Genomic DNA, 72,089 nt, shown 5'->3' with positions numbered 1-72,089 from the left:
AAAGGTTGCCAATCCCTATTCACCAAATTCCAAGCCACGCTTACTCTTTTGAACACTAGGTGGCAGGGCTGCACGGGGTCACTCAAAACTTCCGGCGGAAGTCTTATTTGTATTGCTTCTTACGACGAATTGCTCTGTTTACGTATCTGTAATTTGATTGAATTTTTAAAATTAATCATGAATTTCAAAGGCGCAAAATTTTCGTAAAAAGAGCGGATGTTGTTCTGCTTTCGGGTACAGCATGAGGACAGGAGCAAATAAGATGTCAGAAATAAAGATGTTCAAATTTCTAAAGGTCCTGATCGTCGAATCAAAGCCAATGCTTTAAAGCGAAAGGATTGAATCTTAATGAATATTATGTAGTAAACACACTTTGTGCGAGGTATTTACGAGCTGGAAACATTCACCTTAATTTCATCAGCTTTGTATTTTTACTGTAATGTGTGAAGATCTATATTGATCTATATTAAATTGATTATTAGAAAAACTCAACCAGAACAATTTTTTATTTGCTTCCTGCAAAGCTGAAATTTTCCTGTGTTTTGACGGGTTTGAAACAGTTTGATTTGTGTGATTAAAGTAAAGAACCACTATTCATTACCTCATGAGAAAAAAACTTCCCATAGCTCGAACTATCAATAACTCGAACCATTTAGCCCGTCTCTTGGGACTTCGAGTTATTGACGGTACTTTAATATTAAGCGCTCTAATTGTAAACAAATTTAGATACTCGACAATCGGTAAACAAACACATTAATTAAAGTTATAGTATAGTATCATAGTACAGCTATTGGTATTACATTCAAAGCAATTTTAACGCAGGAGAAAGCACTCGGAGATTAAATTTAAATTTTGTTATCTTTCAATTTTTTTTATGCCTATCAATCTTGCTACAGAAGCAAGTTGATTAAACAAAAAAAAAAAAAAGTGATGAACAAATATGTAATAAAATATATTAAATATCAAACCTGAAAATTAGGTAGCAACTGTAAACCAATAAGTGTGTGTGAACTGAAAAGCTACAACAGGAGAATTGATTGAATATGACACCAAAACTCCCTGTCATAGCCATTCTGTGTGAACACAGTGCAGAAAAGCTTCCATCTTTGAAAAAATAGCTTCAACTTAAGAATAGGAATTACAATTCACAACGTACTTGCAATCCAGTAGATTTGTGATTCTTGAAAGCAGACTTTGTATCAACTTTATTTCTGTTTAGGAGGTATTCATAAATGCTTATCATTGAAATCGCGGCAATGATCGACAAACGAAGACTCGTTTTTTTTTTCTTTTTTCTTATTTCTGTATTTAAAGGATCAGGAAAATCAGATCCGTTGATCGACAATTTTTGAGAATAGCAAAGCCTATTATACTCATTTCATGCATTAAAATACGCAAAAGACATGATTCTACCTAGAACTGAAAGAAAACAAAATTGCCTGAACACTGTAAACATCAATCGTTAGCAATAGATTCGCCATCCATCTACTAAAGGATCGGAAAGGTCACAGCCATTGAAAGATAATTTTTAACAATAACTAAGTTTGTCTTTCTCATTTAATGCATTGAAATACGCAGAAGACATTATTCTGCTTTTTAAAGAAGCACAACAAAATCGCTTTCGCTATGAACACCTATCTCTAGCAATGGAGATTGGCGCTTAACCGGAAATAAGACTCGCTACTTCCGGTCTACGTCAGTGGTTTGTTTGTTTATTTAGGATATTTGGTGAATTCAACTAGAATGGCTGGAGTGCTGAGGCCGTCTGTGTGCGGGCGGTGTAGGGCAATGTTAATGATTGCTGTGTTGTATAAAAGAAATGAATATTATTTCAAACGATTGAAGAGTGATAAGAAAAAAAAATGATAAAAATCAGTGTTAATGATTGTCCTGTTGTGCAAAAAAAAAATGTTTTTTCAAAATCACTGAGCTTTGTATGCAGGGTCAGATTGTCCCGCGGGCCAATGCCTGTGTGCCCCGCCTGTGCTCCTTCGAACGCCCTCTGGCCGCTTTAGTTTTTTTTTCTTCCTCAAAGCAATGTGACTTCGTTTTTTCTTTCTCTCACTTTGTATTTGTGCCCTTACACCTGACCGAATTTTTTTTAGCCCTGGAACTTGTGCGCCTTTCTTTTTTAGAACAATCACGAATTGCTTATTGTTTTCATTTGACAGTTAAATGATGCCCGTCCTTTTTATTTTTCCCCGCTGTCCTCTGCAGCACCACCATCGACCGGCCCCTGTCGATGCTGCTCCTCTAGCGAGCACCGTCTCCAAGTTGCGTCCATATTCACTATTACTCAGCTGGTTGTGACTGATACAGCTATAATGATGTTTGGCAAGAGATTTCATTGGTCTATTGTAAATTATCGCTAAGTATGATAACTGAATCTGAAGCAGGACACAATTTCGGCTTGAAAGGGAGAGCTCCTGAATCTCTCACCACTTCCCCTATACTTTTTTGAATCCTATCTGTCGAAAAATTTCCTAGGAAAGCCCCAGAATTCTTCCCTTACGTCCCCAAACATTGCGTAGAAGTAAGACTTTTAGGCCTTGAATTTTGAAAAATTTCCTAGGGAGATTACATATACTGAACTTAATAAGACTTGTGAGTACTTTAACGTGCATTGCACACACTCGTAGCATTTCACTATACAGCCAAAAACTGCCTTTTTAAATTTTCAATGACAAAAAAGCTCTGAGGACAGCCTGACACTTTACGTCCTCAAAGATAGCTTAAATAAAGTTTTCAATCCCCCCCCCAAAAAAAAACTGCCTCTGTACCTTTTAATACCCTAAAAGATTTGAAATTGACTTGAAGTGAAAGATTTCATGATTAAAGATTCTTAAAACCCGAATCTCGCACTCCTTATATCTCCTTGTCGCTTCCAAACCGAAATGGGAAGATTGGGCGCCGGGAACTTTGGGCGCCGAGCATTTTGGGCGCCGGGAACTTTGGGCGCCGAGCATACGGGGCCTGACATAGCCCAGTATTCCCGGGGCCTAAAAAATCCAAAATGCTCGGCGCCCAATGTTCCCGGCGGCGAATTTTGAAACGCTCTCAATGCTTACGTTACGGTAGCTACCGGTTAGTTAACCACGTGACAGCTAATGATCACGTGCTCCAATCAACTGCTTAGAACGGTAACCGGTTGATCATAGAACGCTGTGGTTAGTAACCGGTCGACCGGTGAGGTTCGTCGAACGCAAGGAATGCTTGCGTTGCTTGCGTTCGCCGAGCTCAACTGGTAGCTACCGGTTAATCGATCACGTGACATCTAATGATCACGCAGCGGTTAGCAACCGGTTACTCAGTGGTCGACCGGTTAGGATCGCCGAACAAAACCAATTACAGTACATTGGCGAAATGAGAAATAAAAACGAGCGCGTTCTATTAAACAGCATGGTGACCTGGATACATTAAAGCAACCCCGAGTAAAATGTAAACAGAGCCGCCCCTTTAAATTGTGAGGTAGAAATTGCAATGCGAAATATTGCTGTTTAAAGTTTTAGTTCGTTTTAATTTCACGATTTACTGTTTTTTGTGTTGTGAAATATTTCCGTTTTCGTAGGGTTTCTTCTGAATCTTAATTTACGTCTGTATTGTTGTTATGTTTGGAACCCTTTCCCCCAACTACCAATCACTTCTGAAGTGCTCCAAATTCAGAGTTAATTACAATACAATATGAATAGCAACCCCTTCTGCAAGTTTTCCGGATTTTTCGCATGCCATGAATGTAAGGGAAAAAAACGGAAACGAACAAGTTCAAAGGGTGCAAGAATGCACTAGCCAAGGGCACTCACTTTGGCTCCCCTCCCCCCTCTAACTTAACTATCACAGGTGCTATGAATTCAAAGTCAATTATACAATATTTGCTGTAAACTTCTTTGATAGGGAACATTTTAATATAATTAAGATTTTGGTGCAATCTGCAAATTGTTATCAATTATCAGTTCATTCAGGCAAAATTAACAAGGCCAAAAAAAAAATTTTTTAGAGCTCTGAATATATTATTATCATTAGCATACAAATGAACTCACACCTATTAGACTATAATGATTTAGTACAGTTAAGGAGTGACACAAGCTCGGAGCATAAAACAATCGAAATGGAAAAGCTTACAGTTCCTGGGGCCAATGACTACTGATTGCGAGTAGTTGGTGGTAGCCAAACGTGTCATTTTAATTTTTTCTAGGAAATGGGGGGGGGGGAGTGTGCAAAGGCTGACACTGGTCGCTCAAATTCTCACGAGCCCCACAGAGCATAGGAGCAGTGACTCAACATCTTCCCACCCATCCTTTCCCCTTTTTATTTTTTTTTATAAAACTAAAACTTGGGCGCCGAGCATCTTAGGCCGGGAATACTGGGCACAAAGCCGCCCATCCAGTGCTCGGCCAAAGTTCCTGGCGCCAAAATGCTGGCGCCCAAAGTTCCTGGCAAAGTGCTCGGCGCCCAAAGTTCCCGCATATAGGCGCCCAATAGTTGCTCAATCTTCCTAGACCGTTTCCAAACGAAGCCTGAAGTCGCGTTTTTGTACGTCAAATTCGAAGAGTCCCCTGACTACTTTTGGTAACGCCAAGGCTTTCTCCTAAAAGACACCTATGTTAGTTTACAATTGAGTGCTTTGATACAAGAATATGGTTAAGTCCAATTTTTTCTTTTTTTTTTTTTAAATTCATTTTTGTTTGTGTAACAATATTGATACTCCGATTGGTGCAACAACGGGACACAAATGCAAGATCAGGTCTCTAGCAGGTCTTGTAGTAAGTAATGTGGGAAAGATAATAGAGTTTCTATTGGACACTGACAGTGACGGATTAGCCGATCATTTTGAGAGGGACCATCCAAAATTTTTTAACAAACTTCCCAGAAATTTTATTAAAATCAAGTTTAAAACTCATCTTTATGCTACCTTTAGAGACGTTAGATGAAGGGGGTGGATTTAGGAATCTTGCTTAATTTTGGCTCTGAGGAAAGCATCATTTAGAGGTCGTCCAAAGTCTACAGTTAGAATCAAGAAATGATGTAAACAATAGAGCAAAATTTTGGGAAAGATAGCTTCGAGGAGATGGATATAATTTCTCAAATAAGAATAATTTTAACTTAATTTTAATAATTAAGACCTAAATTTCTTTTAAAGTAAAAACCATGTGTTGAATGTTGTTATTCTCATAATATGTTCTTTCCTTTTTCCATAATATGTTCTTTCCTTCTCATAATATGTTCTTTCCTTTTTCCATAATATGTTCTTTCCTTCTCATAATATGTTCTTTCCTTTTTCCATAATATATGTTCTTTCCTTCTCATAATATGTTCTTTCTTTTTTCCATAATATATGTTCTTTCCTTCTCATAATATGTTCTTTCCTTCTCATGATATGTTCTTTCCTTCTCATAATATGTTCTTTCTTTCTCAGAATGTGTTCTTTCCATAGACGGATTTACGGGGGTGCCAGGGGGTGCGCCGCACCCCCACAAATTTTGGTTGGGTTTTGAAAAAAAAATTAGTTTAGTATATTTCACTCAGAAGCAGTTGGGGGGGGGGGGGGAATTCATAGCTGCTATACTAGTAAATTTACTTGAATCCAGTGTATCACCACACGTCGCTAGTGCAAGAAAAATATAACTGTGCTCATATTAAGAAAGAATTCAAATAATTTTATCCGTTTGGAAAAAAAAAAAAAAAAAAACTTAATAAAAAATTTCATCCAAATAAAAAAACTTTTCAAACAATTTATTGTTCAGTGCTGTGCTATTGTATAGAATAATTGCATGTTCTGTAATTGGGTATTAATCGTATATCAATACCAATTCTTCTACAGTTTAACCTCCATATATCGAACTTCCACATATATCAAAATTTTCTATACATAGAAATCCCAGCAAGTTTCTATGTTCATTACATAGAAAAATTATTTCTATACATCGAAAAAATCTCTATATATCAAAAAAAAATTCGAGACATTCGTAGATTTTTTTTCCCACTTCAGACTGTTTGTCTCATTAAAAATGAAAATTATGGGGAAAAATTTACGTTCACTAAATGTTGCTACGAAACTCTTAAGGAATCTGGGGTTAGGAGCTGTGTAGAAGGTCATTGCTCCGTTCTAGAGTTCTTAAATTCCCTCAAGTTTATTTCAAATCTAAGTTGTAACCAGTAACACTGTAAAATCAGTTTCAAGTTATCCCTTTTGTCTGTTGATTATCATTCCTAGTCTTTTTAGCTTCAGTAAAAATCATTCAAGTTAAGTAGATTGATTTTTTACTCTTTTCTCGATTACACTGTCAAAACGAAACCCCCCTAATGTTCGAATCAAGTTGAATTGCCGAAGAATGAAGATGTATAACGGCGCAAAAATGTAATTTCTGTTAATTTTTTATTTTTCAACTTTCATTTAATCCGATGCTCGTATAAATTAGAAATTGGGTTTTATACACGAAAATTAGCTTTAATTTTAGTGTTTTAGGAGATTTGTACGATAAAATTAGATCGCTTCTATATATCGAATTTTTTTCGGAAAATTTGCTACTTCGATATATGGAGGTCCGACTGTATTTTGAAACAACAATGGCTAATAAAGTCCGAAAATAAAAAAAGAAAATGAAAACATGGCTATTGCAAAAAATATTATCAATAAAATCTACACCGAAATCAACCGAAAACTAACATTTTTAAGGTAAATTTTCAAAAATTTTTGAAGGAGGACTCCCGGACATTTTGCTGCAGTGGTGCATCCAGGGGGGAGGGGGCACAAGACTGGTGACCCTCCCCACAAAATGCTGAGTAGATGTTTTTAAAGAAATATTCTTTATTATTATTATTGAAGAGAAGAAAAGATCTCATTTTGGGAAAACGCAGTTATTTTACGAAAATTGCGTTTTTAGAGCTTCAGTTTTGAAAAACTGCAGTGTCCCTAACGTTGCCAAATATAGTCTTGCACTCATGTCTTTAAGATTTTAATTTCGGAAAATATTCGAACAAAGGACTCTGACCCCCTTTCTCTAATATCATCAAAGAGTGTTAATATTTTGGTTTTGAAAACTACTATTTCGAAATATTTAGATGGGAGAATCCTTTTTTTAATACCATGGAGTATTGCAGAAGAACTTCATTCTTAGGACTTCAATTTCGAAAATTTTCCAGGGGAGAGCTCCAGAACACCCCGTCCGGTAACAGCATCAAAAATTGTCTTCCGTAGTATTTTTGAAACTTCAATTATGAAAAGTTAAAGAGGTAGCGTGGAGGGGGGGGGGATCTGCTTTTCAAAAAATCGATTGGAGACAGTCTATGAGTCTCATTCCTAATCCAAACTATAAATATGAACCATAATCTCATTTACGAGTATAAGACAAAAATTTGGATTCTGACTCGTTTTGCGGTACAGAAGTCGGAGTCAGAGTCGAGAGTTGGTTGGTCAATATCCCACCCTTTCCGCATCCCTGGTATTTGCACTTTTTATTTATTTAATTTTAATTGGGTCATATTTATCTACAACTTGGGTCAATGTTCAGTCAACAAGATATGTTTTTTCAAAAAATGTCTTTCCGCGTGTACTTGTAAATGTTAGAAATGTTAAAAATTTTTGTTATCTTCAAAAAATATCCGTTATTTAACTGCTCAAATTGAGACCAAAAAAAAAGAAGCTCAAATCAAAATTAAAATACGGATATGAAGTGCCCTTTCCGAGATCTTTCGAACAAAAAAAAAATTTGTTTGAATCGGACTATTTACTCATAAGTCATTAGAAGAAAGGAGGGGAGGAGCAGACATTACACTACACTCCAGGGCCCACGTACCTACCACTGTACACGGTTTAACTGGTTGGATGGGGCCCTGAAGACAGCACAGTTTTTTGATCCAGACTGGGAGCCGAGCAACCTCATCCAGCGTCCCAAGACGTGAAAGGGGGGGGGGGGGTGAGCTGACAGAAACACAATTACCCCATCTCAAAACCAAAGTTTCCAATTTTTAATTTTTTAACACTAGTTTAATTGTTTCATTTAAATTTATCTTTTTTTTCTTTGTTTTGAGCGATATTTTAAAAATGCATCATGGCGTCTTAAATGATGTTTGTTGTTGTTGTTTTTACGTTTGCGGGAAAGTAGGCTGAAAAAAAGAAAAAGAAAAGTTTTTGATTAGCAAAATAGATTTTCTTTGCTAATAATAAAGCTGAAAGCCTCTCTGTCCGGATCTCTCTTTGTCTGTCAGGATCTCTGTGACGCGCATAGCGCCTAGACCGTTAAGCCGATTTTCATGAAATTTGGCACAAAGTTAGTTTGTAGGATGGAGGTGTACACCTCGAAGCAATTTTTCGAAAATTAGATGTGGTTCTTTATCTATTCCAATTTTAAGAACAAAATTATCATAAGATGGACGAGTAAATTACGAAATTATAACGTGGAACCGTAACATGGGTACAAGCCAATTGGCAAGAAAATTCACCATACATTATTTGTAAATATACAGGCAAGCAAAAGATCTTTTAATTTTTCTATTACGGGAAAATCCGTGCGGGTACCACTAGTAGGTTATAAGAGGCTTTAATATCGCAAATATTTCCAACGCACATGCTACGGTTCTCGTCGAAGTTATTCGGGAGATGTTACTAGAAGTTGATAACGCAGTTAGGTTGTAAAGCATAAACACTTCTGAAGTTCATTGTCTCTGATCTAATTCAATTTCTGATAAAGGATGGAGACAAAATATAATAAAATCGGAGAACAAAAAAACCTAGAACTAAAGATGAAAAAGTTCAACTCCTTTTCTTATTGATTCAAGTTTCATTAGAGCACGTGCTATGATTAAAATAATGGTTTGAATAAGAAATACTTAAAAAATACTTAAGTTTAAAGAGAACACTTGTTACTTGCTTTTAAAAAATCTGATGATATATTTCATTTAGTAGGGGAATAATGTTGGACAAAGTGAAAGGGTAAAGATCACTGAGTTTTTTCAAAATGAACATATCGGAAAGTTGTTCTGAAAATTACAGTGCAGGAAGAAAAAACATTGCATTTTATAATAAAACTTGCGTTGAAACAGCATCTTTAATTTTTAGTAGAAAATTTGAGACTTGCAAAAAAAAAGCGGAAATTTTTCACTTTTTTTTTATGGGGCAAAGTGAAAATAAAATATTTTTCTAATGAAATATTTTCTATTCGATTACAGTGGCTCCCAAAAGTCTTCGTACACCTACGACTTTCAATGAAATAGGCCCCAAATCATTGGTTAGAATTAATATTTCGGAATAGGTATTTAATTATAAGATCTATGATCAATTTTTAACAAAACTGCTTGAAAAGATTTTTAAAAATATTAAAACATAATTTTTTAAAAATCAAAAACCGAAAAATGCCAGAAATTTTATCTCACAAAATCTTCGTACACTTTATAAAATGTCTATATATTATTGAATAATCTAACTTTTGATTAAGTTATTAATTAGTAGAATATCATACAGTATTTATAACACCTTTTAAACGTCTGGGAATAGATTTCATTCTTTTTCTTTCTTTTTTTAGCGTAATTTCTGAGTGAGTGTTCTACCACACTTCGAGTATTACTATTTCTAGCTCTATTTTCGTTTTAAATCCTTATTTTCGTAATCTAGCCTCCAGATATCTCTAAATACGTTACATTAAGTTACAATCTGGAGATTGAGGTGGTATTTTCCAAACTTTAGGACAATTTTCGAGGCACTAGACGCAAACGTTGAAAACCGTGTGCTTCTTATCGTTATTTTGATAAAAAACAAAGTTGTTTCCAATAACCAAATTTTTGGCTAATAGTTCAAAATTCGTTTTTAAAATATTTAAAGGAACAGCATGATTCATTAATTCATCAAAAAATTACAAACTACCAAGTCCTGATGCTGATATGCACCCTCACACTAAAACACCTTCACCGTCCTGATTAACTGATCCAACTAAGTTCTTAAGATTAATTTCCTAATTCTTTCTTCTACTTACAGTTATGCAACAATTTAACCAAAAATGTTAAATTAATTTTTATTTGTAAGTAGGACATGATTCTAAACTGTTTTTAGCTTATTTATCATTGATTTTGGGACGAAAAGCGTAAGCTTTCTGTCTTTCGCACGACCAAGAAAATTTCTGCGGGAAGAGGTCCCATTTAATCCAGCTAATCAAAGAACTTGGCGAACAATTTTTGGTGAAAATTAAATGTAAAATGTTTCATTTAACTCTGCAGAAACTTTTACAGTACTCAAATGTGTATTTTTCATACATTTTTTAACTTTAAATCTACCATCACGTTTTGTCACCTTTGCCGGTTGACCTTTTCTTACCTTGTTTTCGGTCCGATTCTCCGATTCCTTTCTTTAAAGTATTTTATCAATCTCTTTACTATACAAACAAATAAATAAACTAATTTAGAGACATTTCAAACCAATTTACCACTACTGTGGGAAAAAAATTCATATTTTGAATGGCGTTTGCGGTTTTTTACGAATACCAGCCATTTTACAGTAATAAGCAATATATTAAGGAATAAATAAACAAAAAATTAAAGCCAAATGACTTATAGAGGTCAACATAATGCAAAAATATTAATGAAACGGCATATGATAATTTTAATCATGAATTTATTCGAAAATATTTGAGTGTACGATGACTTTTGTGGCGTGTTATTTCTCTGTCTCTTCGTTTTCTGACCCATTTAAATAAGAAGATCCGTCAATATTTTGAAAAAACCCAATGGGTTATATTTAGAATGACATAGGAATGATGTGAAAAAATATTGGACTTTATATTCGAATTCAGTTTTAAGTTATTTTGGTTTTGCTAAAAAATTTCGAAGTGTACGAACACTTTTGGGAGCCACTGTATAAAACATATTTTTGATCAAAAAAATGAGTAAATAACAGGTTGAATGAATAAAGGAAAATATAATGAAACAATAAGCGAATAATTAAATGGATAAATCAATTTATATATGAAGAAAAATAAATGAGTGAGTGAAAGAATGAATGAATAAGAAAATAAGTGAATGAATGATTAAATAAGTGAATTACTAAATGAAGGAATATAAATAAATTAATTAGCAATGAAAACGTAAAAGATTTACATAAAATGATTGTGTGAGTAAATGATACAATCTATTTCACTTTGCCCCGTATGTACTTGACTAACTGTACAATTTATTTAAAATACAAATAAACTTAAGATTAACTAAATAGATACTGCATTGAATATTAGGAGGTCTCGATTAATATTCAAAATGTTAACAACAACAACAACTTTATTATTTTATAGTAACAAAAATATTTTTTCACTTACAACAAAATATTACAATATGAGTATCAATTTTTTAAAATTGCCTGTATAACCAAATTATTTAATCTTCAGCGGTATTTTTTTCCTAACTGGAATAGACTACATATGGTACTATATAGTAAAAATAATACCAGACGGGTGGAGCTAAAAGCAGAATAAATATTTAACCATTTCACTTTGCCCCATGTTCTCCTACTATTATAGACGTTAACATCTGTATTGACATGAATTACATGCAATGTACCAACAGCCCGCACTGTTAAAAATATTTCCTTAAAAAAAAGTAACGGCAGCAGAGTTTCCAGGAAGTTACATTTCTTATTCCTTCGTTGATTTATTTTTCCGTGTTGTACTTTCCCGTGCCTTTGCAGAGATTCCGTTTCTTATTTTTTTATTCTACAATTTTCGCCGCCAGGGAAATACAAAATGGAAAACTAGTTCATGTAACTTCCATAAAATCACAGGAAAGTATTAAACGAAACAGGGACGTGGACTGAAATTTTTGGGTCCACCACAAATGACTTTTACTGGTCTCCCTCTATATTGTTTATCCTACATTCCTACACATATTTCATCCCTCATTTTAAAATCTCGCGCCGCCTTCAGGCTCGGACCCGGGCCAACAGGTGTTCCTTCTCTCTCCCCTGTGTACGCCCCTGGAACGAATTGGAAAATTCCCGGCAGCTCTGCTACCGCTACTTTTTCCGTCACTTTAAGTAAATTTTATAACATAGTATGTACTTTTAGTCCGGTAAAAAATCATAACCAAAGACGCTTATCTAAAACATATTCCCGTTTATCAGCTTGAAATTCTATTTATTGTTTCTGCTACAAAATTCATCATTTTTCCGTTATTTCAATCTGTTCGCATTCAGTTTTCTGGGAATGGTAAGGATGTTAAGTTTCAACAATTGGTTATTCATACGTAATGGTGCTGGAATTCCGTACACACACACACAAAAGTTATTTTTATTTAAACCAAAATCCTGTCAAAGAATGTAAGTTAGTAAAAATTACTGTTTTTTTTAATATTAGAAAAGAATTGCAAATTGGCTTTTTATCGCATATGTTACTTAAAAGTATTAAAGATGAAATTATTAGTACATAGTATTTCTCATTGTATAACCTTAAAACATAAAGTAATATTTCTCAAGAAAAATTTAAAAATTATATTTTTAATTTTAAGAAATTGAGTCCTTTTATAATTTTTTTTTTAAATTTTTTCTTTATTGAATTTTGAACATTTACTTCTTCTAAAAGAAAGTTTCTTATTTTGACTGATTTCTCCTTTCATGCATTTCATCACAATCCTTGCTTCCTATAATTTAAGATCATAAGCAAATAATTTCATAAAACATCTTGCACCTAACTTTGACAGATTATTTTCGGGTAAAATTTGACACAGTGCATAGATTCACCATAGAACTTTACTATATTTTACTTTCGAAAATTAATCTGAGTTACCAAAATAATTTTTATTAAAAACTTGCAACAATCTCAAATAATTTGTTAGATCAGGTGCTACTAAATTTAGTCACTAATAATTACTATTAATCAATACCTTTTGAGGCCTACCTATGGACCAATTTCTATCTGAATTCGTTCAATATTTCTTGGAATATAGCAGGGGTGCCCCTCCCTCAAGAACAAAGGCGCACCCCCTTAAATTTCGTGAAGATCCCCTCTCCAAAGCAAGAGGCGTCCCCCTAAAAGTGAGAAAAACACCCCTCAAAACACCCCCTCCCCTAAAAACTTCAATGGTGCAGTCTGCGCCATGACCCCCACCACCTAGGTGGGCACCCCTGAATATAGCCGTCAAGTATAACAAAGAAAACCTTTGATTGCTCCACCTTCTTTTAAGGATTTAGTTCTAAAAACTAATTACCTCCAATTTAAAGGGGGGTACATATGTTCGCTATATCGAAATACGCTTGAAGAGAATTGACCTCGCAAAGGTCTTGTTTTAAAAAAAAAATGCTCCCATTCACTTCAATAAATGTTGGAGGCACTAGGACGATATAAAATGTTTGTGACCTCAGTCCCCCCCCCCCTTCCCCCATTTGCCACTATAAGATCACATGCATTTTGAGAGAAAGAAATGTATGTTTATTTTTATGGTGACTTGTTTTCTCAGTTCGACAATTATCGTGAGTTACCTATTTCGCATGAATAAAGTATCTCAAACGTTTTTTGAGCTATCATGCAAAATCTGTCTGCGCATACACACGCTTAGACCATGGGGGACACATATGTCTTGGGTTGTGCAGCTGGAGAAGAAAAAAAGGGTCGCAACGAGTTCCGTTATTTAAATAGTAGGGGGGGGTGGGAGGGGGGTTGAAAAATTAATGCTTTTCAATATAAGTGGGAGTGCTTTTTGTTGTGTTTTGACAAAATTTACAATGAGTAACCACCCTTTGCCCTTCCCGTCCCCAGGGCAAAATTTAAGATGCGGGCCTGTCGCGAAGCAAAAAAGGTTGGGAACCACTGTTTTAGTGCAAATAGCTCATTTCTTATACAATGTTTCACAAAACAGCACATGTTCTCAGATGCAAGCAACGACAGTACTTTTTCTATTGATTTTGCTCAAGTGAGCCGACTCCAGGGATGTTGTGGTGCTTGAACACAAATTACAGTATTTGCTCTGGTTCTGAGTACTTACCACCAGTAAATCGATCAAAAGAGAGAAAGAAATAAAAGGTAAATTTTAATTATCTTCCTATTTCTTACACAGTAAAAGATAGGACTGCATTTTCTCATCAAGGAAGGATTTAAAGCTTGGCTTGTGCGAAGATTTGACCAGAAATGAAAATATCAAAATTAAAAAGTAGAGATGTTCAACGCTGCTAATACACACTATGGTCTTAGAAACATTTTTAAAAAAAGAAGAAAAAAGTAAAGACAAAGGTATTTGCATTGTCCTTCTGAAAATTGCGTTTTCTCAATACACAAATCAAATAAACGGTAGGAGGCGCTGTAGTTTCAAGATAATGGCTGAAGAAAGAAGTAAAACCGCTTACGCACGGCATGTCCTGTCCAATGACGTCCGCTCAAAAATTGAAATATTTCATTGAACTGTTAATAAAAAGAAATAAGATTAAAGGGAGAGAAAGATAGAGAGAGTTGTAAAGCCCTCGTTTCACTTGGTGCTTACCGTCCTCAGTCGCGAAAAGCGACGAGTGTTGCTTACAACTTACACTTAAATCATTTAACGCGCATTTGCATGATGTAATTTGTAATTTTGGTCCCAACTTTCAGGTTTTGATTCAATATTTTTATATTTCAATTTATGAACTAATTAAAAAAAAAACACTAATAGAAAGACTTATCTTAGGCCAAACCATAACGCGGAACATTGAACAAAAAAAAAAAAAAAGGGGAGACTGAAAGAGAAAAGTGGTTCTCTAAAGTCTGGGGACTCCTCCTGTACGCACACATACTACGCCTGCAGCAAAACCGAGTTAAAAACGATTCATACTGTCATAGTATAAAATTGACTCATTTACAGCAAAATTTTACGTCTTGGAAGAAGATTATTGATGTGAATTAAAATGCGGATCCTTTCATGTTTCGCTTTCGATTTTGAATTCCATTCCAAACTACTTTGCATTTACATCGGCTGTCACTCAAGATCGCTAAAAAGGCTTTCCAGACAAGAAATACTCCAAAAACACCATCACTAGCAGAATTTACGCCTCAGAAGACAATGCAGGATAAGATATCCGTGAATTTGTGAAGTACTAAACGCGCGATCGCTTGCATTGTTGTCGTCGTCTAAGTTTGGTCAGAGGCCTGAAGAGGCTTCCAGAAGTGTTCGGAATCAAAGTCCATTTTCTCATTCCTTGTTCTCGAGTACATGATTCCATGGAGCACAGGATGATAAGAACTCGCGATACATTTTATCAGGTCCTGAAACCATCTGTTTCGTAATAGAACGTCTTACGTAATTTCCTTGTTCTTCGAGATTACATTTCCTCATATCGATGCAGCTTGTCAACCAAATAATATCCTGCCTACTATATTATTTTACAATTAAGTATAATATCCTAATTGAGACTTCAAAAGAGCTTAGCTTCTCTCCCAGCTAGCACACGAACATTGGCCCAACGTTATCATATTACGTTGGACCAGCGTCGGCATCTTACGTCGGAACGTACCTTAAAACGATACGTCGGAAAACGGTTATCCAACGGTTGGTTATTGGTTAGTTTCAAACGTTATTCTAATGTAAAATACAACTGTAAACTAACCATTTACGAACGTAATTTCGATGTAAAATACAACGTTCAACCAATGTTGTTCCAATGTAAAATACAACACTAAACTAACCATTTAAAAACGTAATTTCGATGTAAAAAGCAACGATTAACCAACATTTTCTGATGTTGTTCCAATGTAAAACACAACAGTAAACTAACAATTTCCAAACGTAATTTCGATGCAAAAAAACAACGCTTAACCTACATATTCTAATGGTATTCCTGTATGAATTTCAACGCTAAACCAACTATCTTCCAATGTTATCTACTTTAACTGTAGCATTTCATTAATAAAATAAGTATTACGAGGTGCTCTTAGAAGAGCGAGTGTAAAGAATAATTTTTCATTCATATTAACATAAAATGATAAAATGACTGAATTTGACATACAATTTATAATCTGTAAACTAATTTTAAGATGTATTTTGATGTTATTTGAATTCCATGTATTAATATAACCTGAATATATTCCAGAAGTATAGGTGGGGCTGAATGGGCCACTGTACCATGGTTATGGATGGGCCACCAAAATATGGTTTTTCTTCCTTTTTTTCTGATTTTCTCTTTAAACAAAACTGGATACCATTGATTAAGTTTACTGTCTTGTTAGAATAGATTTATTATAATTTGCACACTTTAACCCTAAGATATATTAGCTATTTATTAGAAACATAATGAAATTTTATAAATGACGAAGATGAACTTTCCAGTTATTGACCAGAGACCACACATACCAGTATTTCACCTTTTGAATTTGATATAAGTGATTCCATCCTGTATTTAATAAATGGCTTGGAGTAGAATAGTGTGCTTTTGCTTTGTTGATTTTAAATGATTTTTTGAAAATGTCCTACTGTTTATTTTTGTAGGCTGATGTATATTTAAATAATACATTTTTTTTAAAAATTACTTGTCTACTTGGAAATCTAAATAATAATTCTCATTTATTATTAGCACTTTGTCGATGATAATATTGAATTTTACCAAAATCAATACAAATTTTAATTATTAAAAATATACATAAAATTTAAAAGCAGTTGTAATGCAATTGATAAACATTTTTGCTTGAATTTTTATTCATTTATGAGATTTTTTAAAAACATCATTTTCGACATGCTTTCATTGAATTCATTTAGCGGCCCATTCATCGTCATGGGTGTGGATGAATGGGCCAAATTTTTATGTTTTTGTTTTCTATTATCATTCATTATAGACATTTTCTAATCCAATTTTTATGACTTTATTATATCCCCAAATTAGTAAAATAACTAAAGAGGCAATTCTGAGCTAAAAAAAAAAAAATTACAAAAATTAAAAATCAAAAATTGGCCCATTCATTACCACTCTCCCCTAATATTAAAATAAGGATGGTAGCACAACGTTGGGGTCAAGAAACAATAATGTAATGAAACATCTAATGCTTTCAAAGACCAACGATTCCTTAAAAATATAATTTATAGGTCTCCATTAAATATTCTCATGGAAAAGAGGACGATGGTTCTCTGACAGAGTGGATGTGTGGATTCACTTGTAACTAAGGTTTTTGAGCTGTCAAATGAAAACCAAAAGATAAACAAGAACAACTTAAAAAAATCTACTATTTTCAAATTGAACTATCGCATTCAGTCCTACCCAATAACTATGTTTTTAGAATGCAAATGTTCAACTATCATTACAAATTAATGAGTAGGGTTCCTTCTTTCTTAGGGATTCAATCTTTTAGTTTACGAAAAAAATAAGTTCAGCATGAGTTACTGCTGAATTCGTGTTTCATCAGAAAAAGATTAATCTATTTTTATTTTTACAAAAGATTTTGGAAAGAATAAATTCAAACATAAGCACATGAGTGAAACTTAACTGTTCGTTTTCTGTAACTAGATTTCCTGCAGCTTGATGAACTAACCATTTCATATCTGTCTTGGAAATACGTCTGATGTAAAATCAACTCGAAGATGATCAAAATAGGTATTTCGATTATCTATAGGTTCGCATGTACAACAATATAAGCCTCTTTTATATTTTCTAAATTGTTTATCATTATTTGAAATCGAGACGTATCGTATTATTTGAATCGACAACTAGCTTCAAAAATATGTCGAATTTTTCCGAACAATAAAAATATTTCGAGAAAATTTGTCAAATATTTCCAGATTGTCGACCTCCTATTCAACAGGAGAGGGTTTGTCATTGCCTGTGACTAAGATGAAGAAAAAAAAATATCATTAGCCTTCTATATGAGAAAATTTTAGAGGATTTTTGTTTTTATTTTATGTTAAGTTATAAGCACTAACTAACATTTAACTTATTTTACAAAGCATTAAGGGGTCACGGTACCTTTCAAGCAATTTCTTTTAATTTATATAAATTTTATATTTCTTTGAAACCATAACATGCATACTTATTTCGTAATCAATAATTTATTTTCAAAATTTAAAAATATCGCCTACTTTTTTTAAAATTCAAAAAATTGAGGAAAATTTGAACTTTTTAAAATCTTTAAGGCTTTATTATTTTTGCACTAATTTAAAAAACGTTTTTTGCAAAACGATCACTATAATCATCTCTAAAAATCTGTGCTTTCATTTGCTTATGAGTTCATTTGAAAATTTTCTGTGATTAATTATGTAAAAAATCAAAGTTTTTTTTTTTAAAAATTTGGTTTTTAAAGGTTTAACATGCTCTAAACATTAGAGTAATTTATAAAATGCTTATCCAATGCACAGTTTTGTCAAATATGTTATCCCAATTGCAAAAAGTATTACTTTAAAGCTGTATCTTTAATAGAAAAAAATCCTTAGGGATTCTAATGACATGAAAACACAAAAAAACCATCATCGAGAAAAAGCAATTTGAAGTTTTTCTTTTGCATAAGAACACATAGGGAGCATGGCCTAAAACCACTCATAACTTTTTAAATATTTGAACTAAAGCATTGAAACTTTTCCCCTGTGTTCAGAATAGTTTTTGTTTTGAAATAAGCAATTAAAAATGTTTTTGATCGTTTCACCATTTTTGAGGTACTGTAACCCCTTAAAACGTAGCTTCAAAACTAGTCTTCAAACGATTAGCTCCAACCACGGCGCAAGCTATTTACAAGCAACAATCCGTTCCATGCAACTGTGTTTCCATGGAACGTTCAAAAAACCTAAGTTTAAAAATAACTCTTAAATATAAGCTCTCGAACACGTTTTTATGTTAACAGCGCATTGGGTTAATAGGACCCTCTGCTCGCTGGCGTTCACCAACCCCGAAAATAGCTTCGCATTTTTACTTGATTCGCAAAGACTTACAATGTTTATGAGAAAGAATCAGATTAAAAAACGCATTACGAGTTCCTTTTTAAACAAAATGATAATCCCTTTCCCCCAGCTGGAAAAAGGTAATTTTGGTAAAGAACTCATAATTAGAACACAATCCTGTTTCCACCTGAAGACAAAAAAAAAAAAAAAAAAAAAAAAAAAAAAAAAAAACTTGATTGAAATATGCTTTAACGAGATTTAAAAAAAAAAAAGAAAAAAAAATCGCTTTGAAGATTACTCCTTTGCCAGGAATCCAAACTAACTTGTACCAACTTAAACAGTTATGGCTGAGAAAATTGGATTGAGCCTAATTTGATGCAGAAAAACAATCTCTTTCGAACGACATCGAACGTTAAGGAGTGTGGAAATCTTTCATTCCTTTAATATGCAACTTGCGTGAAATGTTATCTTAAAAAATTAATTTAAAAAAAAAATCTAATCCTAAATTTAAAACCAGAAACCCCAGGTGCAAACTCCCGGGAGGCACGGAGTAATTTTGTACAAAATTTCTAGGCTGTAGTATGGGGTCTCCTCGACGCTGGCCCGCCACAGACAGAATTTCACAATTTCTTTGACGTTACGTTTTTTAATACATAGAGCAGGGCTCTCCAACCTACGGCCCGCAGGTCAAATCTGACCATGGAGCATATTTTTCCTGGCCCACGGGAAGTGCACAAACTGAAAATATTTTTTTCTTTGATAATATTTTTCTTTTCAAGTATTTTAAAAAAAAACTAAGCCAAGAAAATCTCAAAAATCACTACTAAGCATGATCGTAGCCAGAGGGGGGCAGGAAGGGGCAACTGCCTCTCCCTAGAAAAGTCTTAACTATCACTTTCATAGCTAAAGTCACCAAAGATAGTTTAAAATTGCATTTTTGAGACTCCCGTTTTAAAAAAAATTCTGGAGGATAGTCGCTTTTTTCTCCATTTGATCAAAAATATCCTCAAGTGGTGTTTTAGTGATTTTAATTTCAAAGAGATTCCAAAGAGCTCTTTCCAAACGTCTCAACATCTACAGCTTACGATTTCGTTTTTTAAACTTCAATATCAAAAAAATCTTCCCTGTTTGTGGAACAGCTCCTGAATTCTGACTATTCTTTTAACATCATCAAAGACATCCTGAAATGTTTTTCTACGACTTCATTCCAAAAAATGTTTTGAAGAGAGGATCTGAACCTTCCTTATTTCCTTAACAACACAAATCAGGATAATCTAAAATTGCGTTTTCAAAACTAATTTGTAAGGAGGAAAAACCTATGACTTTACCAAAGATAACCTAAAATTGATTTCCTTTTTGAAAAATAATTTGGGGGACATGACTACAACCTCTCTTTCCCTTAGTTTGGCTATAATTGCCTGAAAATACGAATTTTTATTTGGATTTTGAAAACTTCTCCCGAGGTGAACGCCAAAACTTGGCCTCCGACCATCTCTAACACCACCAAAAATTGACTAAAACTGCATTTTAAAGACTTCATTTTGGAAAAATTTCCGGAAGATATGGCTCGATCCCCTCATCTCCGCCTTCGTCTTTTTCAAAGACAGCAAAAAACGATTTAGGACTTATACTTTTTGATATATATCTTTTCCTCAAAGCAAATAACATTTTATGAAATCACTCATTTCTTTTTTATAAAATAAACATTCATATAGAAAATTGAAGGAGGATGTGTAATTGCGGCAGCATCAAGTTATTGTCTGGCCTCGAAAATTGGCACTGGGCGAAGGGGCAGCTAAAAACCACCATCTAGTTGTACATTGGCGTTCCCGTCCCTAACGTGAATCCTGGCGACACTCATGCCACTGAGCGCCTGCTGTTCAGTTGAGAATGACACTGGCGTAAGTCAGTATCCATGCGACTGATTAGACCAGCAGTCAGAATTTTCTGCCAGGGTTAAGAATCGTTCACGCATTAACATTCCTAGCCTATATTTGACTTGCTTTGAGTAAAAGTAAACCCACCGTCAAACCTATCGCAAGTCATTTAAAGTTACTTGAAACTTTAAAAGGCATTACAGGTAACTTTGCATAAACGTTGATGTACAACGCACAAGAAAAAAAAAGGAGTTATGTTTAAATACAAATTTTTCTCTTGAAATTAAAACTTACGCTGTACTGATTTTATTTGCAGCTATTTTTACAAAACCTTCAAGCATTCTTAATCTTACATTACATTACTCTCATTCTTTTCTAACCATGACAATATATGTAAATCAGAGAGATCGTGTGTTAAAGAGTTAATGAAGAAGCTTGCCTGTAGATATTTTGAGGTTGGTTCCTTAAAATATCTAGGAACAGGCAACTTCCAAAAACGAAATTTCAGTCGATTTCCGATGATGTTATAGGACAAAGATGGTTCAGAGCTTTCTTTCTGAATCTAAGTCTAAAAAGCGCAATTGTAGGCTGTCACGTACTGCATTTGAGTAAGGACTTAGGAATTTTCAACAAGATTTTTTTTTTTCGAAATTGAAGTACCAAACACACAATTCTAGATTCTTTGTTTAGTAGTATTTGGGAGAGGAGATATTCAGGAGTTAAAAAAGGAAGAAGTCATAAAAACTTGATTGTAGACCATCTTTGACGGCCTACAATGAAGTCTCTGTATGAATAGGAATAAGGTTCTGAGACTTTCTCTGTGTTTTTTTTTTCAAACTGAAGTTCCAAAAAACGCGTGTTTAGGCACTTTTCGACCATGTTGGAATAAGGGAGGCTCGAGGGCTCTGGAAAATTGTCAAAATGTAAAACCTAAGCACACAATTGCAGGATACCGTTAAGGACGTTAAGGGAAGGGATGTCGTTCTTCCCTCTCCTCTGGAAACTTTTCGAAATTGAAGCTCCAAAATACGCAACTTTTGCTGATCTGCGATGATGTTAGGCGAATGATGTGTGTACATGTTTAAACTAGTATACATTGTTAGGTTTAAATGACTAATAGAAATCAATCACCCTCTCTTTGAAAAATCTCTGGATCTACCCTTGCACACAGGCCAATAAAAAGATGGACAAATGCAGTGCTTATCTTCTGAAAAAAATTTTTTTTTTTCTTTTTCAAGAATACGCGCTAACTTTTTAAAGAATGCATTAAATATTTCATTGCATCACGTACAAATTTAAACGTGAAAGTTAGCGCACTTTTAATCATTGTGTCATACCGTCTTTATTTCACAGTAAATCGACCGATAAACAGCGCGTAACATTTATCGCTGCATGGTAATAATCAAAGTTCTCAACAAAAAATAAAAATTATAACACCTTTCGAACTTTCCATCCTTCAACGACGAACCCAGTGTGTGCTCATCTGTTGCGATTCGGAAACAAAGAGTGCGTAATGTCGTCAAGGCAACCACCTGATAAAAATCCCTACTCCATCTGCCCCATTCTTCATCCTCGCATTCTCAATTCTAACTCCCGAGAGTTACGTTCGATTCCGTGTACTCCGCGCCGTTTTCTTTCTATTCCCATTGTCCACACCTTTCCGATGGTCACCCAAGAGGTCTCTCAGTCAGCCCGTTCTTTCACCACGTGCATTGAAAAAGCAAGGGAACAGGAAACCTTGGATCCCGTGGAAAGCTGCGCGAGATAAGGATAGAATTATAGTAGTTTAATTTTGAGTAGTTAAAATTTTGTTTCATTTGTCGTCTTTAAATTAATTCGTCCATTTTTTTCACTAATTCATCCGGCAAATTAATTGGTAAGTTGATTTCTATTTCCATTTATTTTCTGTGTATAACATTTTTAGCATTCATGGAAAGTCATACAAGCATAAGTGTGTGCCCGAGGGTCACCAGAGCTACATGATATCTTATTAGTTAAAAAAAGAGGGGGGGGGGGTAGGTACTTTTGTAGGAACATGGGTGCCCATCCCCCCCCCCCCAAGTTCAACGGCGTAAATCCTCCCCCCCTCCAATTTTTTTCTCAACCCTTTCCCCCCTCTTTTTAGCTCTCTTTTTCATTTTATTTAATTATTTACTTTTAATTATTATTATTATTATTATTATTATTATTGTTTTATTAGAAAAGAGCTCTGACTTTTAATGACATACATACACATACACACAAACTAAAAAAAAGGAAATGAAATATAAGCAGAATAAAATAAAATAAATAATTTAAATTAAAAATAAATCGATAAAAAAATTAAATAAATACATTTAAAAAAAATTAAAAATCCCCCCTCCCCCCCCAAAAAAAAAGATGTTGCAACTTGTGCCATAATACCTCCCTGTGGACACCCCTGTGTAGGAACCCTTTTTGGTTCTATACTGAATTTTCAATCAGATAATCTTGTGGATGAGGGAAAGAAGAATATTTGATAATGGGTCTTTAGACTCATCAGACATGGACTTTATTTCAACTTATTTGTTTTATTTTCATTTATGTCGTATATTTTCCCAAATTGTTATATCTCAATACCTATTTGAATTAATTTATCACCAAAGATCAACGAGTGAGAGAGAGAGAGAGAGAGAAATACGGCTGCTGTTAGAAAATCGAAGTGCACACAGGGCCCGACTAACTGAAATTGAGGTCCTCTCGATTTGTTCTTGCAAATTCAACACTATTTTTTAAATTTGTTTCATCAATTTCTAACATTAGTCCTTCCTAATTCTTTATGGTTTTCTTTCATGTAAATTTCACAAACACATAATCACCAGCTTTAGCAGTTTTTGTTGCTGAACTATCAATTCCTACTAGGTCATCTTAGTTGTCTTGTGTATTACTACATTGTAAAAAAAACAAATTGTGTTAAGTTACCAGTATTAATGGTACAAGTAGTAATGTTACACAAATTCTGAAAGTGTGTAGCATCATTGTTATAAAAACTCAACTTGTTGGAGGAATCTTTTCACTATGGTTTCAGAAGAATTCAAAGCGCATGCGTAAAAAACAGAATCGGCGCAGAGCAGGTAAACTCTTATTAGCGAAACGGAAACAGTTCTTGGTGGCTGAGCGGTAATAGTGGCATTTTCTGTGAAACGCGCGTCGCGTGTTCGGACCTCACGCAGGTCATATCCTCTCTTAATGTCAGTAAAAAGGTCTGGACTGTGTATTATAATGAATAATTATTTGGTGTATATTGGTTGTCAAAAAGCATGATCTTAAAAAAAAAAAATCAAGAAAGTCCGAGAAAAGCATAATTTTTACTAATCTGTAACCTTTCAAGCAATTTCTCTGTAAGCATACAGAAAATACTGGTGTAACCTTACGCATAAATGAGCGAGACGATACGCTATAGTTGCACTACCATGGTGTAACTGTCTACAAGTGATGTGTAACTTTACACCAGTTACATCAGTTAAGTTACTCCAGAGTAGTGGAGGAAGCTAAGCAGACACCGGAGTAAGGCTACACAATTTTTTTACAGTGTAATACAAATAGCAAAGGTTTGAAATGTGTTATTTATTTTTTAAAGCTATTTTTAAAAATCTTTATATGTTCTGTAGTCAATTACTCCGTGTTTGTAAATACATTACATTATTCATACTTAATATTGAACGAAAAGAACTCAATTAAGCAGCCATTTTCCAAAAGTTATACCATAACACATGAACCAATTAAAAAAAAAACTATACTGTAAGGAATGTATGGCATTGTAATACTAAATAGTAGATTGTACTGTTAAAAATTAAGCATAAAATAAGTAAACAAGTAGATTAAATAAAAAAAACCTATTTATTTAAAAACAGACAAAACAAGAATCTCTACTAATAATAAAGCTGAAAGTTTGACTGTCTGTTACGCATGTAAGGCGACCATTCCGTCAATTTTCATGAAATATGGCAAAGTTAACTCGTAGCAAAAGGTTGTGCACCTCGAAGTGTTTTTTCGAAAACTCGATTTTTTTTAGTTCATCTTCACATACATTTAATAATATGGGAAAGAAATATTTCATGAACATTTTAAAATTTTAGATCATTCGAAAGCTAAACTTTTTCTACATAAGATGAAGTTTCTTTGAAGTTTTTACGAGCATTAGGAGAGCTATGAGAGTGTTTTTAGAAAACTAGAATTTGAGGATTACCTCTAGCAAGCTAAACGATGTTAAATGTTTGAGCTCGAGAATAAAATTAAAAAATTCATTTTCGCTACTAAAATTTGTGTTTTGTTGCCATGGTTACGTCTTTTAGTTACTTCGCTTTAAAAAAAAAAAAACATTTTTTAAACATTTTTAAAAAGTATTTTTTTCACAGAGATTCGCAACGCAGAGGGGGCGCTCGAATACGCTACCTTGCGATGATTAATAATACTAAAGAAAAAGGTAAAACATTTCCATTCCACGTGTTTTCTTTGGGGTAAATTACAGGCTTTAGACAGCTTGTGATGTAATGTAATTTCAGAAGAATAGAAAAGGAAGCTTCCCACAAACACGATGAAAAAATACTGTCATTAACTAAGCGTTAAAGCAAGTTATAAGTTACAGCATTTGTTTGTTTTACCTTTTTCATCCGCCATTAGACAGTATCTTCAGCGCCCCCTATAGTTCATTGGAGTTGCGCATTCGCAAATCCAGAGCCCGAATACGCTACCTTGCGGTGATTAATAATACCAAAGAGAAAGGTAAAACATTCCATTCCACGTGTTTTCTTTCGGGTAAATTACAGGCTTCAGACAGTTTGTGGTGTAATGCAATTTCAGAAGAATAGAAAAGAAAGCTTCCCACAAACACGATGAAAAATTACTGTCATTCACTAAGCGTCAGAGAAAGTTATAAGTTACGGCACGCGTTTGTTTTATCCTTTTCATCCGCCATTAGACAGTATCTTCAGCGCCCCCTATAGTTCATTGGAGTTTCGCATTCGCAAATCCAGAGCCCGAATACGCTACCTTGCGGTGATTAATAATACCAAAGAGAAAGGTAAAGCATTCCATTCCACGTGTTTTCTTTCGGGTAAATTACAGACTTCAGACAGTTTGTGGTGTAATGCAATTTCAGAAGAATAGAAAAGGAAGCTTCCCACAAACAGGATGAAAAAATACTGTCATTAACTAAGCGTTAAAGCAAGTTATAAGTTACAGCATTTGTTTGTTTTACCTTTTTCATCCGCCATTAGACAGTATCTTCAGCGCCCCCTATAGTTCATTAGAGTTGCGCATTCGCAAATCCAGAGCCCGAATACGCTACCTTGCGGTGATTAATAATACCAAAGAGAAAGGTAAAGCATTCCATTCCACGTGTTTTCTTTCGGGTAAATTACAGACTTCAGACAGTTTGTGGTGTAATGCAATTTCAGAAAAATAGAAAAGAAAGCTTCCCACAAACACGATGAAAAATTACTGTCATTCACTAAGCGTCAGAGAAAGTTATAAGTTACGGCACGCGTTTGTTTTATCCTTTTCATCCGCCATTACACGGTGGCTGCAGTGCCCCTATAGTTTGTTGGAGTTGCGAATTATGTTCAGTTTATCATTAAAACAAAATGTGCCGAAAAACGCAACTGCAATGTTCTTTCTGAAATGTCAAATTTCAGAAAAAATTACCATTTTGTTTTTAAGCTAAATAAAATATTGCTAGACTTCTGCTAGGTTCTGAAAAAAAAAATCTTTCCTTTGTCTTAATTTTAAACAATTAAAGAAATGCAGTTGAATTATACCTATACTTGGAAATTCTTTAATTGTGTGGTATCTGATTTGGAAAAAAAAGAAAAAAACATTTTCAAGGTAATTTGCAGGAGCAAATATTCACTTTGTCTTTCGTTTGCAGTTTACATAGTTCACGGGGTGCTTGATTTAATCATTAATTGAGTGTTCTTTCGGAATCGAATTTCATAATTACCGAGCTGTTCTAATGAATTTAAATTCAATAAAGCGAAACAAACGCTTTTGAAATTCCCAAATCAAAAAATTTTTCCGCGATGAAAGTAAAATGTCTATTTTCATTGGTAGTAAAATCGCGGAAATAATATGACGGAAGTGACATCATGAATGGTGGAGCATTTGACGACAACTTAGAGATATCTCGAAATATTTGAAGCCAAAAAAATGATGCCTCAAATTTAGTGACAAGTACATATGAATATATGCAATCATGGTTTTGCGTTCTTTTGCATTTTTCTCGTAAAAAAGGTTTATTGACGAAATAGATTCTAATGAACTGGAAGATGAATGAAATGGCGGAACGTTTTCAAATCTGCCGAATATATGTAGAGATCTTAAAAAACGATGTTAATGAACGCATAAGTTACCTGTAAATATACAAGTGAACTAAATGACTTTTTAATTTTCTACCACAGGTAAAGCCCTGCGGTACCGCTAGTGAAAACACAAACCAAATGAATTTGTTCAAATATTTCTGATATTAGAAATTCTAAAATGAAATGATTGAACGAAAAATCGTAAATAAATTATCATATCTAAGCGTTTAAAGTTAAATATTTTTACATTCTAGAAATGCACAGAAATATTAACAAATTCAAAAGTATCGACCCCATTCGCCACTCCAGAGCTCGAATACGTTACCTTGCGGTGATTAACAATACTAAAGAAAAAGGTAAAACATTACATTCCACATATTTTCTTTGGGAAAAATTACAGACTTCAGACAGTTTATGATGTAATGTAATTTCAGAAGAATAGAAAAGACGTCTTCCCACTAACACGGCATCAAAGCAAGTTATAAGTTACGGCATTTGTTTGTTTTACCTTTTTCATCCGCCATTAGACAGTAGCTGCAGCGCCTCATATAGTTTATTGGAGTTGCGAATAATAAAATCAGTGTGCAATCTTGGTTGCTAAAAAAATTTAAAAAATATATATTAAAAAAATATAAAAAAATAAATAAAAAAAAATAAATTATTCAATTTTTGCTTCTTTAATACCATTGAAAAGTGTAACAAATTTGTATAGTGTTTAACGTTATTAGAAAAACTTCCAATAAGTAAAAAAAAAAAAAACTGAATTCTCACGATAAAGAAATTTAAAAATAATTAAAAAAAAGCAACTCTGAATGATAATATCTACTATTCATTTTCGAAGAAACAGAGTCGCTGTAGTTAAAAAGTAATTTTATCTATTCTGAACAAATATTTTTGCTACCAGAAGGCGGAAAAGAGTCGTTATCTAGAAAGTTTCCATGTTTATTTGTATAAGAACACTTTTGTTTTCTTACTCCTCATAAAAGTAAGCTATATGTTGTATAGTGTAATCTAAAACGGCATTAAAAATTGTAACTCTGTAAATATTTGCAAACCGTTGAAAGTGTAGCATTTTAAAAGTCAAGGGATTCTGAGCTCCTTCGAAAAAGATTATTTTTGTTAAAACATTCTTTCTTTTTTTTAATGATGTGATCATTGTAAAAACAAATTTTTGAACATAATTTACAAACAGATTTTTTGAAACAGGTTACAACAAAAATCATTCTCATGCAATCTGTTTCAAATTTCATACTTACAAAATTGCAAAAGTTGGTAATTTTGGTTCATTAAGTAAATTGCGACAATAATTGAATTTTTTTTATTAACAAAAAAAGATAAGATTTGTTAACAAAACAAAATACACATACATAACAGTAAGCAAAATAAAATAAAGTAAAGTTAAAAATTGCATTGCAAAACTGGGTCCTTTGTGGATTGCGAGCTTTTAATCATTTTTACAAAGTTGATAATTTTTTGCGCTTTAGTTTCCTTTGTTTTTTTTTTTTTTTTGTAAAAAGAGAGAGAGAGAGAGAACCTTTAAACAAAAGCGTATGTATTCAGAAACTCTGGACTATAGCGTAAATCAGGTAAATACAGTGGCTCCCAAAAGTGTTCGTACACCTACGACTTTCAATGAAATAGGACCTATCCATTGGTTAGAATTAAGGTTTTGGAATAGGTATTTAATTATAAGATCTATGATCAATTTTCAAAAAAACTACATGATTTTTTTTTTTTTTAATATTAAAACTTTTTTTTTTAATCAAAAACAAAAAAGTGCTGGAAATTTTATCTCACAAAAATTTTCGTACATTTTAAAAAATGTCTATATAGCATTGAATAATCTAACTTTTTACTAAGTTATTATTTAGTAAAATATCATGCAGTATCAACAACACCTTTTAAACGGCTGGGAATAGATTTCATACTTTTTTTTTTTTTTTGCTTAATTTCTGAGTAAGTGTTCAACCACACTTCGAGAGTCTTACCGTTTCTATCTCTATTTTCGTTTTAAAGCCGTATTTTCGTAATCTAGCCTCCAGATATCTCTAAATATGTTACATTAAGTTCAAATCTGAAGATTGAAGGAGCATTTTCTAAACTTCAGGACAATTTTTGAGGCACTAAACGCAAATGTTGAAAACCGTGTGCTTCTTATCGTTATCTTGATAAAAAACAAAGTTGTTTCCGATAACCAAATTTTTGGCTAAATGTTTAAATATGATTTCTGAAATATTTAAATGAACAGCATGATTCATTATTTCATCAAAAAATTCCAAACTACCAAGTCCTGATGCTGATATGCACCCTTGCACAAGAACACCTTCACCGTCCTGACTAACTGGTCCGACTGAATTCTTAAGATTTAAGTTTCTAATTTTTTCTTTTATTTACAGTTATAAAACAATTTAACCAAAAATGTTTAATTCATTTTTATCTGTAAGTAAGACATAATTTCAAAACGTTTTGAGCTTATTTATTACTGATTTTGCAACGAAAAGCGCAAGTTTTCTGTTTTTCGCATGGCCAAGAAAATTTCTGCGTGACAGCTAATCAGAGAACTTGGCGAACAATTTTAGGTGAAAATTAAATTTAAAAAGTTTCATTTAACTCTGCAGAAACTGTTACTGCACTCAAATGTGCATTTTTCATAATTTTTTTTAACTGTAAATCTCTGATCACGCATTGTCAACTTTGCCGGTTGACCTTTTCTTACCTTGTTTTCGGTCCGATTCTTTTCTTTAAATTATTTTATCAAGCACTTTACTATAGAATGGAATAAATTAACAAATTTAGAGAAATTTCAAACCAATTTACCACTACTGTGAGGAAAAAATTCAAATTTCGAACGGTGTTTGTGGTTTTTACGATTACCATCCATTTTAAAGTAATAAGCACAATATTAAGGAATAAATAAACAAAAAATTAAAGCCAAATGACTTTTAAGGGTCAACACAATGCAAAAATAATTTTAAAAAAAAAACGACAATGATAACTTTAACTATATATTTATTCGAAAATATTTGAGTGTACGATGACTTTTGTGGCGTATTACTTCTCTGTCTCTTCGTTTTTTGACCCATTTCAAAAGGCAGATCCGTCAGTATTTTGAAAAAACTACAGTGTTTTATTTAGAATAATATAGGAATGATGTGAAAAAATATTGGAATTCATATTCGAATTCGGTTTCGCGTTATTTTGGTTTTACTAAAAAATTTCATACGAACACTTTTGGGAGCCACTGTATTTCGAAAAAAAAAAAAAAAAGATTTCAGGCACTTTTATTAAAATGGCCAGAGGCGCCTCGATGGGTGGCCACGGGAGGTCCCTGTGATCTTCCAAAAATACACTTAGCCTTCAAATTTCGTCTGACGATTCGGCAAAATTGGGAGACAGCATTGCAAAATTTGTGTTTATTTATTATTATTTTTTTTTTATAATGATGCTATGTTCATTACAAAAATTATCAATCGGTAAAATTTGGAGTTTCACTCAGCAAATTGTAAATCCCCCCCCCCCTCCCTTCCCAAATATTTAGATCCCTGCAAATAGAACGGAAAAGAATAGATTTTGGTACCTATCAGTTCAATTTTTTAAAACACACATATAACAAAAACTTTTTACATAATAAAAATGAGTAAAAGTATAAATTAACCTATTATGCAATTTAATGATTAAAACTTTCAGAACTCAAATTTTAGCATGTAAATTACAGCTTGCTTATTTTGTTTCGAAAGTCTAAAATACCCTTTGTGTGTTTTTGAGCTGATTCGCTTTTTGTTTTAACTTCTGTACAATATTTGTCACACTTTCTTGATCTTTCACAAATCTATCACTGATAACTTTAATCAAATTAAAGCAAACATCTACAAGAGAATAAAAGCAATTAAAAAAGAAATCCTTTGGCCAGAATAGTGGAACTCGGAGCCAGGCACAGCATCTCCAAACTACGGCACACGGCCGTAGTTTGGAGACGCCTGCAATTTAGCAATTCACGCTTACGTAATCCATTTTAGAATGTTAAGTTTTACGAAACTCGTTTTTTTTATTTATTTATTTAAAAAAAAATTTTTTTAATGGGTGATATTTAAATGATGATTCAAAAATAAATAAATAAATAAATAAATAAAACATCCAGCATCCAGCATTCATTTGAATTTTGACGTCTTGAGTTCAAATTAAGTTTTCGCAATCACGAATTGTGACAGGACCCTACTCGTTCGGTTTGTTGTTTCCACAAATGGAATGGAATAGAAATAGCCAGGAAATTTGTACCCGTCTTATTATGAGTAGTAATTTTCTAGAATAGGTAATACGAGGCATATCCATAAAAAAAAGAAAAGAAATAGTGATTAGGATGTAGTAATGAAGATAAAGCTTTTATGACCGATATTCACCGGTACGCTTATCATTAAAGATTATTTACAGAGTATAACGATGAGAATTAGTAATCTGTAAATTTTGTATTTCGATGAAGTTTTGCTTTCAGTTCATCTATGTTGATTTTTTCTTGAAAAAAAATGTAATTTTATATCCCCACCTCCCACTTTTTTTTAAAGTAAAATCTGCTTAAGTTATGCCTTGAATAAACACAAACGATTTGTAACCATGGCGACGAATTTTTTTTCACTTAATAAGTATTAAAACAAAGAGTTAGACGTATTCTCGTCATGATGTCAACCTGAAAAATCAGAGCAACAGCAAATATGATCAAGTGAAGATAACGAGCAATTCATAATTGCTCAAAAAGAAGAACAAGAAAAAAAAAGAAAATGTGATAGAAAGGTTTATAAATTAATTTTTACAAACAAAAAATCAGTTAAGGTAAATACAATTATTAAATAACAAGTTTGTTTCTGAAAACTAAATCTGATAAACTATTAAAAAAAATAAATAAATAAAATAAAACCAATAAAAAAAAGCGACTTTAAGTTAGGTCTTCCCGAAGACCTCTCTCACAAGGCTCTGATATATAATATTTTATTCTTTCAAAGTACTACCAATACAAGACAAATTTCGAAACATGACGTTAATGGTTTTAAGAGACTTGCTCTGAGCCATGAAGTCTCGATATTAATGGAAAATCGAGTAATAACTATTAATGTGCGCATAGTAGTTGACGCACATTAATTTGAATGTATTCTTATCGTTTCTTTTCTCTCCCCCCCCCCCTCCCCCGTGGAACTCAATTAGTCATACTCGAAATACTCTACTTGCGAAACGATAACGTCGAGTAGTATCGAACTTTAGTCTATAATAAGGGAAGCCACTGACGTCCGAAAAGAAAAAAAAAATCCTCTCTGCTCCTGTTTTCCTGAGTCGAAGTATTTAGTTAGAACAGGTGGCGGGGCGTTGAGAACCTCCAGCCAAAATTATGATGACAACTTTTAAGTGCAATGCCAAAAGGATTGCGTTCTGTAAATATTTCGCTTTGTAAGTGCCAATTTCTGCTACGTGTTTGCATTGTCCGAACTATTATATAAAAATGTTGCACGTAGCAAAGTTTACATTTGTGATTGGCAGAAAGAAAAGGTCGTAAATAATTCACTTCAGGCATAAAATAGGGTTAATGGAAAACTTGGAAATTCCTAATTTCTATACCAGCGTTTCTTAATTTCTTTGTTAAATGGAACGCTTTTCCATTTTTTTCATGCAGTCCCTGGTTTATCTTCAACAGTTTAGTTTGGATGAAACGTTCAAAAATGGCTTAGTTGTAATAAAAACGAAAAATATTCCAAATAATACTTATTGCCATCAAAAAGTAACGCCATTTTTGAATCTTTAAATGTGATTTCAATAAAATTTTCTTATTTTCGTACCAACATAGTCACAGGTCATACATTGATGATAATAAAGTTTATAATCCACAATTTGTTTTGAAGTTTTGATGTTTTCTCTGCTGTTTATTCGGGAAACAATGATTGAATACTTCACTCTCACAACATATTTTTACAGATTTTTTAAGTGACTGTTTTATATTTAAAAGGAGAACACGAACTCTTGATTGATCTCCATAACCCTGGAGATCCGCCGAATACAATTTAAGAAACGCTGCTTTATAAAGGTGATGTTTTGCTCTTTATTGTAAGAAAAAAACGGCAATAAAAATGGTTTTAAAAGTTCGCGCTCTCAAGGTGTATGATTTTTACAAGTTAGTGATGTGTCGTTCATGAACGAATGGGTTTAAAATACCGACTAAATTAAAAGGTTCTGTACGATCTCCTAATAAATGAACGGTCATTCTTTTGAACGATATTTATTTCACGTAATTACGATATTTATCTCGTTAGATTTCTTGATTTATTATTTTTTTAAAATATCTTTTTATACAAAGATGTATTGTTAACATCTATGCACAATTTTTTTTTTAATTTCTGTAATATATAATTTTTAAATATAGATGTTAATAATAGTACATCTATATTTTTAGTTTTTACTTTTTAAAGATCAATTTTGAAAATTTTTTGGCGTCATGTCATTTGAATTTATTTTTTTATTGAATGAAATTTAATTATTTAATTTTGTACCATGCAGGAATCTAACCTGCGCCTTTTGGAATAACATGCCTTACCACTTGATTACTGAGAAATAGCTTGCAAAATGAACTATGATTGCTTCATATATCTTAACCTAAATAAAGTATTCCTTAATTAAATTTTTATTGGTACATTTTCTGAAAGTTAGGTAGCTGTAGTCGCTTTCCTTTAAAAAAAATGTAACGAAACCAATGAAACATTTTTAATGTACGTGAGTTAGTCCCGTAGAGGTTCATCTGCAACTGTTTTAATTGAACGAAGTCATTCCAATCAACCAGTAGTGTACGGGTCAAAAATATGAACGATACACTGATGAACGGATCATTAAAATGAACGACATTGCCTATCTCTATTACGAATATAACAGCCTTCAAATAAAAAGACACATATTATTTTTAAAATGGTAGATGAAATAAAATTTCAAAACCAGATCCACCGCTACATGATCGGTGGAAGTTTGTATGAATCATGAAAGTGATTAATATCAAGCAATATGAGACCTATCGAATAAAAGAGTTAGGACTAATAATCAAAGCAGTATTAAAATAATAATCATTAAGTCATAAACGTATTAAATCTTGTTTTTAAACGGAACGTGTTATAAATATTCACTGCATGATTATAATTTAAGGTATCAAAAATAACTGGAAAGAGGCGCAGTCTGGTCAGCTACTTTTTGACTATTTTCATAGCCTTTCAGCTCCTATCACTGCTGTGAGCAGTAAAATTTCCCAGCTTGGTGCTCGAAAAATAATGCTCAGATTATTTGAAGGCGATAATCCAAAAATCGTATTTTTTGAGTAATCAAGATTGCTTATTGGTCTCACTTCGCCAAATCCTGACGCCTCGTTTTCTATTCTCTTTGTGATGGGTTGATACCAATCACATGATCTTCTTTCATTTCGTTCAATGACTTCGACATAAATAGCCGTACAACCTTTATTTTTATGTTAAAATTTATCGAAAATTCAGCCTTATTTTTTGACATGAATTGCTTGAAATTCTGTCAAGAAATTCAAGGATTTTAAAAAAATAACTGTTTTCTAAACTCTCAAGAAAGTGCGCTATATCGACAACCCTATTATGGCTTACATAAACTCTCATCAAAAATATCTTCCAATATAAAACCATCCAAGAATGGATGGTAAATCAAAATATTTGCTAACTTTAGCTCTATTAACACATCTAAAATTTAAGAAAATAGCTCAATTTGTTCTGCATTTATTTAAAGACTTTGAGTTATGTTAAACATAGTTTCTCTCTCTTTTTTTTTTTTCAGTCATTTCTAAGCTGGCAGTTCAAGGAGAATCCGTTGACGATTGTGGGGAGGAAAGCGAGAAGGGATAAACTGGCAACATCTGGATTTGAACGGATTTACCCACCACTTGGAATAAAATCTCTCAGCGATGGCCAGAGAGATAGTCGAACTCCACGACGGCAAGCAGAGCACCTGCGCCCTCTTGCGACAGATGAGCGCCCCAGTGGGGCACGAGGGCAGAAATGGTCACGTGCCACTACCTATCACCGCCCCGGGCAACCTACAGTGCCCCTTAGAATTCTGGATTCAATCGGAAACGACGCCACTTCTTTTGTCTGCACAAAAAGGTGAGCTCGAGTTTTATACCTTTGGTAGCTGATTTTGTAGTGTTTATAAATGTTGCAAGTTGTGGGTAAGCGGGGGAGGGGGAGATTGGTTAATTCCCATAAATGAACCCTCCGGTCTTTTGGGAAAAAAATCTGGAAAAATACCGAGAACATTTAAAGTTGTTTCAAGCAAATGAAAAAAAAAAGGGGGGGGGGTCTAAAATGAATGAACTGCATTACACGAGCAGATCTGTACATTTATGGCTAAAACATTACACTTTCTTTATGAGATATCATTTGGGGAAATCTTGTAATATTCATTCAATCGTCTAATAAGCATACATTAACTGAAATTATGATTTAATTTAGCCGTGGTAGCCCGAACGGTAGAGTGTCGGATTCGGGGTCGGAGGGTCCTGAGTTCGAACCTCGATGGTCGAAGATCCACCGTCGTCATTAAAGGGGACTGGGCGACGTTAAATATGCTCGTGGTCTCAATGTCCTCCAAGTGAAACGATACCTCTGGGGGTGCTAGCACCAGGTAGCTATTAGCTCCTGGTCCAGTTTTAAATTCTCATTAACTATTCGATCCGGTGATGGTGCTGCCATCTATCGGTATAAAAAATAATGGAGGTAAGGCACTTAGTATGCAGTCCTCGACATAAATACAGTTATAGTCAGTTGTGACTCGGAATCGAAATCGAAATCGAAATGATTTAATTTATTTGTCATGAAAATTCTAAACGTTATTCGTTATTCATTGTTTCGGGTTGATATCAATACCATGCAGCGACTCCTGAACTGCGGGGCGTGATTCTACGGGGAGCCGTGAAGTCTTCACACAGGCGGCGCTACGAACTTTTGCAATAACATAAATGATTGAAGGTCTAATTATTATTTACAATACTTCGTGTCACCCCTGCAGTATAAATGTGGGCTGAGTTATATAGGTACACGAGTTTTATTTATTTTTGTCTATTAAGCCATGACAAATTTCTTTTAGTTAGGGAAGGTCTGACGTGGGAACAGTGGCTGAACTAAAAAAAGTATGTGAAACTCTGATTTAAAGTGTTGTAACTGATTCGCTTTATCAGAAATTTATTGCATTTTCAGCTACAGACCACTCTGAAGAGAGGCTAAATAGCATATTAAAACTGTCAAGCCATCTTCTTTAAAAGTTACATGGATTCCTGTGAATGTGATATTTTTTCTTTACTGACGTGATTGGTAGTTGGTGGATGATAAAAGAGGGTCGTTTTGATCACGACCAGGGGCGTCAAGCTACAAACTGGTAGAAAAGCTAATAAAACCCTGGGTTTCAGAAAACAGTAGTGGAACATGTAAGATCTAAACATACATAGTGTACATTGTATTTTTATCGTATTTAGAAAAGACATCGGAGGCATAAAATTTTTATCGGTAGGAAAGTAAAATATTTAGAACTCGTGCTGGAGGAAGCAATTGTAAGTTTTCGTACACCGCTATCTGCTCAGCCATTATAAATAAATTAGGCAATATTTTCACTTTGAAAAGCTTGACCACGTAGAGATAGCGGATGAACTTGAAGTGGAAACATCATTTGTACATTTGTAATTGGTAGAATCAGCAAGAAAGCGCCGAGTAGTAAGAGCAACGTTCTCACTGATCCTATCAATTACAAAATAATTGCAAACAACTGGCTTGCAATTATTTTGTAACTCTACTTAAGGTCATCCGCCATCTCTCCGTGGTCAAGCCTTACCAGTATTGTTTTTTTATAAACTGAATCACGTAAGAGTGATTTAATTTCAAAACTTTATAGTAAGTTAAAAATGTGCTCAGAAGACAAAATTATATTTTACATAAAACAATCATAATATCGTCATTTTCTCGGACTAAAATCACAGTTGCATCCGTTACTCACTTTAAAATGTTCATTGCTTGACATGAAAAGACGTTAGAAAGTGTTTATCAACTCTGTGACGGTTGTTATGTAAATAACGTGGCACTATCCGTTCTTAATCAACGCTCGCTAGAAAATCAATGTTTTGTTTTATACTATAATGCCCAACATTTTACTGAAATCATTCACCTACATGTTATGCTCACTAAAATCTTAGCATTTTTTCATGGTTCATTATGCTCACTAAAATCTTAGTATTACCATTGCGACTTTTCTTAGTCGTTGAGAAGGCATTTTTTCATTTTGTAACATTGTCTATGTTCAAATTGATTGTCTCTTGAAATGAAGACACTACATAAGCTTAATGAAAATTTATAGTAAAATTTATAAAAAATAAAAAAACAAACTGAAAATCATTGCCCTCTTAGAAATCAATCATTTCAATAAAAATGAAATATAATTACAGAAATATTGATATTAAAGTTCTATTCTTAAAAATGTCTTTTTTGTGTGAAAAAAGAGTCTTGTATTATACTTTTTTTCTTAAATTTTAATATCTTGGAATTAGTTTTTTTTTAATTGAATTTAACCAATGTGTTATAGTTTGTAGAGTAAAATGAATGAACTTTGAAGTGCGGGAGGGTAGAGCATTCGATTTCTGTATAGCCATTTATGTACATGCAACCGTAAGACGAATATGATTCATCGGAACGATATGCTCATAAAAAATATTAACACTTCATATGACTGAAGGTTCTGTTTAATCATTTATTATTTAATGTTTTATCTTGGACTATAAATTTTTGGATTTTGTTCGTTTTTTGCACTTTTGGTATTGATTATATATTGAAAAGTCATATTGTTTTTACTATGTCATGAAAAAGCGATATGTTTCTGAAGTCGCAGTTCTTTAAGCGCATTGAAAGAAAATTTCAACGTGATATGGTAATAAATAAACGGAATGCAATGTTGCCATGCTGCCTTCAGTTTGACAAGAAAAATGAATTACCAAACCCAATGTAACTACCGTATCTCTGAAAAACTGTCTTCTCTAAATCGGTTAGCTCCACCGCAGCAGAAAACTAATATGATGGGTAATTAATGCGTCAATCGTTATTACATTACTAAATATCTGCACTTTGCACACGCACTCTTTTCTTTTTTTTTTCACATTTATGTACATATTCAAAAACATTTATCCTCTAGAGAATACAAACAATAACTGCTACGGCTACAACAGGCTTTACGCAAGCTGCAAGTAATATTTTATCGGAATCAAAACATATGCTGTTTTTTAGCTCCTCTTCCGCCCAAGAAAGATTTCGTTGTATCCACTGAAAGTCTGTTGCCACCAGTCAAAGAAGAAGAGAAAAGTTCAGACGATGATTCCTTTGAGAAAGATGACAAAGAAGAAACGGTTTGTTCCATCACTTGTCAAGTGTTCGTGCCTTTTATGATTGCTGGATTTGGTACTGTTGCTGCTGGCTTACTATTGGATATCGTACAGGTGAGGATTTTATGGAATTATTATGCTCATTAAACCCGTTGGTTTTTATCTCTGCCAAATGGATGCGGAATTTTAGTACAATAAGTTAAAAGGTAGGTGCGGTGGAAAAAAGTAATTGGCATTTCATCTATTGGAGAACTTGAACCATTAAACGAAGCATCTCATTTTAGCTACTGAAATTTAAAGAAATCTCATGAGCAAAATGTATCATTCTATGGTGATCCTTTGGCTCCAATGTTAATTCTATGGTAGTAGATGGTACTTTAATCAGTTCTATAGTTCTAATAGTATTTTTCGTAGAAGACATAGTTATACTTCACAGAAATAGTCATTCAGAATGACTGTGATTCATAATTTAACTGATCCCATCATATTACAATAGTAATATTGGGTCTGTTGTTATATAACTGAGGAAAAACTATTGGATAATTAAGCAAAATTAAGATAGGGTAAAGACCCCAGTAATTGGCACTTTAAGAGTTTGTACTTAAACTTACCTTTGTTTTCATTACTTAGAAAAAAAATATATTCACGTGCAAATATTTTTGTATTAAAGAATGCACATCTGTGCACCTATTTAGTTCACTAAAAGCAAAAATATTTGAATAGATACTTTTATAAAAATATATGTGTAAAAAGTTACCAAAATCACCAGTAATTGGCACCTGATACCCCAGTGTGTGACACCTAGTGATCCAGTGACTGACACATGTTAAAAGAACTGGAAAATCACTTTATTTTTCACTTTTTGATTACATACAAATTTTATCCGTCATCAGAAATATTATTAATATTAATTTAAAGTAGGTAATTTTACATAAATTCATGTTAAATCACACATTTTGACATTGAAAAAGTATTTCAGAGAAATAAAAATAAAGCTGGAGTGTTGCATGGAAAACAAAATATCGAGATTATGGCTGTTTCATCAGTTTGTATGCAGTTTCGATTTTACGAATTATAGCTATTTCCACAGAAAAAGGAACATAAACCCGATGATTCTAAGAGACCATAAAGAATGAAACGATTCTCTGCATTAGTACTATCTGACTGTGATGGCTAAACATATATTTTTTTTTTTATTGTTTCTCTTTAAAATTGAACAGTAGATTCTGTAGAATTCAAATCAATAGTAGAACCCTTATAAAATTGTTGCTGCAAAAGTATCAGAAATCAAACTAGTGACACATTGTACAACACATTATTGACTAGAAGCTCATGGGCCAAAATATAGGTGGTAAAATAATAAAAGGATGTGCAACTCTGAACTGTAGAAATGTAAAATTTCTCAATAAAAACTCCTTATTTTTATTTCATTTCATCACAAGATTTTAAAGATTTACAATATTTAATGGAAGGTTACAATGTGGAATGAAAGATTTCAGAAACTTAAGTAAGCAGCATAAGTTGGTAAACGCGTAACTTTATATGTAGTTGTTAGCAGTTTTTGTATAGTTTTATCACTTTGTTGCATTTTACCCATTGAAATAATAGAAAAAAAATCGTTTATTTATTATTTAACATAATCACATACATACTAGGATAATAACTTGATAATCAACTACATATGTAAATGCCAGTTAGATGAAAATAATGCAGCAGAAATTTTTCAAATATATCTTTTTGCTCATTTTTAATTACAGTAGTGAAGAAATTTTATTAGAGCAATTTAAAAAACTAGCATTTAGCAATAATACGTAAAAGAATTTTAAAACTCATTTTGAAATCGAGTGGAGTATTTTTTTCTTACTTGACAGTAATTAAATATTGCTGTATTGGTTTCTGGCCGTGAAGCTGACGATGACAGCGGACGATTAGTTCCACACTGAAATATCTCTCATTTTGAACAGCATTAATTTCATATGAACATTCTGTATTATATCATATGTGACAATTCAAAATTGATTTTCAAATTACCGCCAATCTGCACATTTAAACATAAACTAATACAATAGCAAACATTTATAAAGGCAGCATAAGAAGCTAACGAATGCCGCATGTGGCCTCAGGGTTGTACGTTTCCTTCCTTTGGATTACACAATAAGTAACGAACAGAGTTGCCAACTTATTTTAGAAATAAAAACTAGAAAACTGGTATTATAACCTCACAATCAGAGTGCAACGATGGGCCTTTCTTTAGAAGGCAAATAAGCTAAAAAATACATTGCTCAAAACAATTAAAGGATATTGTAAGTCTGGTACAAAAAAAGGTATTAGCAATTTTTTTTTTTTTTTTTTTTTTGCATAGAATCGAAGAAGGGAGTCCCAAATACAAATTTTTCTCAATTTAAAACATCGCAGTATACAAATTTTGAGTTTGACGTCGAAGACGACATTTTAGTGACATCGAATGAGATTTCGCTTTAAACTTAATGTAAGACAAAGCAGAAAATAATGATCGACATTCAGTAAACGCGTTGTTTCGGGGAGTGCGATGTCTCAACGAAGTCATTTGACGGAATCGGAAGCATCTAGAGTTGCTGGCAGGCTAGAGGGGAGCCAAACACAAGCTGAGGTAGCAGAAGCTATTGGAGTTTCGCAAAGTGTGATTTCTAGGATCTGTAACCATTTTTAGAGACTGGAAATGCTGTCCGAAGATCAGGACAAGGTCGCAGACGGGCAAAAACACCCAATGAAGACCGTTATTTATCTACAACCGCTCGGAGGCACCAAAGTATGAAAGCCACTCCACTACAACGACACCTTCTCTCAGGTACTGGCACCACAGTTTCGACACAAAGTGTCCAAAATCGCCTTCACGCTATAGGCCTGTATGCTCGTTGACCAATGGTGTGTGTCACATTAGCTGCAAGGCACCATCGCGACTGCAGAGAGTGGACAACAGAGCAGGAGAAGAAAGGAATGGAGCAATATTCTTTTTCAGACAAGTCCTGTTCTTCTCTTCATCCTGATAATGGCGTATTTTCATCTGGTAGGAACGTGGCACTAGAAACAATCCAGCGTTCGCGCCCGAAAGTGTCAGATTTAGTGGAGGTGCTCCAACGGTACATGCTGGCATCTCCATTGATAGGTCACTGATCTGCATGTCATTCCGAATGGAACTGTGACCCCCCCCCCCTCCGCTCGGTCGTCGATATAGGGATGAGATCCTTAACCTATTGTAGTCCCTTACGCTGCAGCAATTAGGAGATGACTTCATGTTAATTTACGACAATTTCAGACAACACCGTTCTGACTTGGTGAATGACTTCGTTTTGGAGGAAGGAATCATACGAATGGAATGGTCAGCGTGTTCTCCGGATATGAATTCAATAGAGCATGTTTAGGACATTCTAGGTAATGAGTTTCTGGACGCCTACCACCGCCACAAACCCTCCAAGAACTGGAAAGAGCTCTTCAGGAGAAGTGGGACAGAATACTCCAACCCCTCATTAATAGACTCATTGATTCCGTGCCTCAGAGGTGTTTTACAGTCCTGGTGGTCTGGGGATACCATAAACCAAACTAAAAGTGATTTTCTTTTAAGGAAACCTCTTTTTTTATTTGTTTTTCTCATATGCAAAAAGTGAGTTTTTTCCCTTTTGTACCCAAAAGTTAAATAAAAAGTAAATTTTTATACCAAACAAATGTAATTTTTGTCGCACATAGTTTACTACGTTTTTCGATAATGTATCAATCATCAAAAAAGTTCTCCAGGTGCATGATCAACCCAAAACTTCAATATCCTTTAATTGTTTTGAGAAGTGTATGTAGCGATGCAAAGCTAATGATTTAAAGTTTCCCTTAATAACTGTAACTAAAACAACCGACAAATGTAAGATTACCGTTGTACATTTTCAAAAAATTAAAAATCTTTTTTTTTCACGCTATTGTAGAACTGGAATGTGTTTCAAGAAGTCCCTGAAATGTTCGTATTGGTGCCTGCTCTGTTAGGTTTGAAAGGAAATCTTGAGATGACCCTGGCCTCTCGCATCTCGACTTTAGTAAGTATATTGTTCACGTTAATGAGTTTTTGTATTTTCCGAGTTGAAAACTTTAAATGAAATAATGTTTTACGGCTATACTAATAGTACAATTACTTCTGAAATAATTTTTCTGTGTATACAATGCAATTCCCAGCACACATTAGAATAACATCTGGGACACTTTAATTCAGAAAAAAAAAATGTGTTCCAATTTCCAATTTGACTCAGTTATAAAGAAAGGGTACTGAAATTTGCCCAGAAAGTGTTTCGTTACAACCAAAGTGTGCCGAATGTGTTTTGCTCAAGATATTGTCGTCCTCATAATAAACTAATGAATGTGAAAAATCGCGAATCGCGTTTTTCAAATTCGACGGTTTGTCGCAGTCCTTAAAAAAGGGCTACCTACTGGTTATAACAACTTTAGGCGATAGTTTCACTCTTAAAGTTGTCTATAAAAATTGAAGCATTGAAAATAACTCCGCGTCAGGTGGACAAAAAATTATTGTTTTGGCTCTCCTGAAAAGTGCCAATATTCACATTCGTTAGTTTAGCATGGTGCCGACGATATAATTATGTACAATTTAAACTTGAAAATATATTTGAGAACAGAGTGGGGGCACATTTGCAAATAGATTGCCGACACTTTTGAAAACAGGTTGGAAATATCTGGGCACACTTATGAAATCTTCACTTTCTTTGTTACAACTGGGGGGGGGGGCGGGAGTTGAGGAAAGTAGAGTAATTTCAAGATGGAAACATCTTTCGTATTTAATTTCACATTTAAGAACTGGGCGTAACGGAAGTACATGGGCATCAGGAATTGGCATAGTTAAAGAGGGAAGAGGAGGCATAGTGACATGTATCCCTGCTTTTAGGTGTCAGTTTTACATTAAAAAAATCGATATCTGTTCGTGTAAAAAAAGGATGATAACTCATTTTCTTAAACATGCCGAAAAAAAAAAGAAAAAGAAATTGATACTTTTTTTTGTCTACTGGTCAAAAGAATCCTACAAGATGATTCTAACAGAAATCGTTCTAAAATATGTACGTATATTAGCGTCGCTAATGTAATGCTTAAATGAAGGATTCCTTTGCCCCGTGGCTAACATCGGCCACCTCTGCAAACGAGCTGATGTCTGCATCACATGACTTCCTTTTACGCTAATTTAATGATAATAGTGCCTTGAACTTGGAGTAAGCAAAGAAACACTTTACATATTTTCACCCCCCAAGTTTGTTGCGAACCGAAGCAAAAACAAAAACGTTACATTCAGATTAATTTTCCTAATATTGGCAAATTTTAATGCGATTTAATGATTAATTCTCTAAATATCGCCAATAATGGAAAAATTGAAACCAGATTTAAAAAAAAAAATAAATAAAACCGCCAAATTTGTCGCCAAGTTGGCGGCAAAACTTCGCGACCAAAAGCTTGGCGATATATCGCCAAGTGTTTGCCAAATTATAACACCACTTGAGCTTGCATTGAAATTAACAATGATTTCCCTCCAAAAAGGTGTAAAAGGCCCCTTTGGAACATCCGAATGCAACCAAAAATAGAGGTGCACAACTAGATCCCACAAGGAGTCTACGTACCAAATTTCAACTTTCTAGGACATACCGTTCTTGAGTTATGCGACATACATACGCACACACCCATATAAGCACATACATACATACGTATATACAGATGTCACGAGAAAACTCGTTGTAATTAGCTCGGGAATCGTCAAAATGGATATTTCGCGTGTCTAAACATACTTAGGCACTTATCCACGTGTGGTCGAGTCGAAAAAGAAAAAAAAACTCAACATTCATTGGGGGGTGAGCAAGATGGGGAAATTAAGGCTGATTTTTAAGGGAAAATTTTTTTGCGAATATAATACTTCTTTTTTTTTTTTTTTTTTGTAAAAAGAAGTAAGAAAACGGCAAACCAGCATCAACAACAAAAACTTACTTTGAAAATTAACACGTTTGGAAAAAGATGAGAGGCCCGTAAATGTTCGATAAAGCATTCCAAATTTGTGCTAAAAAGTGTTCTAAAAAAGGGGACATGTGTCAATGCCCAAAAATTGTTCACAAATACATTTTCAAAAATGCTCAAAAAGTGTGCTGAACTAAGTAAGTGCTCTGAAAGTGTTGTCAGAACTGTTCTGAAATCTTGTTAATGCATTCCTAATTTGATAAATTAGGCGAAGTTCTTACTTTGTGTCTTTTATCTTTAGTTCACATTGATTCGTGTAATTGAGTTCGCTTTAAATTATAAATGATTACTTCTCTTTTACAACACATATCAAAACGTCCATCGAAATAAGGGTCGAGTTTGTTCTGAAAATTGTAAAAAAGTGGAACTATGTCACAAAAATTGTGCATAGTGTGAACTGAAGAAGGCACTCCTTGTAACTTTGAACTACATGACTAGTTTTGTCATCAAGAATTTATGTATATAGGATCAGGGATACCTAAGCTAGGTGCCACAGGAAGAGACGAGGGGTTTCGCAAAGTGTCCATGGCATCAATGTAATGTTTTTCATATTTAGATTGGGGTGCCGTGAGAAATTTAATTTCTTCAAAGGATGCTACGAATCGGAAACGCTTCGGAACCCGTGTATTGGGTTATATTTACAATGCTATGTGTAATGTTACATATTAAGCTTGTCAAACTATAGTTATTCATTTGTAAACTCTTGATTTTTAGGCAAATATGGGAACGATTGATACTCCTAAAGAACAATGGCGGATGGCATTTGGAAATTTATCTCTACTTCAGGTAATATTCGAGCAACATTTTGTTAAAACAACATATAATTTAGGCGATACAAATGTAATTTTATTAAGCATTTATTATTTTTATTTCATGAGAGTTATAATTAACAAAATTAGATGCAAAATGTTTGGTTTAAACACTACTTTTTTTTTTTCGAGATATGATATTACCATAGTTTCTGCAAAGCACCACAACTGTAAAAATATGTTTGCTCAAGCTGTAATTTACTGCCCAAAACTTTTACCTTCAACTTACTGGTTGAACCACATCATTGTTTGCGGACTTTCGTTGCAGTGCTAAATTCATTTTAGATACCATTTTGATGGTAATCTGAGCGTCAATGAAGATACATGCGCCTCCAGCTTGCTTTTTGAATACTCCAGACTGATGAGTCCATAACAAGGACGAAACAGCAGTCTCTATCATAACCGGTCCGTCGGTATTTTGCTTTTTGTGTGTGTGTGTGTGTAAGTGTATGTTTGATAACAGGTATACAATTTATGTCTTGGCCTATGATCATAAGAAATTATGAAGAAACTAAATTAATCTGAACCAAAAATCAAAGAAATGTATTCATTGAAAATGATTATATTTGTTCTTTAACAGCTGCTTTCAATGTTCAAAACGACAGAACAATGATCTTTTAGATGATTCTGTCATCATCCTTCTTTTGATGATAGGACTCCGCTGTAGGCTAGGGATAGTTAATGACTGCAATTTCCAAAGCAGTCTGGTCTCTTATTAAGTTGTATCATTTTAATTCCCTTGTAACTGACGAAGTATGTTTCTCTTCCTCCGCAGTGTCAGTCCCTGGTTTTGGGGCTCATCGCGTCCATGTTCGCATCCATCGTCGGCTGGATCAGAGAGGGGGAAGTCAACTTCCACAACATCCTTCTGCTCAGTTCTAGCAGCCTGCTCACTGCATCGGTCGCCAGCTTCCTGCTCGGTAAGTTCATCTTCTAGCGTGACGATCGCTAAAAGACCGTCCACAAATAATGTCCGGTCCAGTTTGTGACATGGAGGAGGAAGGGGGTAACAAGAAGTGTAACATCACAAGGTGACCAGAAAATTTTTCTTCCAAAGCGGGACGCTTTAGAATTTTTGGTAACAATATGCTGAACATTATTATTAAAAGAAAAAAAATCAACATATTTTTTAACGGTTCATGCTTTTTACAAAATACAGAAATGAACTAGATTTCAATAGAAATATTTTTAGCAATAAACTTTCAATAACTTAACTCAATCTGAGAACTTTGACACTTTGTGGTTTCTAATTCCGTCTCTCAGACTAGGTTTGTAAGATGAAAAGTTTTTAAAATAGTCAAAACGCTACTTAAAATTAGCCTAAAAAAGCTGACATACGTGAGAACTACACCACCTTTCTATAATTTTGAAAGTTTCAATTATATAACCACACTTGAATATTTATAACACATTCTACGCATTTTATCCCACGAAACTTTTAAGATGACATAAAATTGCTAGTTAGATATTCTTTAATTTTTCCAGGTGTGATATATATAAAAGAAGTCCAAATTGCTAATATTTTCAAAAATATGGTAACCATTTTTTATACCACTGATCAACTAATGGCGTGGTGATGCTTACTTGAATCGATTGGCTACTGGTATTTTTTCACATGTGTCAATAACTTGATCGCCGTTCTATATTTTATTATCTGATCTCGAGTTCCTTATACTTTTATTAATTAATTTATTTTTAATTGGCTAGAGTAGGTTGCTAACTTTCCCAAAACAACAGATTTCTGCGTCCCGACACAATGAGCGGGGGCAACGGGACAAGCTGACTGAAAACGGGACTATCCAGTTCAAAACGGGACGTATGGTCACCTTAAACATCAAGCCTTTTTTTTAAAACATCAATATGCTTTTGAAAAACTGCTTGACATGTGACAAAGTGGCGAAGGAAGGTGGTCACAGAAAGGAGGGTGGTCAATTTCTTGAATTTGTTTGTGGACAGCCCCTTTTGTGAGACGTCTTACATATCATAACTTATCTGAGCAAAATGAACGTTTGTGCACTCCTACAGCATGAATAATTATGCATAACCTTTCGCTGTTCCTTAAAATTCGCTCTCGCTGTCTCACAAATCTAGAAAAGACTATTCGATCAAAAATGAAATTGAAGTTGTTCACAAAATGCATAGATCTCCGGTAATTCATTTCGGTTAATGCAGTTAGTTACAGATGAGAGAGATTTTTGAAAGAGAGCAGTTGTGCTCTTTTCCCCAGAGTGAAATGTACCACATTATGGAACTGACTCATAAGGGTATTACTGGGGGGGGGGACGTAAATTGTACATACTGAGGGTTCTGAATCTGGGTGCTGCGGTACTCTGAGGTGTCGCCAAGTGTCGATAGTAACAATAATATGAATAAAACTAGACAAGGGTGACGTGAAAAATTCCAGTTCTTCAAAGGACGCAGCGAATCAGAAAAGTTTAGGAATCCTTGTTATATATAACATGTGGATTCCGTGGCCGAGCGGAGAAAGCACTTGTTTCGCAAGCCGGAGGTAGGTGTTCTATTCCCACCGTGCAATTGGGTGCTATTTATTTCGCTTTATGATGCGAATTGGATTTAGACTTGAGCTCTCTGTGTCGTGTAGTACTTACTGTATGTGAAGCACGGTAAAATGCCTGTGTTATTTTATTTTTTTAAAATAAGTATACAACATGTATTAATAGAGAATGAAAGAAATATTCACATAATTAGATATTTACAAGTGCCGAAAGTGAGAGACAGCATTTTGGTTGCTCAACAATGAATGCTGAAAGAGTGATTTATTGATAATTTTATCCAATAAGACTAACATTATTTACTTCGTAATCTATGGTCATATTCTACTCTGATGAGTATCAGAAAAGTCTGGAAAGCCAACTGGTAATGATCTGGACTCAAATCTGGAAAGCACCAAGTTCGTTGCCCAATGAGTTTTGGGCGAGATCGCTAAATTTTACTCAGTAATCGTGTAATCGATTTATTCTATTAATATTAACTAAGCAGAAGTACATTAGCTTTTAGTCTTCGGCGTCAAAGACATTAGGCGACAATTGGAAAAAAAGTAAAAAAAAAAAAAAAACAGTTATGGAAATCTGCCTATCGAACCATATTTTTTTTGGGGGGGGGGAGTAGCATCTCTCTCTGTGATAATGATAAAGTCAGACTAAAATATTTTAGTGTCCGGCCAGCTCCTTTTGCGGAGCGATTCGATGGAAATTGCAAAAGCAGTGCTGGGCGTTGGTGAGTGGCAGTGAGCAGGGGCGCAGGTGGCTGTAGATCCCTAGAATCAGATCGTTGAATTTGTGTCGGAAGGCCGCTCCGTTGCTGCTTTTCTGGAAAAAATCAATTCCTTTTCATGTAAAATTGGTCACAACTCCCGATTCAATAATTTATCTTTGGAGTTACGATATCGGATAATTTACGATTTCACCTCTGAGCTAATCATTTATGTTCGTGTTACATTTTCATTAGAATCACAAAAATATTTGTGCGCGTCCATGATTCACCTGCGAGGATATACCCAAGAGGTCGACCAACCAATCTCAACATGAAAAATCAGACGAAAATCAAAGTTCCGTTCCGTTGAACCACTTTTAAAAGTGATAAACCTGAGTTCGGTGCGATAAGAAACCCTCAGAAAGTGTACACTGTGTCAGTGCGTACCATTTCCGTCATTTTCTGTTTATGATAATCCATTGTTCGCGTACGGAGTAAGAATCAAAATTATGCAATACTCAGAAGTGGAATACCAAGTGACAAAGCTCTCCGCCACAAGGAATATGTATTTCACTTTCCTTCTCATCATTTCAAATACTTGACCTAGATTTTCTTTAAGTAATCCTAGAATGTTTATCATATGAATATTTATGAATGATATGAAGGATTGCATAGGGTACCAGGGGCACCCATCCCATAGCTCGTGAGCCACGTGTAACTCGCGGCAAGTTTGATGTGATTCATTTTATCAACTTCGGCATGAAATGTTTAAAATTTATTTACTCTATAAAATACAATTCTGAGGTTAATGGCCACAATTGTTCATACATTTCTTAAATTTAAATACATGAAAAGGGAAACACACAATAATTATGGGCATTAATTTGGTCGATTATTTTTCGGTGAACATTTTCCATTTAGTTTACTTTTTGAGCCAGACTAGGAATATTTTGATTCGGAAACTGCAGAACAGAAGAATGCTAAGAGGAGGGGATCATCACTTAGACTGCGCGATTATTTTTTTTTCTCTTCTTTTCTTTTTTTTTGGGGGGGGGGGGTGCTTTTGGAGGTTTTTGATATTATTTTAGAGGGGCTCCATTGTACTCGGGGGTGGGGATTGCGTCATAGATAATGGGAGTGGTTGATTTGCGATTCCCCCCCTGAATCGCTTTTTGGGATACGTTCGTTTCTCTCAGTTGACAGTAGCGATGGCGGTGCGACTCCATATAACTAAAAGTATGTTATTAACTTAAAATTGAAAACAATGGATTTTCTATCTAATCTGCAACTAAAACCAAGATTGCCGTGAACAGATTTTTGTGTGCTGTTACGTAGATGAGAAAAAATGTTCCCTTTGAAAGGGGATAGTTCAAAGGCTACATTCCTGCTTTGGTAAAACTTACTTTTGTGAAAGTGGATCTATAGCAAGAAACTAGCAAGAATCGTTCAAATACAACAAACTATTGAACATCTGAATGGCTGCATGAATTTAGTACTATTATTGTACGTACATGAGCAGAAAAAAAACTGGCCGTAAAAATGAAATGTCAGGTTTTATAATTAGACTCATTTTGCTTTTCTTTTTCATGCCTTCTCATAGTAGTTTGAACAGTTGTTCTTGTTTGAAAAATCAAGCGTCTCGGAGACTTCCGAGGACTGTGAAGAAAGGCTTTTTCAAATACGTAACTATGTACAACAAAAAAATGTCCTCATCATTTGTTCAACTTTATCTAAGTTTGCTTTCCGAAAGCAAATGCACGAGTCACTAAAAAAAAAAAAAAAAAAAATTAATTTGAATTCTGAAATTTTGAATTCAAATTATGTTTTTCGCAATCACGAACTGAGACAGGACCCTACTCATTGGAATTATTGTTTCTAAAAACGGATCCTGTCCCTCCCCCCCCCCCCCAAGTCTGCCTTTCCTCCTGGGCAGTTACTTGTGCATAGTTGTGTGTGTGCGTAGACCTGTGTGTATGCACGTAGGTGTGTGTGAGTGTATGTGTGTGAAGTCGTGTGTGAACGTGCGTGTGTGTAGGACATGGACGCTTCCGACCAGGAGAAGCGGATAGCTCAAAACCGGAGCAGCCGCTCCGCGCCGCGCGGCCAGCAGAGGACGGTGGGCGGTGGTACTGCAAAGGCTTCTGGTTCAAGTTGAAAAAGGCACGGACGCCAAAAACGGTCAAATAAGAACAATAAGCAATCGTGATTGCACAAAAAAAAATTAATTTGAATTCTGAAATTTTGCATTCAAATTATGTTTTTCGCAATCACGAACCGAGACAGGACCCTACTCATTGGAGTTATTGTTTCTCGAAACAGCTCCTGTTCCCCTCTCCAAGCCTGCCTCTCCTCCTGGGCGGTTACGTGTGCATAGTTGTGTGTGTAAGTGTGTAGGCTTGTGTGTGTGCGTAAACCTGTGTGTATGTGTGAGCGTGCGTGTGTGTAGGACATGGACGCCTCCGAGCAGAAGCGGATAGCTCAGGAGCGGAGCAGAAGCGCCGCGCCGCCTGCAGAGGACGGTGGGCGGTGTTGCTCGCTGGTCCAAGTTGAAAAATGCACGGATGCCAAAAACAGTCAAATGAGAACAATAAGCAATCGTGATTGCTCAAAAAAAAAAAAAAAAAAAAAAAAAAAAACCACGAAATTGCTTTAAGTTTAAATTTGTAAAATTGTAAATTTTAGAATTGTAATATTGTAAATTGTAATTTATGTTTCGCAATTAGTGTTATGTAACTCGTGATAAATTCGCATGTTTCTTCACATGGCCCCACTATAGATGAAGATTTAAAATTCCACTAGAATGAATTTTATGTTTGCTTCAGAGAATCCTTAATTCAAAATGTTTATTATCATTACTCTTAATAATATGTATTTTTAGTACTTTCTTTAATTATAGGTAAAGAAAGTATAAACCTTTGTTTTATGTCCTTTGTTTATCAATGGGTTTCATATTTAATCGTTTGTGAGGGAAATCGCATGAAATTTATTGTTTTACCCTTAACTTTTCCCTAAAGAACAAATAGGGTAAATCAAAGATTTGGAACCTAAGTTAGACCACCCCTAAACAAATCCACCACTAAACAAAAAAAAAAAAAAGCATAAAAACCGGTTCACTAAGTGAGACGATATACAAAGTTAATGAAGTACAAATCGATTTTAATGTGAGTATGATATTTGAAAAGTTCCATCAATTTCATCAAACCTGAATTTGATTAACATTAAACCGCCGAGGAACTATGCTGTTTCAAACAAAAAAGGACTTTTCCTTATCGGTACAGGCAGGGGCGTGCACAGAAATTTTGGAGCCCATCACAAATGACTTTTCCGGGCCCCTCTCCATATTCAGGGTGGCGACAGGAACTGTGAAAAAAAGTTCCCTGACTTTTCCCTGATTTCCCTGATTAAGTTCACCAAATTTCCCTGATTTACGTTACCAATGATAATGGTTTTCTTTCTTTGCTCTACTTGAAATCCATTGTATATTTGTGTAAAATGCAGCATTTTTAACGTTTTAAGCTGTGTAAAGTTGTTGAACTAAAGATATATTTTCAAAAAATGTTACTTTTTTTAATAAAATGGTTTAAAAAAATATATCAAGTCAATTTTTTGGGGGGGGGGGGGGGAGAAACCTACTAAACAGTATATTAAATTTTTCTAAGAAAATTAAAAAAAAAAAATACTTCACTTCCAGAAATCACTTAGCATAAGAATTTTAAGAAACTATTAAAATTACTCTTAAAAACATATGTGTATTTAAGATAGAACTAAAAAGTAATTAAAGTTATTTTGAACTAAGTTTTCAAACAGTATAATAATTGTTGCAAGAATAACAAGTAATAGTGAAAGAATAGAAGTAATGTAGTTATTCTTATATAACTAATTGACATATTTATGCAAAACAGATGAAACCATTTGACATCCATTCATAGGGAGCTTTTCTCTAATCAAGAACATAGGTTTTAATGAATAAAGACAGCATTTTAACAATAATAATAATAATAAAAAGATATTTACTTAAGTACACAAGTTAACTCTATTTAAAATGATTTCAGTATGTAACGAAAAAAAAAAGCTTAGATTGCTTTTGTAACAAACAACTTTGAAATGCAAGAAGAAAAAAGAAAGAAAAAATCAATTAGTTAATTTCAAAACATATAAAAGAATACAACTTGGTTATAAAATTAAAGAAGCATTTAAGTCTGAAGAAAAGAAAACCTTTATAATCTGCGGTGACAACAAATAGTATAATGGCAAAAAACAAAGTTTTTTTAATTGAAAGTTCAATTTTAGCAATTAAATTAAAAATGCAAAGAAGTGATTACTTTTAAGCTTTTATAGTATTAAATCAAAAACCAAAGATTTCTTCTTGAGATCTTGATTATAGTACGCTAATTACTTCAAGACAATGGAATAAAGGCAAAGAAGTTAAGGCATTAATGAAGGCTTCGTCTTTGCCTGTATGGTAAACAACCTAACAGACACAGAAGCAATCTTAGGAAGTTCATCCTGTGGTTAATAAGTAAGAATACATACTTTGATGTTTAGTAAAAAAGATGCACAAATATGCGGCAATGTATAATCGCACCTCATTAATTTTACTTTTTTTTTGAACAGATAATTGGCGGAAAATGCGTAGGGAATTAGAATACTTAATTTTGTAAAGCAAAAAAAAAAAAAAAATTTTTTTCTTCATAAAATAAATTTTCCCTGATTTTTTGTTATTTTTTCAAAATTCCCTGATATTTCCCTGACTTTTCCCTGATTAATAAAGTTCCCTGACTTTTCCCTGATCTCCCCGATTTCCCTGATCTGTCGCCACCCTGATATTGTTTACCCCTATATTTCACCGTTAGTTACAAAAATATTGGGCCCCCTCCAGGCTCGGGCCTGGGCCAACAGGTGTCCCTCCCCCTCCCTGTGCACGCCCCTGGGTACAGGTGCCTTCGAGTATTTATGGAACATTGTACAAAGAAAAACAAATCCGTCGAGTTCAGAACCTCCTCCTTTTTTTGAAGCCTGCTAATTAATATAACCCTAATTTCAAATTGAACTGGCGGCATCGTGAAATAATAAATCCAGAATATTGGTCAAACTTCAAAACTCATACAGTTATAATGTATATTATTAAAGAATATAAATTAAATCGTGGGGGAGGGGTGTTCTGTATTCAATTCCCCCTTAATTGAACACTAAATATATTAAAAAATTGGAATATTAAACAGAGAATTTTATATTTTAGTGCCTAAATAAAGTTATGTATTAGTAAATAAAATATTAAGGTAATTGATTCAACTATTAAAGTAGCAAAATATATTTAATTTACTGCTTTGCTATGCAGTAATAAATACATTAGTAACACCTATAATAAAAAATTACCATGCGGCGCAGCGTTGAGAAAATTAATCATCCATGTGCCGCGAGAATTAAATATCGTTCAAAGAGAAAGCCAAAAGCTTAGGTGTGAAAATACACCGATCACAGCAACACCACATGACCATGACGTATGAAATTTAAAGTTTCTTGGATTTCTCCGGGACCCCTTATCAGATCCAGACCAAATTACAATGGGACCATCTGGGAAGTATACCCTTCCAAACAAAAAAGTTTTTTTTTTTTCAAATTGGTCCAGTAGTGTTGGAATAATTCGGAAACACACATAAAAAGTTGCAATACGAAATCATAACCTCCTTTTCTGAAGTCGGTTAATAAAGTACAGATCGCTCAAGAATGGAAGTTTTAATGCTTAAAAGTTTTATGTACGCTGATGGTATAACTGAAACTTAATCAGTTTTTGAGTGTCTGTAAAAAGTAATTATAATAGGCTGATCAAACATAAACTTGAAACACCAAAAAAAAAAAAAAAACAGAAACAATCTGAGACTTTACGTCTATAACCGTTCTGAGTTAAAATAATTGTAAATAAAATTCATTCTAGAGTTATTATAATAATAATATTATATCTTACGAATATTTGAGCTGCAGGGGAACATTCGTATTCTTCAACTTTTTTTTTCTAAATAAGTATAATTCGAAAACTATATTCTTTTCAGACGAAAGTCATTTAATAACAAATGAAAACAAATTATTTGCAACTTTTCATGACACTAGAAAACTAGAACGAACGTTTTCACAAGAAAAAATTCTAAACTTCATTCATTAATTTTTGTTGCCACTCAAAAGCGGCACGTGACATAAACTATAATTAAAATGATTTTATAGGCTGAGTTTGACTTATGGACCGCTATTCGGAACTCCAGCGCTCGAATACGCTACCTTGCGGTGATTTATAAAACTGCGAATGCAACTAAAACATTGCCACGTTGCGCTCCACGTGTGTCTGTTGACGTAAACACGGGCAGTTTGTTCTGAGTATTTATTAACGCAATCGATGTGTCTCAGTTTGCTTTCAGCTACAGAAATTAATTCGTCCCTTAGTAGTATTCTCGAGCTTCTCAAAATAATGTTAGTTTTCCTTATTTCTTTCAAAAAAGTATTAAATGGTGGAAGCATAAACAAGAAAACTCTGGATTAACAAAATTGGATAACGTTATACCAGGTAAAATTTTTTATTGTTTTGTATGAATTTGTAAGAATATAAGTTTTTTTTTAATCTTAAATTAATTTAACTAATCATATTTCACAGCAGCATTTAGTTGGAATGGATAGTATGCAAAATATTTTCTTGAATTTATTATCGTAGAACAAAATGAATAACCGAGAAAGAATTTACTTTATTCCTTTTATTCTCAGCTGAAAGGTTTCGCCAAATTTGTTTAGGGTTATAGTGTTAGTATTGTGCGAGCGAAGTAGCCTTGGCGAGATTTCGCGTTTTTAGTTAAACCATTTTTAATTTTTATCATGAGTGGAATAAAATGATAGTAAGATTACAGAATTCGATAAGTAAAAAGAAATAATGGTCAATCAACTGAAAAGAAAACTACCACCATGTATATAAACTGTGAGTACACATTTTATTTATTTTGTTCTGAGTGAATTTGAATAAATATCAGTTTTTCAATTCAATGAAAAAAAAAAAACGAACTTAACAACATTGACTGGACACTTTTCCTTAACCTAATTCCACATAAATGATTTAAATAACCTTTGTTACTACAGTATCCTACTGAAATAGACAGTATGCAAATAAATTTTCTTGAAAATATTTATCGCAGAACAGATTGAAAAATCCAGAAGGAACGTTAAGAATTTGAACAATAAAAAATAAAAGTTCGCCAAAATTCTGTTTATAGGGTTATGGTTTTAAAATTGTGTGAAAGAATAATGTATCTTGACAAGATTTCGCATATCAGGTTCCATGACGAATGAATTAAATGCATGATTTCTTTGGATGTCCAATCATATAGTCATAGAAATAAATTATCTAGTGTTAAACGTTACTCTTGACAGTCTGCCACGTATGTGCACTATGTGACAAAAATGTCAACAAATGCCGGAAATGTCACGAAACTGAACTTAATATGTACTAATGTATAGAAAAAACGGTGCAAAATGAAAATGCCGTTCGAAGCGAACCAAAAATTTATGAATTCCGAATTCAACATCGTGAAAATGGCTGCTTCAGAACAACTTACTGTGTGTTCTGCATTAATTGTTTACTTTCGTAATACTTTTTGGTTTCTAATCTCTTTCTATATGGGTCAGAATAACCAAAAGACTTTGAAAAATCTTTTCAAATGAATAAAGCGAAAAAATCATACATACGAACAAAAATCACAACACTTTTAGCATTTTCTTCGTTACCTCATGCGTTTGTTTTAGTTTTTAAGTCGGCCATTAGACAGTGACTGCAGTGCCCCCTATAGTTCGTTGGAGTTGCGAATTGACGAATGACGCAACCGTGACCCTCTCTTTATTATTGAGCACTTATTATGAACTTCAATGAACACTTTCAGCATTCCTTTGTACGAAAATAGGTAAAATCATTTTCATAATGCATTTAATTCGCAGTTCTAGAACTTGAGTACGCCACTATGCGATGATTTAAGAAATCAGCCAAAGAAGTAAAACTTTACAAATTGGCGTGGACAATACAAATGTCTGATTGGACAGATGTACGTAGTCGGGTACTTGTTTTACCTCTTTCAACAGCCATTGCACAGAGACTGCAGCGTCTCTTGTAGTTTATTTGAAAGTGCGAATGTTGCTATGTCGGACTATCGAACGTTCTTCGCGGTACTCTGCAAAAACAAGGGAACTAATTTCAGTACAGCTATGTTTTTTCTTCAAGCCGTGAAAAATGCTCTTTTAATTCCCTTAGGTTCCATCACCATCTTCGTGGTCGTGTTTTCGCGCAAGATGAACATCAACCCCGACAACGTTGCTGCTCCCATCTCCGCCTCCCTGGGCGATGTGGTAACCTTGGCCCTCCTCTCCTTCATCGCCAGGTTCATCTTCGAACGGTCAGGTACGGCCATTTCGCTGCTCCTCCAATCAACTTCATAAAAAAATAACTTATATCTTATCTTCGTAGCCCACAACCACCACGATGCTAAGAAAATGTTTCTTTTAACCTCAAACTAATTTAAAACAAGATTGCTGAACAAGCAAATACCAAACAGCTTGTTATGGCGTCCAGAGGCTGCAGTTTCACTCCACCCAGTCTGAAAAAGCCACGACAAACCTAAGGATTAAAAAAATAAGCTTTCACAACTGTTGAGATCACCTTCTTTATACTTAAGAGACCTTTTACTTCCAGCTCTGTTATGTTTTTTCCAGATTGATGATCTCTAACAAGGGTGAAACTGCAGCCTTTTTCGGATGCCGTAACGAAATATTTGGTATTCACTTGTAATTTTGTCTAAGCTCCCGCTAATGGATGTCACTTTACAATACAGCTTATTAAGGCTGCAATGGTCTGTTTCACCTTAAGCTGGCACTAAGGTATAACATTATATGGACCTATACTTGTATGATATTATACTCAGTGGGAACGTGAGGTGAGATGTATTAGTGTAATACTATTAAAGAGGAAACTCAGGGATTACCTATACAATTTATCAAGACCGTCTGAAGAATTTTGGTTTTGAAGCTGTAAGGCTAATAAATAAAAAATGCATTATTTCAGCTGGTAACTTGAACACTTGCACATAATTCACTTGTTTTGAAATAGCTGTACGAACAGAAAAGGAGAATAAAAAGTACGAAGTACATTTAGTACGTAAAACCCATAATCCCATAGCATGCACATAAAAAATAAAAACTTTTAACTTATACAATGTTTTGAGTTTATGTAAATTCTTCTAAAATTTCCAAAAGAATCAAACTTTAATTTAACAAACCGAAGCGAAAGTACAAGTATTTGTCCAGAACGACTCGATTATCACAAAATTTTGGAACATTATGCTTTAACTATTGTTGAAAGTTTTGAATTGTATTGCTAAACTACAGATAAAATTCAAAGTATCCAATTTAGGGTAGATCGTTGCACATTTACGCGGATTTTTTCAATGAATTTTCTAATTTTTATGTTTTAACTTAGGAAATGTTAGACATTGCGGTTTTATGAAGCATTTAATGAAGTCAAAATTGGTATATTCAGTATTTCATGGTCAACTTGTGTTTTTAACGGTTAAAAAAACTATTTTTGAGTCCAAGTCGATTTCATAAGCTTGCCCCGGACACGGGGTACGTTTACGCATATTTATTTTGACACCTAACGTGGTTCTGTTAGTGTTTTGAACATAACCTTTTACCATCACTAAAATAAAGCATATTTATTACAGACTGAATAGTGTATAAAATTGAAACTGAAGGGGCATGAAGACAGCATTATATGGTTGTAAACTATAAGATATGAATGTGTAACTCAATTAAAAATTAAATGGTAATTTTCAAAACTAAATAGCCGGAAAATATTAAAAATGTTTGAGACAGTTTAGAGCGAAAAAGGGTCTGGAGGGATGCACCTTTAAGTAAGACACGGTAAGAACGATCATAAAGGTCTCCGACGTTCAACGCGTAAACTTGCATCGTCACCAAGTTTGGATTTATTTTTAACGTGCAAAAAAATTTTTATAACATTTCAGTTCATACAAACACAATTCTCAATAATACTAGTATGTTGTGGCCATCACGAAACTTTCTTCTATATTTTTCTTTTTTTTTTCTGATCCCTCCCCATGCTTGACGAGGAAGCAATATTCCCAACAAAAACAAAATGACACATGCAAAAACTTGACGACTATCCCAATGTCTGAATTATTGCAAAAGCAAAGCAAAGAGCGAAAATTGAAAGTTATTTTAAAAGCCTTGCTTGAATGAATTACAAATATTTTATTTGTTAACAAACATAAGATGGCAACAGTTCAAAATTTTAAATCATTGAGATAATATTTCCGCGTTCGGATAAATCTGCAACGGTCTACCACTGACGTCACAACTACGTTGCCTTCTGATGTCATCGGAATGGGTGGAGCTACGTTTTCTTCAGTCGTCTGAAATAAGCGGATTTACGTTGTTTTATTCTCGCTATTTTTTTTTACTCATTCTTTTCCTTCTTTTTACTTTTGTAATTTTAAAGATACGACAATGATGTGCACATTGGTTCCGGCAAGGAGGGGGGGGGGGGTGCAAGGAAGATTTCTTATACCTCACGGCCTTTGAAAAAAAATCAAAAATCAATTTTCAACAGACATTTTTTTTACTAGTTCTTTATTAGAAATTTAAATATGAATCACTAGGTTTTCTTTTATATTTAGGTGTTTATAGTATTTTTAGGGGCATTCTTCATCTTTGACTTATAAAAACTAAATTGGATTAAATAAACATATTGAAAAATTACAAAAAAACTTAAAGAACTGCAAAATACATCACGATTAGTATTATTCCATCGCATATGTTTACCTGAATTGGCACGAAGGTGCCCCCCCCCCCCCCCCCACCTCCGTCGACTTTAAAAAATAAAGTTACAATAATTTAAAAACAAAAAAATTTTACTACTCTAAAAATATTTTTAAGCATGTTTTTAATGATTATTAATACTAAATAAGAAAGAAAGTAAAAATAACTGCATTTTAAGCAAAGGGCAAGTACAAAACTGTAGAAATACTGTGATCAAAAAATGTAACTTTTGAACTGAATAATTAAATAGAAATACGTCTTAGAAGTCGCTTTAAGATAAATTAAATGAATAAATAATTATTCACATAATTTTTTAAAAATTGGAAAATAAATAAATAAATAAATAAAAATTAATTTTAATTTTGACTATGTCTTTCGCAATCACGAGTTTGTGTGTGTGTGTGTATGTATGTAGGCGTGTGCGTGTAAGTCTATCTGCAGGCATTTAGTTGTGTGCAGGCGTGTATATGTAGGTGCGTGAGTGTATGCAGGCGTGTGTGTGTGTTTGTGTGTGTGCGCAGGCGTATGTGTGTGTGTGCAGGCGTGTGTGTGCGTGTAGGCATCTGCGTGTGTGTAGTACATGGATGAAACTTGGAGACGGTGCCCGCTGGAGTAGGTGGGGAGGAGGTGGCCAAGGTGGAGTCCCTCCAAAAATCCACCGGTGGTGGCAAAAATAAAATCAAAGGACGGACGGACGCCCAAAACGGTCAAGTGAGAACAATAAGCAATTCGCAATTAATGAATTTAAAAAAATGTAAAATTAAAAAGTTTATATAAATATCTTTTCGCAATCGCGGTTGTTTATTGTTTTTACTTGACAATAGTTGATTTCATTTGATTTCATTTTTCTACGCTTATGATGCAAACTTCTCTGGTACATGGGCCTCCATGAGCGTGTCCATCTTCTTCACTAGTAGCGCCCATGTCCTCTAGTCCACGGGCCTCCGCTAGCATGTCCCTTCCCTTGGATGGTAGCGTCCATGCACCTCGAAATCGAATTATTTATTTAAGACCTTTTTGACTTTACACATCCTTTTTAAGCGAAAACAGTATCCAGCACGCAACATCCAACACATAACATCCAGTATCCAGCCCCAGGCATTCATTTGAATTTTGACGTCAAGAACTCAAATTACAGCGTTACGGTAAAGTCCATTAGTAGGAAAAAGAAGCCCATTGAGTAGGGTCCCCAGGTAAATGATACAGCGACCTTTGCATGTTCTTAACATGAGGCTGTATTTGCCTGATCGGTAGGGCGTTGGATTCGCAACTGCAGGGTCGCGGGTTCGATGCAGCTGGTCGGAGATCCTCCGTGTACGCTAATGGTGACAGTAACGTCGCGTTTAATCAGTCGTGATCACGAAGACCTCCAAGTTTAGATTCCAAATCGATATCTCCGATGGTGCTGGATCAGGGATTACCCGGCTCCTGGTCCGGATCAAGAAACTTAACTGTTTTCAGGGTCCTATCTGACCAATGAAACCATGTGTAAGCGGTGGGTACACGGACATGGGCGCCCATATGCATAATTATAAGGGTGGGGGGGCTCAGATGTTTTCTTCATGGTTTAGCAGGATATTTTCCCCATAGAAACCGATTTCAGTGTAAATTAGACATATTGAAGTGTGACATTTTTAATAAATTACTCATTGATGGCTAGAGAAGAAATGTTTTTACATTTTTGCAAAGAAAGAAGTACTAAAAGCAAGGAGGTTCCAATATCTAAAAGGGGGGGGGGGGCTTGAGCCCCCACTTGCCCCCCTATATGGGCACCCTTGACAGGGGACCCTGGAGTGTAGGCTAGTGTTATTTAACATGTTGACTACGGAGGTATTGCTATTTCTGCTACTTTAATCTGCTATTAACCTATTACCAAGTATTTGCTAGAGAAAAAAAGCTACACTTCCATTTCATTTCATTTCCCTTCCCCCGAAATTTTAAACTTTATTAATTCGATCCTACATTTACAAGTTTATTCATTTAAAAAACGTATTGCTAGCTTTATATCCTTGAACCCTCCTCCTTATACCGATGAAACAACAAAACTTATGGACTAACATTTGGCACTAGGGTGCTAAAATCAGATTGTTCCGGTCAGCCGAACGCGGAGCCTCTAGTGTTTAGACACCAAGCACGCTTAGTACTCGTTTTATCCACCCACTGAAGAAATGAAAGGCCGAGTTGACCGTGCCCAACCTTGACATAGAACCCGGGTCTGCGGCGTAGCGAAACGAGCAGGGGACTCTTATTCAAGTCATCCTAGTTTATTCCATAAAATAATACAAAAAAAAGCCAAAACTTTGTCAAAAGCAGTCATTTAAAGGAATTAGGATGCCTGAGCACAAATGCACTAAACTTCAGTAATGTATATTTTTCATTTTAAATCCATACCTCTGTTTCCTCTTATTCCTCATTAGAAATAATTTGGATTTTGTATAACAGTACTGCCCCCCCCCTATCCTGCTCTTCCATTTTCATTGTTTTGTTTTTTTGTCAGCCGTTTTATTTCACGGACTCTTAAAACCTATTGTTCCCCATAAACTTAGCTATTAAATTATCCCATTTAGCTATTAAATTTTATTTAATATCTAAAATAAAAATGTAATGGTTGAGTAACTTGATAAACTTATTTTGACAATCGCCACCCCCTATTTTAAACCTTAATAATAATATTAACAAGAAATAACCAATGTTTTTTAGTACAAATAAACAGATTTTTACTTTATGTCTTTACATCCAAAAGTTCACAACTTTGAATTGAAAAAGGGGTTCCTGGAAATCCCGAAACACGTGTATTCAACAATCTATTTATTTGTGCTAATAAACGTTAGATATCTTCTGTTATTTCTCGGCTCAAAGGAATTAAATTATTTCTTAACAAAAAAATTCGTACTTTTTTTCCATTCTTTTTTCGTATACCGTTTTATTTTACAGAAACTTAAAACCTATTTTTCCCCACAAAATGTTTCCCTTAATAGCTAAAATAAAACATATTTTGGTAAATAACTTGAAAAACTAATCTTGATAACTCCTCTCCCCTTGATACCTCCTCCACCCTCCCATTTTTCGAATAAATTAATCATATCTTTTGTAACACCAAATTTATATCTTAAAAACAAATAATATTTTAATTAAATATGAAGTAAAACCGTTATTGCTTTAAAAAATAAACTCCCTTTCTGTTTTATAACAATAACAAAAAGGAAATAAAGATTAAAAAAAAGCGAAATAAATAAATTAAAAAATAAGATCGAAAAGCGAAAAGAAAAAATTATCAAACGCGAAAATCAACTAGCAAAAGAAACGATATGACGTCAGAAGGTTACGTAGCTCCACCCGTTCTTGCGACGTCAGTAGACCGTTGCAGATTTATCCGAACGTATATTTCCTATCATTTCCATACAATTAAAATCACGAGAAATACGCAGACGACAATCTATTACGATTTATCTTTCTTATTGTTGCATTAATAAAAATATTTTTATTCGCAAAAAAAAAAAAAAAAACACCTCTTGGAGCGATCGGCGTCAAAATAGAACCAAAGCCTGTTTACATATGGATTCACATATATTCCAAATTTCAACCAGAACGTAGCATTACTTCTTGAGATAAGGCACTCAAAATGGAAAAAAAGAACGGGTGATTGCGCTACCCCCCTTTTAGCTGTTGACACAAAAATAAGATCAGTTCTTATACCCGTTAAGGGCTACTTGCCGATAAATTTTTCTTTCATTCCGTTCATTATTTCTTGAGATACAGCAGTCACAATTGACGACAAAAAACGTTCTACAGCTCAACCCCCGTTTGAGTTATTGACACCAAAATTGAATCAGCACCTGTTCCTGTTAATACCAACATATGGACCAAATTTTGTTTGATTCCGCCAGTAACTTCCTGAGGAATAGCAAGCACGCGTAACTCGAAAAACGTCCCATTGCTCCACCCCCCTTGGAGGAATTCGCGCCAAAAACTAATGGGCACAAGTTCACATAGGGGCACATATGTGTACTAAATTTCGTTCGATTTCATGCGGTAGTTTTTGTTGTAGAGCGGCCACAAAAAACTGGTCACACACAGACGTGACACACATACATACACACACACACACACACACACACACACACACACACACACACATACATACACACACACAGACAGACAGACATTTTCCAAAAATGGTCGAAATGGACTCAGCACACCTCAAAACGTTCGAATCCGTCAAAATTCGAAATTCGAAAATTTGCACGAATCCAATACTTTCTTCTATATATTAGATATAGAAGAAAGTAAACTAGTATGTTGTGGCCATCACGAAACTTTCTTCTATATTTTTCCTTTTTCTGATCCCTCCCCATGCTTGACGAGGAAGCAATATTCCTAACAAAAACAAAATGACACATGCAAAAACTTGACGACCATCCCAATGTCTGAATTATTGTAAAAACAAAACAAAGAGCGAAAATTGAAAGTTACTTTGAAAGCCTTACTTGAATTAATTACAAATATTTTATTTGTTAACAAACATAAGATGGCAACAGTTAAAAATTTTAAATCATTGAGATAATATTTCCGATCATTTCCATACAATTAAAATCACGAGAAATACGCAGACGACAATCTATTACGATTTATCTTTCTTATTGTTGCATTAATAAAAATATTTTTATTCGCAAAAAAAAAAAAAAAAAAAATCAACACCTCTTGGAGCGATTGGAGTCAAAATTGAACCAAAGCCTGTTTACGTATGGATTCACATATATTCCAAATTTCAACAAGAACATAGCATTACTTCTTGAGATAGGGCACTCACAATGGAAAAAAAGAACGGGCGATTGTGCTACCCCCTTTTTAGCTATTGACACCAAAATAAAATCAGCTTTTATACCCACTAAGGGCTACTTGTCAAAAAATTTTTGTTTGATTCCGTTCGTTATTTCTTGAGATACAGCAGTCACAATTGACGACAAAAAACGTTCTATAGCTCAACCCCCGTTTGAGTTATTGACACCAAAATTGAATCAGCACCTGTTCCTGTTAATACCAACATATGGACCAAATTTTGTTTGATTCCGCCAGTAACTTCCTGAGGAATAGCAAGCACGCGTAACTCGAAAAACGTCCCATTGCTCCACCCCCCTTGGAGGAATTCGCGCCAAAAACTAATGGGCACAAGTTCACATAGGGGCAAATATGTGTACTAAATTTCGTTCGATTTCATGCGGTAGTTTTTGTTGTAGAGCGGCCACAAAAAACTGGTCACACACAGACGTGACACACATACATACACACACACACACATACATACATACACACACACATACACACACACACACAGACAGACAGACATTTTCCAAAAATGGTCGAAATGGACTCAGCACACCTCAAAACGTTCGAATCCGTCAAAATTCGAAATTCGAAAATTTGCACGAATCCAATACTTTCTTCTATATATTAGATATAGAAGAAAGTAAAAAGGATAAAATTCTGCTAATATTTATATATTTGTTTTTTCTCGACTAAGTATTATTCATTCACAATAAGCTTCAAAACGTTCAACACAAAATTTACTCAACTTGGTTGAAAACAGATTATTCTTTCTGCATGCTGGACCGAACCTCAACTAATGCTCAAAAACTTGTGACATTATTTGCTAGGGAGTAGCATCAATCTGTTATGACTGTTGGCTCGCCAGTTATAATTCGTTTTGAAAAAAGAGCACTGCGTAAACGTCACAAATGCGCAAACGTGCCCCGGTCTACCCTACTTTTAAAGAAACTATAGCAGCTTTATGTCAATAGTTGTTTCAGTCGTTATTTTTTGCTACTGCTTTTAGGAGGAAAGAATCATTTCATAATTCAAGAAAACTCCTTGATTATTTTTACTTCCTTTCGCGAAGTAAAGGAAGTATTGTATTCAAAAAAATTTTTGACCCAAAAACAGGCCTTAATTTCCATTTTTCTCGTCCCCGAACGAATGTTGAGCTTTTTTTTTTCAACCCGATATATGTCTAGGAACGTATAGACACCCGAAATATCCATTTTGACGATCCCCAAATTAATTACAACGAGTTTTCTCGTGACGTCTGTATGTGCGTATGTATCTCGCACAAATCAAGAACGGTATATCTTAAAAAGTTGAAATTTGGTGCGTAGACTCCTTGTGGAGTCTGGTAGTGCACCTCTCCTTTTGGTTGCATTCGGATGTTTCTAAGGGGTCTTTTACACCTTTTTTGGGGGGAAATCATTGTTGTTATCAATGCAAACTCAAGTGGTGCTATAATTTGGCAAACACTTGGCGACATATCGCCAAGCTTTTGGTCGCCAAAAAACGTTTGGCCTTTTTTTTTTTTTGTTTTTTTTTTGGCCGCTATTGGCGATATTTAGAGAGTTAAGCATTGAATCACATTAAAATGTCCAATATTGGAAAAATTAATCGGTATAAAACATTTTTTTTTTTTTTTGCTTCAGTTCGCAACAAACTTGGGGCAAAAATATTTAAAATGTTTCTTTGCTTACTCCAAGGCACTACTATTATCATTAAATTGGCGTAGAAGGAAGTCATGTGATGCACACATCAGCTCCTTTTATTTTAGAGGGAAATAATGTTATGCTTTGTGCTTTTAAAAACGATATTACAAAATCAAGGGATCGTAGTCACAAACAAAAATGGTAAAGAAAACTGTGAGGATTTTCTTATTGCCTTTTTCCTCTTATCGTAGGTCAATATGTGTGGGTTGAAGCCTCCATCGTCATTGGTATGTTGTTCCTCATCCCTTTCTGGGCTTGGCTGTCTTACAGAAATTCTTACACAAGGCATGTCCTGTACTCAGGATGGATTCCAATAATCAGCGCTGTCGCTATTTCCAGGTAAGTACTTTTAACTATTTGACAGTCAGTAATAATAGCTTAGTGAAATCTATAAAAATGTAGATTTTATAGAAATAAAATCATAGTTGGTTCGAAGTTTGGTTGAAAACTCTACTTGCAATTAGTCTAAAATGTGTGAAAAAAGTTGTTTTTAAAAAATTAACGTTTATACTTTCGTAAATACCTGTGCTAATATTTCAAAAATGCGATTAACAATTACTTGTTGCAAGTAAATTATTTTGTAAAAGTTACAAATGGTTTCCAAATTTTTATAGTACGAGTTGATCAAAAATGTCTTTTTTGTCTCCTATTTGTTATAATATTTTAAACGATATATTCGTTATAATATTTTTGAATAGTGCTAGTGCCCAGGTTTTTTTCGGAGGACACTGTGCCCCCCCCCCCCCGCCTACTCCTTTTAAGCTAACCTTCGATGCACCCCTCATTGTCCCTAAGAAGTTTTAACAAAACTTCATCACAAAAGCGAACACACAAGCCTGGATTTGAAACGTCATTCCTTCGTTTCAATCACTTACACACTAGAATCTGATTAGAATATAAATCTGAACGTTTTTAACATCATTGTTTAAATGAAGCATGAGAAAGCTTTAAAAAATAATTACTATTGAAAACTACTCGTATTTTATCTGCAGCTAGTACACCAAAAAGTTTTTAAAACACTTTTTTTATTAGTGAAACATGTAAAGTTGACCACCCTTGTAAGTTGACCGCTATTTTCAGACGCAGAATTAGATCTATATCATATAAATCAACCTCTATAAGTTGACCACATGTTTAAGTTGACCACTAAAGTAGTGCACCGCAAGTGGTCAACTTACACAGGTATCACTGTACAAAACTTCTATTAAAAAGTGCCCTTTTATCTGAAAGCGCCCTGCCCCTTTTCTGGTCTACGGGAAACGCTATTGAATTTTCATAAGAAAAGTTAGAGTTTAAGCTCGTCGTTTGTTATGCTGGATGTTACAAACTGATTCGCCGAAGTTTTCGCTAGAGAATTTTCAAAACGGTTACGATTCAAATCATCCGACGATTTTTGCTCATGTGCGTGGTTCGTTCCTCACATTAAAAAGATGGTCCATCCACATATTTTAATTTAAACATTAAAACTCAAATGAATAAATAAATAAATAAATAATTTAATTGTTTTGATAGCGAATTTCGAAGCTACCGTTCAGAACGGAGCATTTGCAATCAGCAGCAATGCCGATGAGTCATTTATTTTGAAAATTTGCATAATTAACACTTTGATTTTGAATTATATATTTTTTTTTTTTTTTTGTCTTTTTTACAGCGGAGGAGGATACATTCTTAACTTTGCAGTTGCAAGGTATAAAGAAATTGCCGCTTGCCAGCCAGTCATTAATGGTAAGTTTAACACTCTTAAAAAGAACATGGATTTTCTTCGATTTTACATTAAAAAAAATATTATATGATAATTCATCACTTTGCCTGTGGATAGGTTCATACTGCGGAAACCTGGACTATAATTAAATAAAGTTACAACGACTTACAAACCTTTACAAGTCATATCAATAACCAAATTGTAACTGAATTCGTATTAAATAAAAGGATTTCTCTAGCACCACGCCTAAATCAATAATGTGGGTGTAGACAGCAAACGCAACAGCAAGCATCTTCATGGCATAGATTGTTGAGCCCAAGGTGGTTGCATTGAGAAGAGATAAAATGAAGGGCGGGAAGACTTTCATTCGTAAAGCAAAGATCCCAAGTTGCGTGATAGATTTTAAAGTAAAGCATTGGAAGAAATCAGGTTTCTTTCGCTAGTTTCACGCAAAACATGTCAACCATTCGTCGTTGTTGAATCACATCATTTGGCGTCTTTGCCTCAGCTTTTGTTAAACCAGTGATTGGACTTGCTCCCTCCATTTACTATTTCCTGCTCAAAGAGTGGTTTCCGCAACCCAGAATTCAAATTCTGGTCAAAAGCGTGTTTGTTATAGATCGATGAGAGATTTCTTCTGATCATGTCCTGAGTTCAGGTTCTAATATACGCTGTAGGTCTCGCCATGGAACTATCAAGACAACTACAGTATGTTCTTAAATTTATTCAGTTAAAGGCTTCGTTACTCGTAGATGCGACAATTTCTTAAAAAAGAAACAGACTGTAACTAGTATTGAAACTAAATGCATCAACATTATTACCTTGAAACCTTTTCTATCTGAATGCTTTTACGTTCCACACCAGGTGGCACTGTTACAGTAGTTATTCCAAGTAACGGAAAGAATACAAGCATAAAAAAGTTGGGTTAAAAATATCATGGTCATATGTCGAATCTTTAAACAATTGATTCAAAAAACTAGTACAGTGTGGCACTGATCGATTTTACTCATCATTTTTCTTATAATAAAGAGTTCTTTACTTTTTAGGTGTTGGAGGGAACTTGGTTGCGGTACAGGCATGTCGTATATCAACTTATCTACACAAAAAGGCGAAGCCAGGTGTGTTATCTGCTGAAGAACTATGTGTCAGCCCATTTACAGCTTGGTTTGGAAGAAGTAAGCAGATATTTTTAACAATTCCTGCACTTATATCAGTGATTATCTAATAACGATGTAAGATCTTACTAGTTCACTGAACATAAGTATTTCCTCGTTGTATTTTCTGTAAACTCATTTTCACGTCTCTGCTTCAGATCCCTATATCAGGGGAAAGAGGGTACTTTTGGTACATCTAAAAAGGGTACAGAATTAAGGATAACTAAATATTTACTATTCTAATAGGGATCAGTTGGACTGTTGGGTGATTGGAAACGAGATTTAAATGTTGCAACTTCAAGTCCTCATAAAACTTATAAACATAAGCCAGAGTTTATGACGTTTTCAGTTCATGAAAATTGATAATGCACTGGTACTTTTAGTATATTTACACATTTCGCACAAGTCTGTTTTTGTGCAGGGATAGAAATCACTTAACAAATGCATGGAAAACTTTCCCCCGAAATGTTGTAATTAGTAAAAAAAACTCATTAGTTGCAAAATTACGCGTATTTTCATCGTTGTTTTTATTATTTTGTGCAGCAACAATTAAAAATCGCAAAAGAAAAAATAGATCAAAAAAATAATGCTCAGGGCTCTCCATGCCAATCACAGAGGTCGTTTACCAGTTGGGTTGAGCCCTGAAGGCAGTTCAGCCTTTTTTAATCCAAACTCAATCAGATTCCAATCCGATGCAGAAGCCCTAGAGATCTTTCATGGAAACTTGGAGGACTTTGTTACCTCAACAGATTAAGCGCCGATCGCCTTATCTAATGGTCAGAGAAATTGGCCTGACGATGGAGAGGTTCTGGGTTCGAATCTCGGCTTAAGCATAGTATGGATGTACTTTCTCTCTCCTGTCCTTGTCCTTTCTTTGTATAAATGTGTTGTTATGCTGTGAATGGATGCCTACCCTATAAACTGGTCCTTATGGCATCTGTGTACTGAGGAAGTCGGACATCGTCCGAAATCATGGTACAGTTGGAACAGTGAGGCAGCGCACCCCCAAATTCCAGCCGAGCGGGCACAAGACAGCAGCAACAAAAGCCGATTAAACGTGCACCGGTCATCATTAGCGTGCACTGAGGGACTTTGACAGGTTGGTTTCGATCCGTGACCCTTCGGCTTCTAACTTCTGCCCCGAAACAAGTTTTAATGCATATGTTTCACGAAATAATTAATTTTTTCTGACAGTTATCCATCCATCCATCCACTATAATATTAAAATCTGTTCGCGTCTGTCTGTCTGTCTGTCTGAATATCTATCTTCTCGAGAACCGCTGCGAATCGGGAGTCAAACGAGATACCGATCAATTCGAAATTTCCCAAAGAAAACAATAGGACCAATCTCGTAATTGTGCGACTTTAATTAGCGGATATATTAATTAAAACGTTAATTAACATAACGTTATTCGGGAATTTTATTTCTTTCCTGTTGCCATTTTGAATTTGCGTGAGCAAGTAAAATTCTAATAATTGTTTTAAAAGAGATTTTTTTGGCTGCTGTCCAAATCATAAAACAACGTTTCCATCTAGAATTTCATTTTAAATTAGTTTAAAATTGGTTGCTCTATTCGGATATAGCCTTTATTTTATCGTCTGTCCATTTTTTATTTTTTACATTCAACGTTCTTAACTCCTTTCAACATATGAAAGTTGTTTCTTTAGCTATGTTTATTGATTGTAGTGTAAGTTTATCATTCACCGGCCTCATATTTTGGTACATTTGGGATGTGCGACTAATTATGTTTATTTTGTTGGACTTTTTCCCGTCACATCTGTGAGTTTTCGAATTGTAATAACTCTCTTTTTCCTTCCTGTTTCTATTTTTGGTATTTCTGCTTTAGCCCTGGCTAATGGGCGGTAATTTACTGAATATAGTTTGTATTGTTAAAAGAACATGTTAAATAAGGATTGTTTGGATTTCTTTAAGTGAAACAGAGTTGAACAAAAATATTGTTTTTAGGGATTTTAACTAAAGCTTAATTCGAATCTGATGACTTGGTATTAAATTAATGCTGATTGGTATTAATTAAGTCTTGGTGCTTTAGTTTCACGTAAGCAACCAAAAAGTATGTGTCATTTTATGTAAAAAGCTGATCGTAATTGTACATACAAATGTTTTAGGTATAGTCTATCAGATTTAATTCAGTTTAAAGTGAGCACAGATTATAATTGATAATGCATATATTTTCATCTTTTGTGCTAATTGAAAATACTCATAACTTGCATTATTGATAACTATGATTAACTTTAAAGAGATTTTTGCCAAAAATATTCTCTACTGGTGTTTGCAAACCTTGCATTACGCGTATTTATTTACTCCTTAGCGCTTTAGAAACTGATGTCAGAGTAATACAAAAACATCAATTGGACATCTCTTTCATTTTTTAAGTAGCCCGTGCAACGCCGGGCACGCAGCTAGTGTTTTTACAGATTTCTGACGTTTATATATATATATATATATATATATATATATATATATATATATATATATATATATATATATATATATATATATATATATATATATATATATATATATATATATATATATATATATATATATATGTATATATATATCAGAGTTGATCAATATGATGGCAGTTTTGTAAGGAAAATTGATGAAACTCTACCTTTTCCAGGTTTGCATTCCCGGACCTGCCGGATCCTGGTGCTGATCGCTGTGCCGGGCCATCTGATCTTCATCTCTTGCGTGCACTTCCTGAAGAGTACTTACACCCCCTTGACAGCCGAATTCCTTCTCTTCTACCTGATAGCAGCAATTCTGCAGGTGTCCATACTCCTGTACATGGCGCATTGCTTCGTGCACTGGCTCTGGAAGTGGGGTTTCGACCCGGACGACGCAGCCATCCCCTACCTCACAGCGTTCGGGGACCTTCTCGGTACCGGATTCCTACTGGTGGCCTTCCTGGCTATGGACGCCGCCTAAGCATCACTGCCGGACAGTACGTAATGTAATTTTATGTGTACATTTGACGAAAAATGTCATCAAATTTCGAAGAAATACAAAAAATATCTTTATTATTTTGTACACTACTCAAAATAAAGCCTTTACAGTACCTGTAGTGATGTATTTTCTAGCTAACCAGTATATTTTGGGAACTTTCTGCTAAATTAAATTCCTAATGCAATTTCACATCGTGGGAGCGCAGGTGCCTCCATTTGAGGGAAAACTGGGCGGCCAAATTATTGTAGGGCAATTAAACGAAAAATGGTCCTGACCCACCAAAATTTTTTTTTCACATAATATAGAAACAAACCTTATTTTTTGACAAAAAAATATATACACTATTCAATTCTAGCATCAATTTTGAGTTTAAAATATTTTTATATCAGATTTTTGCCTTATTTAATAACATTTATACGAAGTTTAAAAAAAAATGCATTGTTAGTTGTAAGAG

The 72,089-nt window shown here is 34.3% G+C and overlaps 1 protein-coding gene across 1 annotated transcript; it reads left to right on the top strand.

The window, feature by feature from the left end:
- The first annotated feature begins 22,231 nt into the window (after positions 1-22,231).
- LOC129220265 (solute carrier family 41 member 1-like) lies at positions 22,232-71,746 on the top strand. Its single transcript, XM_054854649.1, has 11 exons — positions 22,232-22,539; positions 34,796-35,121; positions 38,281-38,489; positions 42,326-42,433; positions 45,114-45,185; positions 45,984-46,128; positions 56,700-56,846; positions 66,000-66,147; positions 67,460-67,533; positions 68,557-68,685; positions 71,310-71,746. The coding sequence occupies exons 2-11, from the start codon at positions 34,923-34,925 to the stop codon at positions 71,615-71,617; spliced, it is 1,539 nt and encodes a 512-aa protein (XP_054710624.1). The 5' UTR covers positions 22,232-22,539; positions 34,796-34,922; the 3' UTR covers positions 71,618-71,746.
- Positions 71,747-72,089: the final 343 nt, after the last annotated feature.

This window comes from Uloborus diversus, chromosome 4, assembly GCF_026930045.1.
Source record: "Uloborus diversus isolate 005 chromosome 4, Udiv.v.3.1, whole genome shotgun sequence".
NCBI classification, from domain to species: domain Eukaryota; kingdom Metazoa; phylum Arthropoda; class Arachnida; order Araneae; family Uloboridae; genus Uloborus; species Uloborus diversus.
This window is presented reverse-complemented; position numbering and strand designations above follow the sequence as displayed.

Bases quoted from the DNA above. Each gene is read 5' to 3' on its own strand.
- LOC129220265 (XM_054854649.1), top strand. From the start codon at position 34,923: ATGGCCAGAGAGATAGTCGAACTCCACGACGGCAAGCAGAGCACCTGC. The intron at 38,490-42,325 runs GTGAGGATTTTA...ACGCTATTGTAG, and splicing joins TACTATTGGATATCGTACAG to AACTGGAATGTGTTTCAAGA. The intron at 67,534-68,556 runs GTAAGTTTAACA...TTTACTTTTTAG, and splicing joins TTGCCAGCCAGTCATTAATG to GTGTTGGAGGGAACTTGGTT.